Source organism: Triturus cristatus, chromosome 4_1 (assembly GCF_964204655.1).
Source record: "Triturus cristatus chromosome 4_1, aTriCri1.1, whole genome shotgun sequence".
NCBI lineage: Eukaryota > Metazoa > Chordata > Amphibia > Caudata > Salamandridae > Triturus > Triturus cristatus.
Window position 1 is genome coordinate 1,057,693,363 of NC_140585.1, and position 72,089 is coordinate 1,057,765,451.

Sequence of the window (72,089 nt, forward strand, 5' to 3'; positions counted from 1 at the left end):
TGGGGGGAACACATGCAAGGGTGGCAGGGTGTCACATTGACACCCTGTTGCACCCCTGATTCGGCCATGTGTGCACATGTGGCACACATACATGCCCTAAGGGCATGTATGTCTGCCACATTGCACACTTCTAAGCGCTTAAAAATGCTTTTCAACATCCATTCTACATTTACCACCAACTATTAGTTGGTGGTAAATACCGACTCCAGAAAACACCCACACACTCCCCCTACATCTCATTTTTGTATTCGGAATTTACCGAATCGGTAAAATTACCGATTCGGTAATTTTACCGATTCGGTAAATTACCGAATACAAAAATGATCCCCCTACATACCAAAAGCCTAAATACCGGTCGGTAACGGTATAATTACCGAAAATCGGCCGTTACCGACCGGTATTTGGCTACCTACATGAGGCCCTAAATCTTTTGTTGATACTATTGTTAATAAAGAAAACCATAAACTTTCCTTCTTAGTATTTTTCCCATTTCTAAAAAAAAAAACCAAAAATATTGCACAAATGTGTCCTGGATACATTTAGTGGAAAGAAAGTTATTAAGGAAAAAAACGCAAAGTTCTCCATACTTAACAAAAAAAGGCTTAGCGCTGGGGTGGGAAGCACCTCAGCAGCTAACGGTTAAACTCATGTCATGGTAGAAACATCAGAGCTCCTTTGCAAAGTGAATGGGCATACTTCTGAAGTACTCACTTTCTTCACAGTTGATGTGAATGAAAAGAAAAACAATATTGAGTCAGTCAAATTTGAGCATGATTGAGAATACATGATTGGCAAACAAATGCAACTTTTGTGTCTGCAACAAGCTGATTAGAACAACCAGATGAAAATTGTAATGAAGAAATGAGGAGAACCTGTTCAGCACAGTGCCTGAGAGGCCCATCTTGTCTTCTATAAGGTTTATAAGGGTAGCATGATTGATGGCCTGCCTTCCCTTTATTTCTGTAGACAGACTAGAGCCAAACCCAGGGAAAGGGAGGAACTGCCCAGGACCAGTTTTAGGGTTTGACAAAGGGGTGCCCCCACCCACAGGCAGGCACTGGAATTAAAAGTGGCACCTAAACCACTCCAGGACCTGTGAAGGTTCAGAAGGACTGACCTGCTGTCTGAACGAGGAATACTGGGCCCAGGTGTCTTTAACCCAGATCTAAGGTTCAATTGGCTGATGATATGTTTGAGCTACAGGGACACAACAAGCTTCCAAAAACCTTTCCAGCTGACCAGATCCAACTGGACGTGATTTCGACCTCTCTGCTGGCCTCTGTGGGAGTGAGTCCTGACTCACAAGTGTCGTCTTCAAGGCCCCGGAACCTTGGCTGGTGTCAGAGAGCACTTTTCCTGACTTCACCGGACTATACGGCGAGTGAAGCTGAGCTGCTCCAATCAGCAACAGAGCTGTGGATAAATTGGTTTGGGATTTTTCTTCTGTTTTGACTAAACATTTGTTTGAGTCCTCTATAAATGCTTTACAAATTGACTCTAAGTTATGGCTGACTGCTTTTGTGCCAAGCTACCAGAGAGTTACGCATAGATTTATTTAGTGACTTTTGTTTTTCACCCTGGCAATGATAGTGATTATAACTTGAAGTTGGTTCTCACCCCTTCAATAACTAAACCAATTTCTTACAATGAGTTTATAACGCTAGTGGTCGTGGGGCTGGCAGTGATGCTTTTCATATGGAAAACACATTGATTCCTCAAGTCTCTGGACCCTTTATATATGTTTAGGAAATCTGTGAGACAGTGACCCAGTTCACAAAGGTATGTTTGAATGTTTAGATCTGCTCATGTATAGATCCACTTCTATACTTAGCTATACATCTCTTTTTCCTATTTACCATTTCTGAGTGGAGGTTTAGATCTAGACATAGATTTGAGAGCCTCTATAAAATTCCAATGACCGACCTTACAACTGTAAAGTTGCTTTCAGTAACTTTCTGGCTGCTCATGGAGATCTCCTCCACTAAGGCGGTGATCTCTGTATGGTGAAATACAGAGAAAATTATTCATATGCTTTATCTTTTAAATTTAAATAAATATAAAAAAGATGATTAAATACATTTTTTAAATGCAAAACATGTAAATACTAAAACCATTGTTTTTCATTCTATTTAAAAGTAATTACATGAATTAATTGTTTCAAATATTGTATAATTCATATCACTTTAAGATAAAAAACTTCCACCCTCACAAATTTTAAAAATTGTAACTAATTTCTATAAAACCTAATTGTAAGTTGTTTTAAAATATGTTTTTAATTTAATCATGTTTAAATGTAAGTTAATTATTTAAGTACAATTAATTCAAATGTAAGTGTTTTAGTCAATGTTATTAAATATAAAAAATAAGTTATAATTTATTACACTAAGGGCCTGATTCTGATGCGGTTAGCAAAGCATTCCCACCTAGGTCCTGATTCTGATGCAGTTAGGAAGGCCTCCTAACGGCATTTGCTTCTTCCAAATCGGATCAGGAACGTGTCTTCCTGACCAAGGGCCCAATTACGATGCGGTTAGGAACATATGCTCCCATTGAAGTCAATGGGAGTCCAACCAAATCGTATCTGGAAGCATCCGGAGCAGTAGCGGTCCGAGGAGGGAGTTCGGTGGGGCAGTGAGGAGGGGCAGGGTGGAGAAATGTAAACACCGGAATATGGATGAATGGAGGTAAGTACACATTGAAATAAATTAAACGAATTTCGTTGCGAGCGCTGCATCGCATTTTGCGATGCAGCACGCGCAAAGGAATTCGTTTTATTTATTTAAATGTGTACTAACCTCTGTTCATCCATAGTCCAGTGTTTACATTTCTCCACCCTGCCCCTCCCCTGCCCCGCCTCACTGCCCCACCGAACTCCCTCCATGGACCGCTACTGATTCGGATGCATCATACTCTGTTGGTCGGACTCTCCCGATCCGAGTGGGTTGAAAACCATTTCCAAACCGATTCGGCCATGAAGCTTTCCAACCCGCATCAGAATCAGGCCCTAAATGCATTTTTCATACAAAAATATTTAAAATATATATGATATCAGATGGAACTTAATTTCACACATTTAGGCCCCCATTAGCATGGCGGGTGGACTTCAATTCGCCTGCCACCCTAGTGATGCTGGGACCGGCCGCCAGTGGTGCGGCGGTCCCGTACAGCCAAGGTCGCATCCCACGTATTCAACATTGTGGCGGGAAGTGCTGTAAGCAGCACCCGTCACAATGTTGAAAATGCATGTTGTGCATTGCGATGCACAACCTGACAGGCACCGCGCGGTGCCTGCCACCTTGTGAATGCCAATGTAGAGGGGTACTATGGGTACCCCCAAGTGCAGCCCTCCACCCCCCACCCCCTCGGTGGCCCACAACGGGCCTCCAAAGGAAACTCTGCATGACTTTATATTGCGGAGGCTCTGCCATGGAAAGGCATTCCACCGCACACACCATATTATGGGCCTTTTCCGCCTGGCAGGCAATCGTGACAATTGCCTACTGGCAGAAAAGTGACTGACGGTCTTTCCGTCCGCCGTGGTACCCATCGCCATGCTAATATGGCAGGAGGTAATTGGCCATCCGGTGGGGTGTTTTGGCGATCCGCCCGCCATGCTAATAGGCCCCTTAATATTATTTTCTATGCGGTCAGTGTTAAAACCTACTTCCATTGGTTCCTCGGAAATGTGTTATAGTTCCCAGAGCAGGCCCTGGATAGTGCTTATTCCAAGGCTGGGTTAGATCACATTTAAACCTGTACTTTCACCATTAGAGCTGCTGTACAATTCGAAGTGTATTTGAGAATTGGAAATGACTTAGGGCCTGATTATGAGTTTGGCGGTCTGACTTCCAATGTTCACAGCTGCGGTCTTTAAAAGGCCGCAACACAGGCGTATTACAAGCTGACTTTGGGACCAGCAGTGTGCCGGTGGCATGCTTCGGCTCACTAAGTGAGCCTAAAGACAATGCCGTCGCAGTGCAGCAGCTTCACTGTTGTGCGCGTACTGTTGCCATGCACCATGTCGTGCATGGCACACAGTGCTCACACGACAGTGCATACATTGGGGGGCACAACATGTGCCTCCAATTACACTTTCCAATGTGCTACAATGCTCGGGGCCTTGTTTGAGGCCCCCTCCTTGCCTTTCAGCCAGCCTTTTCATCCCTGCCATGAAAAGGCTGTCTGAAAGGCAACTTGTAATATATAAGGTGGTTGCTGCGGTGTTGTATCGGACTGGTTGCAGTCCGATCGCCGTACTCGGAATACAGAGGTTGGACCACCACTGTGGGCAGAGCGGTCCCATGTCCGCCAAACTCACAATCAGGCCCTTACTTTTATATAGGTGTGTGTTATTGTCCCTCACTATACCCTTACTTAAATTTCCAGTAACCCCACCCATATTATAGTAATTATTCCCAATTTGTATGCCACTCACAATCGTCCCTATCATAGTTAATAATAGTAGCTTTACAGTTGTAAAGCCAGTGGAAAGAATGTCCACCTCCTTTTTAAGGGGGTGGAGATATTTAAGTCTACATCTAGGTGTAAATCTCCACATGAAAATAGTGTAGAGCAAAGAAGTAGAGCTCTACTCCTGTGTGTAGGATAAAATCTACACATGAGTAAATCTACACATGCAAACCTACTTTTGTGAATCGACCTCATAGAGATCTTTTCTTAGTGAAGACATGTATTTAAAGAATATGAGCCTGATTCATGATGAAAAGTTTGAAAAATACAGGTGGAGTTGTACAACTCTGCATGAACCTACTTTTACAGTTTTTTCAAATCACAAAATAGGTGTAATAGCACTCCTGGAAAGCTGTGCCAGGTGCAGGATTATATATATAATATTTTGATATACTTACCTTTGGTTGTCAATATTCTATTCCATCATACATTTGGCTCAATATTTTGGTAATTTACACACAAAGTATATAAACTTGACACTTTTGTAGATTACATTTTCGACACAATAGCCTGGTGCCATGATATTGTTGTTCTCTGTATACTGTCATACAAACCTGATGACAATTGAAACTTTTGCAGCACTAGATTCTGGGTGTGCTGTTGAAAAAAACAATCAGCAACCCTTGGGATTCACATCCTTTTCCCTTTCACTATTGTTAGCGACAAATACAGACAGGTTGCTACATATCTTGTAGTCCCTGAATGGAAAGGGAGGAGAGAAGATGATTTGGGGCTGTGATTGAGAGAATGTTGGATAGGGTCTCTGAATGATGTGGGGACATTAATGCTGTGACAGGTGGCCTTATAGTGAGCAATGCAGGATAACAGGAGAGACAGAGAGACTTCTCGATATGGCCCAAAAAGAAAATTGTAATAGTAGATTCCATGAATGTTCTTTATGTTTGAGTATAAAATAGACATTGATAGAAATGCACAGTAAGTGGCAGGGATCATCAGGGTTGCATTTACACTAGTTATATAGAGTAGTACAGTGAGAAGACGGGTTGTAATGCTAGCCATACCAACTGCCAATAGTTAGACTACTTGCATGCATTCCTCCCATCACCATTGGTGTGTTTGCCTAAAAAGATTGAAAGTCAGACTTTTAGTCCTACATAAACCTAATAGAAACTAAATAAAAACTTTTCAACATAAAGAACAAAGATGTCATGATAACCACCTGAAGATGGTGAAGTGAATAATCTTGTGCCCCGCGTATAGGGAGGAGCGATTAAAATGGATCAGGCCTCTTTGTATATCTTTGGGGTTTAGAGTTATTGGGAAACAGTGATGATTTGTAAACACAGACCCCAATTCTGTGGTGGTATTCGTTGTCACAATTTTTTCCTCCAGACAGCTTGGTTTAAAAGATTAAAACAACTCAAGCATTGATTAGGAAACTGCACCCTTTGCTCCTTTATGTGAGCATTAATTTTGCACTGGTTACTTTTCTGATTGGTTAATGTTTATCAAGTTGCTAACTTGCTTTTAACCTCGAGGAGCTACTCTTATTAAAAATTGTTTTTTTTGCAAGTTTATCTTTTTATAATTACAATGTTTTATTATGCTTTGTTATTTATTGTACGTTGTCGATTAATTTAATAATTCGATCTGCCAAATAGGAAAATAATAATATTGCTCGCATCTTGCAAAAATTTATTTTAAATCTAGAGCTAGATATTTTTATTTGTTACTCCCTAAGAATGGAATTAAATTATTATTCTTTGATTCAGTTACGGGCACTTCAAAAGGAACTGCATTTTTAACAGTATCAACAATGCACCTTGACAGCAGAGGCGCACTAAAGAACTGTGATCAAAAACACTTGCAGCAACCAAAGAGAAATGCGCACGTGCATTCATGTTGACGTTTCCATGGAAACCACTTGCATCAGTATGACATCAGGCCCAGACAGCAACCCCATCGGCATTAAGCTGAACCCGTTGAGTATTTTCTGAAATTAATAATATTGATTCAAAAGGGAAATCTGTGAGTAATTTCTTCTCTGCAGGGGTGGCCCTTGCTCTGCAGAGGTCTACATTGCTTCCTGGTGGAGGCACCAATTACCATTTCGAAAAGGTACTTGATTGTAGGAGCTTTCAATTATCATGAACTTAAAGGCAAGGTCAGTGTAAGTGCCAGTACAATTCCTGGCTGGGCTGCATTGATAATAATTTTCTTTGACATAGATAACTGAGAGAATCATTTTTAAAGTATTCCAGGACCAGCATGTTGTTTCATATCCCTTCTTCGATATAAAACATAGAAGCAGTTTCAGAAATGTTTTCGGGCACAAGTGATGTGAGCTACCTAAAAATGAAAAAAGTGTAGGATTCTCATCTCGGCAACATTAACCAGGACTATGCTACGAATTTCCAATGCAAGTTTAATTATTCCCCCACTATTCAATGAGCATATTTCACGTAGGATTCATGTAAAATTGAATGATAATCTTGTCATTTGTACTATTCTTTAGAAAGTATATCACTGTAGGTTTCCTCCTGTATTCGATTCAATGGTTATTTTATGTGATTCAATGTTTGTCCCTGTTCTTTAGTTTTCTTGCAGGCTGTAGTTCATTTGGGTTTAGACAACACTATATTTAGTTCCCTTTGTCTTCTCTATTGATGTGGGGAAAAATAAGGATGCCTATATGTGGACATATTCTTCTTTAATACGTTTGTCTCGAGATCAAAGCGTGATGAGAACTGGATTGGCTCGGGAGGCGGTTGGAGGTACAGCTTTGGGGAAGCGTTCATGTTACAGGAAATCCTGATTATTGACAAATAAACCTGGAAAGTTGCGCGTAACCAGCGTGTGATATGACGTATCCATTTTCCATCACAGTTTTCACGAGTCTAATGTTTGTGTGGATGCAAATCAGTTATACTATTTCATATTTTGAGTCAGTGTTCTCTCTACAGTTGCAAAACCTTGCACATTTTTAGCTATACAATTTGCTTTCTTGCAGGTTTGAAGTAGAAAAATGCTAGGCAAATGGGTGTCTTCGCAAAGTCTCATGCACAACCCTGTGAAGCTCTGATGTTACTTCATTTGTCGGTTTCTTTATCTACTAAGTACCAGTTATCACTTTCTTCCCTGCAAACATCCACCGTTCATTTCTCCTTCACTCTCAGGCATGTGGTCCCAGGTATGTGGTTTCTCATTGTCTCTCTGATTAAGGATATTCATATATTTACCCCAGCTCCCAATTGGACAGAACCCAATACAGAATGAGATGTGGGCTGTCATTAAAACTAACTTAACAATGCCATTAACGGTAACTCTGTGACTCCAACCTGACCCTTCACACTACAGCATCAACTGCTCGTGGGGACCATTAACTGCTCGTGGGGACCACCACCGCGAAGTTCTGGCCTGACTGATTGTGACAACAACAGGATCTTTGTGCTCCAGCAACGATTATCCTTGACACCAGGCCTACTCTTCACGCTACATTAATGACCATCCTGTTGCAGGGATTCTGCTTATGCACAGAACTATGCACAGGAAACCAGGACCTCAGTGAATTGTGGTGTACCAACAACGCACCTTAGAACCCAGAACCCCTTATCCGACCAGCATCAGTGTCCCATTCGTTATCCGAGTTTTATCTCGGCGGTCCCAATGTATAGACAACCCAGAACAAGCGACTTAGGGTATTCTCAGGTATGGTGGGAATCAGAAATACCTATTCGTAATTATTCTCATATCTGTCCACAACAGAATAAACAGAGACACGGTTAGGTTTAAAGAGTTTATTTTATAAACCTCGTGTCCTAAGATGCAGTACTTTGGCTAACATAAGCAGACAAATGATTAAGATCAAAACCATCAGCATAGTTACAATACCATAGAAAATGAAAGGAGTAATCATACTAAAATGACAGTGGATATCAGCCACCTTCCATTCGCTAATAAACTAATATTCTTATTATTAGACTAATAAAAGGTCTCTAGGCTTGAATGGGGAACCCCATACCGTAAAGATCAGCTCAGTGAGATCACATCACAGGATCAGCTAGACTCTGCTCCTGGGAAAGCTCTTCTTCCGAATGTAATGAAAAACATGCAACACTGCAATATTAAAAGCACCCGACTTTCAGGTATTTGCAGCTGCGTGCGTGTTATGGCTAAATAGTGGGCCGATCAACCTGAACCCAACAACATGCATCGTCTAGCGACCCAGACTGTTTCTTTACACGATTCTTCAGACCAAGGTCGCTGCTTACTGTTTGGGATGTGAGCAACAGACAGTTCTCATGTGAAGCAAAGTCGAGTAAGCATTTCTCAATTAATAACATGTAACTACAGTGTCGTGTACAAAAGCAGCAAAAGCGGCAAGATGGCTTTCTAACGTCTAACGCGGTTGTGCTAACTTAGCATTGTACGTATATAGATAACAATCTTCACTACAATCCATGCCGCTTCCAAGTTCCTTGTGGCCACCTCCACCGCAAATGGGGACTCTTTGCGCTGGACTGAGTAGGTAACTTTTCAGCAAGACTAACCTGATTGCCCGTATCTGGCCCGTGCTCCACCACGCTCGGTCAGAACTTGGAAGCTTCTGCGAGTGGCACTTTGAGCTTTTAGATGTTATTTCAGTTATATCTTTAAAACTGTGTACCTCTGGTTCTACTGATTGGATATTTGTCATTTTGATCTTGATTTATTTACTACATTTCGATCTATTCTTCTAAATTGGTGTGGGTTTTTGAGTTGCTTTTTCACTTTATCACTTTTTTGAAGTGCAGCATAAATACTTTTCACAGTGCCTTTAAGTTAAGCCTGACTGCTCTGTGCCAAGCAACCAGAAGATTGAGCACAGGTTTATTTGGGGTTTGCTTGTGTCTTATCATGACAGGGATTCTGGTTGCTGCTTGAGTAGAGTTTCACCCTCCCAACTAGTAACCTAATTTCTCACAGCATGACATTAGTCTGAGGATCAGTACTCAGGCACTACTAACACGCTATTGGTTGATGCTGATTGACAGGATAATGGTTAGTCTTATTGAAAGAAGAAACTGGACTAATCATTTGAACCTTAAACAGAACTATTGTGTTTCATATTAAGTGCATTTAACCTTTACCAATAAGCTCAAGCTAAGCCAACCTTCTGAACACTGGGTTAATAAAGAGCTAATTCCTGATTGTGACAATATTATCCTTAAATTCTTGTAATAGAAGCCCTTGTGTTTAATGGTGTGTGAATATAACAGCCATCTTAGATCAGAGAATTAAAAATAAGGTCAATAGTAAAGCAACAGAATAGAGCAAACAAAAACAAAAGAATTGTTTTTGAAATACCATTACAAAAACGTGTTTAATAGTAGGAAGACAAATACTTTTTGGGAATTTATAAGTTTTTAAATATTTTCTGTAAACTCTCACTCTACTCAGACTATGAGTAGTAGTACCTATAAAAAGGGCAAACTCCACACTGGCCTCCACATTTGAAACTAGGAATTGTCCCTGGGCATCCCATTTCTACTCCATGTCTTAAACAGACCAGTCATTTCCCCGCATGCCACAATCTCCAAAGTCGGAACGTTCCTTCACAATCAGCACCTCTCCTTCCGATAATCAGCTGGACGGAGTGGGACTGTAGAGTGACTGGAAGCACACATTGATGTATGTATCAAACAGCAGAGGCTGCTGAGTTTGGGAAGAAAAGATGGTGCTGTTTAAGGAAATGTGATGATTGTTTCCTGCTGAAAAGTGCAGACCCCTGAAGCATAGAAAAGGATCTAGGAACTGGAAGGAAATGCAGGAGTGATATGAGGCAGGTGATGTGCTGAACTAACAGGTATCCTCTGCGGATTGCTAAGTGCTGCTTCTTGCCAGGCGCCTATACCTTCCTGGCTTTGTGCTCATTGTGATAAGAAAGAGAGTGCAGATTACATTATGCAAGGTTGAGTGCCCTCTATACCATAGTGCAGTAAACGACCCAGGTGTCATCAGCAGACTAAGGTTGTAGTGCTTTCTGATGTGTAATGGAGGCAGCCTGTTGTACACACAAGTCAAAGGGTGATTTTCCAGCTCTGAGTGATGTGCAAAGGACTGTGTACGTACAGTGTAGTCCATTCATCCAGCTCTGACCCATTTGCTGAGAAGATAGGCTGTACGGCTATGCCTCAAGGGATGTTGTGATGTCTTACAAGCAATTGACCCAGCTCAGTAGTTTGCGTAGCCAAGGTGTGCTGCAGCTAAGCCCCAGTACAGTTTAGTAACCTCGCCAGGCAATTCTCTGGCTTTGTACACTGGTCATGCTCAAATAATCTGAAGATCAGTTTCCTGATTCTGCCACAGTAACAGTTGGAGCTAGCCAGCACTGTATTCTCTTTATTCTCTGTGTCAGGGGCCCCAAGACGATAAAGCCCTACCCCAGATCTAACTTGTGTGGGGGTCCTACTTAGCACAGCCATGTCCAAGATGCAGTCCTAATGAAGTGGAGGGAGTCCCTCCTGCCTGCAGAGCTATGTCCCTTCTCTGTACTGTTGTGTGAGTTGTAGAGAATGTAAGCATCATCATTGTGACCTTCATATCTGTATGACTAGAACTACATTGATTTGAACACTACTACAAATGCCCATCTGGCCTGTTTCTCTTTAGTGCTACCTTCTTTCTTTTTTGTAAGTGTTGTGAAGTTGACTTTCAAGGTTAATGCTGTATAAATTCAAATGACAGAAACGTGGGGGGCATAGCATCAATTAGCCTTTAGCCGAGAAGATGTTTAGAGTGCGTCCGCTGTGGTGGTAGAAGCGAACTGTTAAGCAAACTGGCATAACACAAACCTAGTTTTATAAGAAATACCACTAAAACATCACATAAACAATCAGGCATTACAAAACTAAAAACATTGAACAGCAACGGTTTTCAGCCAGTATTTCCGTTTTATAGTATTAATTACCTCGAAGTAAAATCCATGGTACCTCTGACTTCCTGAGCAATCATTTTGAGGTTACTCCTACCTAAAGTTATGGATGTTATAATAAGTAGTTTTTTTTGTCTTGATCGCATGCTGAAAGATTGTTTCTGTTTTATGGGAAAGGATATAGGGCTTTAATATTTCATGACAAATATAGATCTGGTCAATAGATTACAACACATTGCACGGAAGGGTTCTTAACTAGCTTGAATACTTACTATTTCAAGTTTCAGTAGTTGGATTAATGTTTTTGTTTGATGTTTGCAGGGTAGCTGGAGAATAGTGGAAGCTAGGAGTTAAAAATAACCTAGATGGGCGGCGTGTCTTCGACGCTGAATCAAGATGGCGTCTTTCCCGTGAGCTCCGTCTCGGGTGCAGAGCCTCTTTCATTTTCGTAGCCTTCCTCATGCCGTTTCTCCAAATACGAGTGTGGAGTACAACGAATGAATAGCGACGGTAAGCACTACTGCCTTTTCCACACCATGAGGGTGCATTTTGAGACCCATTTGCCGCGGCTGTGATTTCTCCTCCTAAATGCGAGCGGCCACCATTTTAAACCGCGATGCTCGCATTACTGTTTTTTGGACATTTTTCATTGCTCCTTATATATTATGGCTCCTTATTCCATCTGAGACTTCTTCATGCCTGCAAGTTTCGGACTTGGTTGCTGCAATTGGTGAATTTTATTCCTACTGGTCCACTATTAGTCTGCTGTCCCTGGTGAAGGCATATCCCTTTTAATATGATATTTCAATGACCTTTTATTTCTTCTAACCTGGCTTTGCCTTTTTCACATCAATATTGTGGACTATTACAACAGCGTCTCTAAAGTTCTGTGAAAACAGGTTTTTGCGACCTCTTTTTCACCTCACTGGAACAGTTTTATTTTTTTTCCTATCTTTACTAAAACGCTTTTTTCACTGTAAAGATGGCCAGTGACTTGCATGTATCAGCCAAGCCATCTTCTTTGGGCACCAAACCTAAAAGAGCGAAGAATGACCCCTCCATCTCCAATTTTATCATCACACAATCCTGTGTTGGATTCTATCTTAGATGAAGTCTGTGGTTTGTGACCTTTCATGGTTACCACCAACGCAAAATTGCAACAAATTGAGGATGGCTGGATAGTTATGCAATTCAGATCTGAATCTTTATCCTTGATCTGTCCTTCCTCTCTTAATTTCATACTTCCTTTTCCTCACCCCTCCTTCCCTTCTATTTTACTTTTCACTTCCTGGTCTCCTCCTATTACTATTTTTGCCTATGTATGAGTGTTTTTCTGTCCTTGACTCTCTTTCTACTACAACTATCTCTTTCTTCTATTATTCTATTATTTGATGATCGATAAATTGTGTCCTTGTCTTTTTTATTGGCGTTGCAGCTTGTTGTTCCAGTTTTCGTATGTCTCCCCTCACCCCACAACATGTTTATTGTTATCTCGTGTAATGTGTGTGGTCTAGGTCATCCCGTCAGGCGTCAAAAGGTATTATCTCATTTATCCAAACTTATCACACATGTTGCCTTTCTACAGGAAACTCAATGTAATTATGTGAAATCACTTAAGCTTAAACGTCAATGGGTTACTCAGGTTATTTTTTCTCCTGCTGTGATCGTGTTGGTGGTGTTGCTATTCTATTCCACAAGTCATTGAATGTGCACATTTTATCAACTGCATGTGGTTCGAATGGGCGATGGGTTTTGTTTGATGCCATCATATATCAAAAGCAAGTCACTTTGTTCAATATTTATGGCCCTGTTAAATCTGATCCTGAATTTTGGCATAGCATTAAACTGAAATTATCTTCCATCCCTAATCCTAATATAATTGTTGGCAGTGATTTTAATGATTCGTTAGAACCTTCTTCTGATATAAAATCGAAGTGCAAATTTAAGCCTGATTAAGCTCACAAAGCCTTCCAGTCCACCACCTCCTGAACATGTAATCCGGATGTATATGAAGTCACTTTTTTTTTGTAATGTTCATCATACTATATTCTGCTTTCTAAATCATTGCTCCCCTCCATCCAATCCTCTGAAATTGGTTCTATTTTCATTTCCGACCATGCTCCTGTGCTATCTTCCTTTGATATGTCTCTCCATAATTGCAACCAAGGCTGTAGGCGTTTTAATAATTCCATACTTTCAGACGAAACCTTCATTTCAGAAGCGACCTCCTTTATTAATGAATTTTTTTCAATCCATAGATACCTTTGTTCATAACAATTGGGATGCCTTTTACGCCTCCTTTAGAGCCTTTACTATTGCATATTCTGCTAGGAAAAAAGGCACTAAACACTGAATATTACACAGCCCTTCAAAAGAAAATGATTTTAGTACATAATTATTCCTCTTCGAAATCCTCCTCAAGTTTACAAGAACTGATTAAAGCCAAGTCTACCTTGAATAAGATTGCTACAGTCGATGCTTGCAATATCCTTTTTAAAATTAAATCCAAATATCATGGAGGCCAAAATAAGGCGGGTAAAATGTTAGTCAATTATTTAAAAATCAAATCAGAATGAAAAACTATTGGCCCTATTCGCTTTGAACAGAATAACAAAATCTTCTACTCCGACTCTGAAATTGTAAATACCTTCCAGTCTTATGATGAACTATTATATACAGAAGATACATCTCCTTCTGAAAATGATTTTGAAACTTTTTTGGGGGGAATACCCAAACCTCTTTCCCTACCTGACACTTTCTTATCCCTTGAGAAAGATGTTTCTCTCCAGGAGTTTACGGATGCTCTTAAATCTTTAAAAGGCTTAAGCTCCTAAACCAGATGATTTCTACGTTGAACTCCTCTCATCATTCTCCTCCATTTTTGCCTCTAAATTACTAGAGATTTTTTTTTTTGTCTAACTCTAAAGCAAGTGTTTCCTTTTTGGAAGCCCTCATTGTCATTATTCCCAAACCAGACAAAGACTCTAGCCTGTGTAAAAAGAATTCGGCCCATCTCACTAATCAACTATGACTGTAAAGTGATTGCGAAAATCCTAGCATCTCGTCTGGAGAATTTCATCCCACTCCTTATTAACCCTGACCAGGCTGGCTTAACTAAGGGTAGACTTGTATTTGACAACGCCAGAATGTTTTCCAACATCCTTGCCCTTGGAAAGAAGTACCCCTCTCCTCTAGCTGCCCTCTCACTTGATGATGAAAAAGCTTTTGATCGTATAAATTGGCAATTTATGTTTTCTTCTCTGCGACGGTTTGGTTTTGGTCATAAGTTTATTTCTTATATCAAATTGTTACATATTGAACCACATGCTTGTGTGTTTGTTAATGGTCATTTCTCTCTCTATTTTAAACTGCACAGGGGCACTAGACAGGGTTGTCCTCTCTCTCCATTACTTTTTCTCCTTTGTTTAGAATACTTTCTTGAACGTATTAGACATAATTCTGATATAACTGGTTTTAAACTAACTCTCATGTAATTAAGCTCTCTGTATAGACAGACAATATCCTAATTTATATGTCCAATCCTTCTACCTCCCTAGATCCTTTTATACAAGAGATTGCTTTATATTCTAATGTTTCTGGGTACAAGTTAATTTTCTCTAAAACTGAGATTTTACCACTAAATTCCTCTTGTTATCATTACATGTTTGATACAACTAATTTTACTTGGTGTTCCCAAAAGATTAAATACCTAGGAGTATGGTTCTCCTCCAACATACCTGATACATTAGTTCATAATTTCACTGCCTTAAAACTTAAACTTCAGAAGTTGCTATCTTCCTGGTCTCCATTATTTTTATCTTGGTGGGGTAGGTTAGACACCATTAAAATAAATGATGATTGTTCCTCATGTTCTTTTAAGGCTCTCAATGTTACCTTTTATAATCCCCAATTACTATTTTTCCCAGATTATTTCTATTTGTACTAAATTCCTTTGGAAAAATAAGCGTGTTCGTATTGTTTTATCTAAATTAATTCGCCCAAAAACGGAGGGTGGTGTGCTTTTCCCTGATTTTAAATTATATCATACTGCCTTTTTATTTAAACAATTTTATGGTATGTCTAAGGAATATCATGACTCTCTTATACCAACATGGGTTGTTTTTGAACATTCACTGTTGCATGATTTTTCCTTTCAGGATGTTGTTTTTATGACTAATTGCACTTTCATTTCCAAATACCAAATTTTAAAGTATTCCCATCATTTAATAATACTCTTTTTACCCATGGATTTGACTTTTTTCAATCTTTATTGGCCTCTTCTCTCTGGTATAACAAATTTATAAAATTTCGCCATAAATCCTTTTATTTTAAACACTGGAAAGAAAAGGGTATTTTTTATGTGCATCATTAAATAGCTAATACCTCCATCACATCATTCCCTCAATTACAAGAACAATGTGGTCTCCCTGACTCTTGCATTCAACAATATAACATATTATTTAGTGTACTTTTAACCTTTCTGCTAAACAACAATTTAAAATCTGATTTGACTGCAGTTACCCCTATAACACCCTTATTTAACCCCTTCAGTGCCACGCCCTTTCCCCGCCCTGTGCCGGGCGTTACATTAGCGGGAGGGGTTCATGACGAGATAGTCTCGTCATGGGCACAGCGCAACCGTGCTCCATGACGAGACTATCTCGTCATGGGCACTGAAGAGGTTAATATGAATCCCATTCTAAGAGCTTCCTTTATATACAAAATGATGTCTTCCCCCATTACTACAAGGAATAAATCCTCCACTGAAGAGTTGTGGGAAAATGATTTATCTCAATCATCTATTCATCAAAGGGGAGCGAATGTGGCAAAAGATTTTTAAGACCTCTAAAGCTGCCAATATTACACAATCCTTATATTTTATATATAATAGAGTGGTTGTTTCTCCCCAATTTCTTCATAAAGTTGACCCTTCTATTCCTCCCTTATGTTGGTCATGCCTCTCCTCTGATGGTACTTTGACGCACCTACTTTATTATTGTCCTAAAGTACATTAATTTTGGATAGCTATATGGTCTAAATGTTTATTGATTTTCTCATGTAATATTCCATTCTCTATTCATAATATTTTTATATCTACTGATTTTGATAATCTTGATTCAAAAACTATTTAATTCAACCTTTTTATTACTCTTGCTTTTAAAGTTATATTAACTTGTTGGAAAGATAATTCCAAACTATCCTTTTTGGTTTGGTGGAACTTAATTTGTGATGAACATAGAATAGCTTCTGTTTCTTCTTCCTCAATATTTCAAAAGATTAAATCCGATTTATTATGGTTACCTTTTGCCACTTTTCTATCCTCACACTCATCCTTCTCCTAATACTTATGATTATATCCATGTGTTACTGCTTCTCTCTTTATTTCCTCTCTCATTCTTCCCCTCCCTCCTCTTTCTACTTTTTTTGATATAAAATAACAACAAACAAAACAGAAACAATACTTATGTAGTGAATACATTTCCTATTTTGATGTATTTTTTTTATTATTTCTCTCCTCAATTTTTTTGTTTAAATGAATTTGTTAACTTTGTATTTTTGTCTATTTCCTATATTTATTTTAACCAGTGTACTGTTTATCACTGTGTCTGCAATCTCAAAAAATATTTTTTTTTAAATAACCTGGATGTGACGTCATACCAGTCAGTGAGTATTATAATGGTTCAAAGCTTGCCATGGGTCTCTACAAGAAATATTGCCATGCCCAATCAGATGCAATCACTATTGAAAACATTCTGTCAGTTCGGTCTGTGATGATAGAAAACCATGTCTTTCAGGAAACCTTAGACAGAAGATTTTTGTCTGTACTAGGGTTGGGTCACACTGCCCTCATGCGAAGAACTGCAGTTCTTTGTCACTTTTTATTAGTGATTTACACAACATCACTGGTTCCCACATTGATCTGCACTGTGACGCTACAAGTAATTGGAAGTTAACACGAACAACTTTAATTAAAAAAAAGATAAGTAAACACACAGTGGTACAAGAAGGCATGCATATACTTAACTTTAAATATTTGCCATGGGTAATAGGTCAGATTAGACCACGTCAACAGTAACAATTGCCCTTGCATGCTTTTCCTTAATAAACACATTGTTGGGTTACTAGGTCATGGCTTTATCGTTAAGTTGATGCAAAATTCGAGCTTTAAACCTCTGTCATTATTGATACTGCTGTCTGAACTATGCATAAGGCAATCGAAAGACCCAAAAAATACACAGCCCACTTCACACAAGTACTATTTTATGTCAGGGCCTTTTTCTTCTTTGATGCTAACACCTTGTCACAAACTCAACAAAATCCTTTTGATATGAATTTCTCCGTTTTGTCTAAGCTACCAGTCCTGTTTGCTAAGCTTCTGTTCTAAGCACATGTTGCATAAATGGCCCTTAGTTTCTTTTTTATTACACTTTCAGTCAACCTACCAGTTGGTACCATACTTTCATCTACAAAATTAATCATTCACAAATCACAGATGTGTTTCAATTTCCCCATGTGACTGAAAAGTAATAAGAATATTTTGTCCTGTTAGGCATTCTTTCTTTACAAACTGTTTTAACTGTATTAGCACAGAATACTCATTTGTTTTGTCTCTCCAATGCTTGCAGCCTATCACACCACTGTTGTGAACAGTCAGTTGCTGTACACATGCAACTGAAACATCCTGCTGATCTTTGCACATGTTTGTCTTCAGCTATAGGCCGCTGTTAAAAAATACACAACATAATTGCTCCCTTATCTTTTGGCCGTAGTTCTTGATGGCATATTCTGATCTGCCCTTAGATCGAATTTTCTACTATAGGCTTGTGTCCTATATTAATTGTTTGCCTAAGCTGCCCCAGTCACTGACAGTCTAGTTGTGTTTATTATGGCACTATCACCTTTACCTTAACACTGAGATAAATTGGCCACTACAGCTAACACACTGGCATCAAAAGGTCAAAATGTCTCTCATGCCCAACTGTCTGAATCCATAAATGCTGCATCTGTTTACATGAGAGTATTTGTTTAACAAACTTCAAATATTATTCACAGATTTCTAACAATTACTAAAGTTACTCCTTAGTTTATGATGTGAATGCATCTTTATCCACTCATACCAATTTTGTTTTAGGTTGAGTTCCATTTTTGCTGATTATGTGACCAAGTATTGAATTTCATCAGCAAAAAATACACACTTCACATTTCTGTTACCCATATTTTTTTAATAATCTGCTTGATGGATCAGTGCAAAACTTTTCAGGAAGGAGCCGAGGTGGATTTACTTTTTTTGGGAACACTTTGTGAAGATTCGTTAAAAATGATGCCAAATTATTAGAAACAAATAAAACAATCTTTCTATGAAAATGCTGATCTAACTATAACTATATCATGGTTTGCATCCGAGCGCCTCCAGATTCCCTCTCATCCCTGTAAACATCAGGACTCCAATCTGTCTCCGGCACTGTCACCCTCTATTTGGATCTCCTTGAAGTTTTACTTTCCAACATTATAATGCACCAGCTTCTTACAAGGCCAAGCATTAAAAGAAAGTCATATTGGTCACTGCCAATAGCCAGCTGATAGACTGATTTGGCACATTACACATCAGGATGTCTTAGAAATTAATGTAGCTAAAAAAACAGAACATCTGCATTGATTTTCTTTTCTGTAATAACTAAATGCAGGTCACATGTGACTGGCTCTCATTGATGAACAGTGATGACTCACCACACTACTTTGTAGTGAGGTCAAATCAGTAGTATTCCACAATGACATCACTCTAGGCTTTTGGATATTTCAAAATAGACAAAAGCTACCTGGCACCAACTCTTTATGCCCTGCAAATTAAAAGGTATACTTACGGAAGGAGATTTCACAAATGTATCCCCATCAGAAAATGCCCTCAACACCAACATTCCAAAATCACATCTTATTGCTGTCCTCAATTTGGCATCATAACACCCATAGCAGTACCTCTTCAGGATCGAGACAAGGGGATGCAGGATAAAGAATGCAGGATGCTGGGAATACTGCATACATCAAGGACCTAGAATTCCCTCTTCTTGCAGATTTAGCAAACTCTCCCCTTCTACGCTTCAGAGAGAGACTATGTTACTCCTCAAGTAACATTACATAGATATGCAACAGCAACACTATGGATGATAGACCCCAGCTGGTAACCCCACCTTCTTCTGACTCTCTCCCTGCATCAATCCATCTGCACCTCACTCAGTCGTCATCCATTACACCTATCTCTTGCATGGTGCAGAGTGTTCTGTTGCTAGGATAGTGTTGTATGAATTCTGACTTATGTCTACAAACATCCATAAACAGACAAACAGATAACAAACCATTGTGGGACTTCCAAGTCCCCATTTAAAACAAATATATCATTTTCCTTTGAGTGTGATGAGAGAAGACAATTGCAAGAAATGCATGTGAGGGTGCCAGCATACTACAGCTACTGTGGCTCCACGAGAATTCAGAGGCCTTACATAATAGAAAGTCTCACCACCATCCCCATCAACCCATGGTGGTCAAAGTCATTCCCCGTTGCCCTTGATAAGTCTGACTATAAACTACACCCATTTTAGCGACCAAACTTCTGTTACATATTTTTTCTTTTGGAAGTTTTCATATCAAACTGTGTTTCCTGCAGCCATTGTCAAATCCTGTAACATTACTCCAGTTCACAAACACTTGGGTTAACAACTGCTGATTTATCACATATCCTTAAGTTGCTGTTCAATTACTTTTCTGGGTCTTCACTAACTTGGGAGAAGCAGGTGAAGGCTGCTGCCAGCACCTTCTCTATCTGGTGTGCTCTCGAAAAACCTGATTTAGAGGAATAAAAGCATGTTTTGTAGTGCTGTCTGCTCCTATGCCAAATTCCCCACAGGTCTTTGGAAATACAATTTTTGCGCCATTGTTTTCTGATGCCCTTTTCTTCCTTCTAGAGTTTGAAATCACCTGAATGGTGATTCAGCTGCATAACCTCAAACTGGATTTCGCTGGTAAACCCTTGTGATCAGAGGAATTCATAGGAAATGTGCCCACTCTTGAAGTATGCATATCATCTTTGCAGAAATGCTGAGTGCAGAAGTTTCTACTGTTATCTTCCAAAGAGCAAGAGGTACCAGTCGTATGTAAGAAAGTGGGGGGTAAAAAATAGAGGGCTTCATTATGATGGCCGTCAGACGAACATCTGACAGCCATCACAGCAGGATTGAGAACGCCTGACAAGTAGTCGGCAGTCCCATCCGCCATATTATGATACAACTGCCGTAACATGCCTTTTTCTGTTGTGGCTTGTGCTGTGGCCTGGAAAAGGGTTTCAGAACAAGCCCCAGTAGAAAAATAGATGTTTTTAAACATCCATGCACCATGTGCCAGGCACCCTCGTGGTGCTGGGACCGGCCACCCTGGCGGTCGCATTCCGCATTTCTAACATTACGGCGGGTGCTGCTAGAAGCAGCACCAGCCGCAATGGTGAAATGGGATGTTGTGCATTGCCATGCACAACGTGGCAGGCACTGCGCGGTGCCTGCCACATTGTGCATAGCAATGTAGGTGGCAATTGCAGTCCCCCACCCCCGGGGGCCCGCAACGGGTCCCCAAAGTGAATTCCCGCAATCCTGATGCCACCATGGAAAGGCCTTGATTCCCACCAATCCTAATATGGATGGCGCTACCTGCTATGCACCGCCACCATATTGAGGCCCAATTCCGCCTGGCTGGCAATCGGAACGATTGGCGACCGGCGGAAAAGCGGCGGACGCACTTTGCGTCTGCCGCGATACCCCCGCCATGATAATAATATGGCGGGGGGTAAATCAGGTTGGGATGGCAGATGGATCGCCACTGCCGGGCCAGTGGTGGCGATCTGCCTGCCATCCTAATGACCCCCAAAGTAGACAATAAAATTGAATGTAAAGAGCTCGATAATGACTTTGGCAGTGTGGTGCTTGGTCCGCCCTGTCAGTGTCACCACATCGCCAAAGCTGAGGTCAGACCATCCGCCAGATTAGGAGTTTCCAAAGAGAAACTGAAGAAAATCTAGTGCAACATAAATCAACAGCACATATGTAAATGTAAAATGTAAAACTTTTTAAAGCATTTTTAGCAAATATTAATTTTAAAATGATGTTACTTTTAGTTAGTAAGAAGAAAGAGCCACATATATCATATCACAGAAAAGCAATCAACTGTGTTGACACATGGGATACACATACAGCCAGGAAAGCACAAGCAAAAAAACATGAATTGGAAATGTACTAAATATTATGCAAAAGTTTTATATGGAAGTGCTACAATCAAAACAATATTGAGTTAGCATCAGAGAACACAAACATCCCCAAAATATAACAGAGATAGTAGGTAAACAAGTACTGCAAGATTTAAAAGAGACAAGCACTAGTTCCTAGGAGCCCACTAATGAAATTTTAAAAGACACACTACCTAAAGTACCTGAACACATTACAGGTCAGCTACCAGCAATTCCTACTTTAGAACAACTCATTTCATCTATAAAAAGCCACAAGTCAAGCCCATGCTGCCCCTAGACAATGCCATGGGCATTATTACGATACCGGTCAGACTCTTTTTCAACTGGCACCGTAGTGGAAGTGGGACTGCCTGACAAGGAGTCGGCAGTCCCACTGCCCTTATTGCAATTTGACACACCTTCGCAGCAGTCGCAAAGTTTATATTTCCCATTGCTGCTTGTGCTGCAGCAAAAGCCACAATAGAAAATTTACATTTTAAAAACATCCCTGCACTGTGTGGTAGGCACCATGCTTCAAGGGGGGGTGACTAAGAATTTGGGGAGCATACTCACCCCTTTTTGCTCTATCAGGCAGAGTCCAACATGGATCCCTTTCTTCAGGTCCCCTTTTCACAGCAGGATCGCTACCCTGATATCTATGACCCCTTTTGCGATGATCTACAGGTGAGTCGTTTTTGTCCCATATGCCCATTGCAAGGACTACCCACATACATGCCAAACCCAAGCAATGAATAGGTTGCATTTTTCCACATGCATCATACATATGTGTGCATTTGACCAAAATGCACACACAGGCATTAATATTTTTGAAAAAGTACTCACCACTGCCACAGGATCCCCAACTCCACACTGCCGGCACTGTGGTCAACTTGTGGGCTACTTGCAGGGGGGGATGTAGTTCTACAGACTTCAGCCCATCAAACTCATAATAAGGACCCAAAACCATACCCACATGCAGCCATACAAGGCTGCTATTAGAACTTCAACCAAAGCATTTTGAAACATCTGCAAAAATCTGCATGTTTGGTGCAGCAGGAGTGGGCAGTACACCACCAGCACACTCCCACTGCACAAAAGCCATGGTTGGGCCAACCACCAGATAAGGAGGTTCTGCCTGTATGGTGGGCTGGTTTTTGGTGTTCCCACGCCAGTGTCTCTAAAAATAGTCACCGCAATGGGAACGCCAAAAACAATTCCTGCACGCCATGGACTTTAAAGTCCATGCTGTGCATGAACTGATGTGCATGCACACAGGAGGGAACATGTCGTGCCCCCCTCTGTGCATCCATATAGAGTGAGGCACCTAGGGGCACTATAGGGCCCCCTTTGTTTCTTCTCTGCCACGGTTTTCATGGAGGTGGAACCCCCATGAAAACCATAGCAGAGAGGAAACTCGTAATATGCTTGGTAGAACCGTGACGGTCCCGCCAAGCATATTGCAGCCTGAGGAACGCAGCGCCATCGCCAGGGAACAGCGGTTCACTGGCGGTGGCAGCGGTCCCATGGCAGTCCGACCACCTAAGTCTTACTAAGGCAGTCGGACTGCTGGTGCGGTGGTGGTGAGACCACCAACGCCACGCCACCACAAGAACCGCCAGACTCGTAATCTGACCCTAAGTGTAGATTGAAAAAAACGATATACATTTTTATAAATATTTAAAATTATACATGTATGAAAACTGTGTTCGAAAATACAGTGCATGTGGTACTATACACAAAACGTACCACTGAACCATATGAAAAAAAATATTTTTGTCTTTCCAAAAAAGTGAGCTATCAAAATTAAAAATATACATTAAATAAAATAAAATACATAACATTAAAAATGTATATGAAACATTGACAAATACTACACACCATTTTGCCAAAATAGTATAAATGATTTTTAAATAATTTAAAATAAATCTTAACTATATATTACCATTATTCAGTAATATAATTTAAAATGTTTACATTGTTCATCCTGAACACACAATATACATAAAACAATATAATACATATAAAATTAAATATATAATATCTACATTTGAAAAACTTTGAAAAATAAGAACACATATAACACATATAACTCAAGTACCTTCTAAATATTACAACATTTTTAAAAAACTGTTTGTACCTTTACCTATAGATATTTACAATGTAAGATTTAAAAACCGTATCATTATTTAATTAAAAAATGTAACATTAAAGAAAAAACAATTATTTACACTATCATATATTTTTAAATCCCGACACCCTACTCCCTATAAATCCAACATCCCACTACTAAAAACAATATTATACATACATTTTAATTAAAATGTTTACAATAAATACATTTTAAATTAAATACAATAAATAATATAAAACCTTTTCAAAATATCCATAACAAAAAATAATTTTAAAGTTAAATATATAAAATAAATTTCAAAACTAACATGATTCTACAAAATTATCATATAAAAACAACATAATATTTAATGATATTTAGTAAATGATACATTTTGCAACAATATTAAAAACAAGACAAAAAAAAAACTTTGATATTTATGCCCACAATCTTTTTGAAATTACAATATTTCTGCAACGATATTGTTGTATCTCATTTTATTTCAATATTCTGCCCAAACACTTGTTGCAAATTATGTTGTTCCACTCCTCCGCCAAAAAACATAACTTATATTAAATCATATACAAATGTGTTTGGCTTTTTGTGTGGTTTCAAGAGTAGTCAAAATGATTCAGATACTCTTCTTTACTGATTTAATCTCTTAGTGTGGCTTCAGCTTTATCTTTGTACAATGACACAAAAATGGCATTATGAAATTGTAGGGGCAGCGAGCAAAGCTAGATGTAAGTAGTGATTGCCATTTGTCTTTAAGAAATTTGTGTGAATCACAGCAAACTGCTTTTTAACAAAACATAACAATTGCACTTGCTAGAAGTTCTGACTTTTTAGTGGTATAACCAGACCCCCATATATAAATCTGGAATAACAAAAGTACATTTTACTTCTAGCTGCATATTTGTTTTCAGTTTGTTCGCTGATAAACTTTTCCTACAGACATCAATTAGAGAGAGCTTTGTGCATCTAGCAGCTGCAAAACCTGGCACTACCATTATTTCTTTTCATTTTTTACAAAGTTCTGAAAGCATTTCAACAGGAACTTTTGCAACTTGCAACAGGATGACAATTAAATAGGTCAGTATCGGTTTTGATGAGCTGATAGCTACCTGGGATTTAGATGAAAAGTAAAAATGCTTCTCTGTGAGAAAGTGTATCCTTCTGTATAATAATAGTGAGCTGCATGATCCAGTTCTGAGTTCTACATTATCCTCTGCTCCAAGAGACTGGTTCAGCAGGCAGTACTTCCCTCTGCAAAACACCATTATCAATTCCTGTTTTAGGCCATTATTACGAATTTTAACGGTCCTGGAGTGGGCGTCATGCCACCACTCCACTCCAGGAGCATTGAAACTCACCGCCACCCACCAGATTACAAGTAATTTTGTGGTGCCACAGCAGTGCTGTTTAATGGCTCATTGTGAGCCTTAAACCGCAGTGCGATGGGGCCGCCATTGTGCGTTCCTGCACTGGAGGGAATTCACTATGTTGTGCAATCCTTTCTGTGCAGGAACTGGGGATGCAGAACTACAGGGTGGCACAACATGTGCCCCTCTGCAGGCACCTCCATACACAGGGGCAAAAGGAGGAACTGTGGTGCCCCGTTTTTTGCCTCACCGCCACCCTTTTGATGACGGTGCGACCGCCATGAAAAGGTTTTTGGAGAGGCAACTCAAAATATATTTGCGTTTCTGCTGTGGCCCTGCCAGCATATTTTGGCCTTGAACCGCTGCCAAACTGCCACAGGATCCTTGATCTACGGTGGTAGCAGAAGTTAAGTGGTGATCCAACCACCATACTTATAATACTGTAGGGGGTCCCTCAGAGTGGCGATGGTCAGACCGCCACCACAACTATGTCGGTCCCATGGACTGGCATAGTTGTAATAAGGCCCTAGCCTGAAAAGTAAGATTCTGGTAGATATGATGCATGGCATGTGATAACAGTCACAAGGCAGTACATACATTTACCATTAATGCATATTTAAAAATGCAAAGAAATATCAAAAAGGAAAGTAACAGTCTGGAGGGGGGCATATAATGAGAAAGACGATACGACTGTGGTTGAAATGTTTGAAGACAGTGGTATTCTTGAGAGCAGATTAAAATATGTGAAGTAAAGTAATTGAAGGAAGATTAGAAAGTAGAGAATTCTAAAAGGGAGGTCCTGGAAGAGAGATGGTCAGGAATTTCACTGCTGCTCATGAAGGTTTGAGTGTGCCAATGAGACTGTGATGGATTAGTGCAGGCTTCAAATACTGGCACACTGACTTATGTTCTGATTACGAGTTTCGTGGTGCAGCATCGGGAAGGCCCCTCCACAGCCAAACCCATGGTCTGGCCGCCCACCAGATTATGAGTATTTCTCTTGTCTGGTGGACTTTTTTTTACGTTCCCATGGCGGTGCCCTGAAAATAGGCACTGCAAAGGGAACACTTAAAACAGTTCCTACAGAGCATGAACTGTAAATTCCATGCCGTGCAGGAGCTGTGGTGCATGCCTAGGGCACAGAGCCATGGTTTCCATGGAGAAGGAACTACCATGAAAGCCATGGCAGAGGGAACTCATAATAGGCTTGGTCGGACTGCGGCAGTCCCGCTAAGCATATTGAGGCCTCCTGACCACTGCAACACCACCAGGAAATGGCAATTTCCTAATTGTAATAGGGCGGTCGGAGGTTTGAACTAGAATGGAATGGGGGGGGGGGAACAATGGATTTTGGCCCAGATCTCTGTACTGGGGTGAATGTTTGACATTGTCCAACATTCTGTCCACCAGTTGTTCTTTTTGCATCTGTTGAAAGACCACCACCGCTGCTCCCCCATGAATCTGGCAGTTTGTGGTTCCTGAGACTCGTAATAGAGCCCTTAGGTTTTTGCTCACTTCCTCTTAGGGAAATGGAGCAAGTGACAGGAACAGAGAAGTAAACAAGGCTCCAGGAATCTTCCTTACTTTCTACAGTGTTCATTATGTGTGGATCTCCTCGCTTCACAGCGACTGCTGCGGTGCTATGGGTAGGAGAAGGGGTCAACCCTATGTCAACATTTGTCACATTTGCAATCTTTTCCTGGTGCTAATTATCTAAAATAACCTTTCCAGCTTTACCCTTCCCGCTGTTTTAGACTATGCTCCCAGCAACTATTTACCTACCAATTAACAAATGTGGTATGCAAGGTTATATGATTTTGTGTTTATTTGCAGAGCAATTCACTCACCCAGGAGGGTATCCTGTCACTGAAAGTAGGAGCTGCAAAGCCAAGATTGGGCCATGACTATGTAAGCAGACATATCTTCAATTTATTGCAAAATTAAAAAACTGAGAAGGCTGCTTTTATGTGCAGAGCCAGGTAATTCCATTCTTTGGAGCAAGGTAGGAGAGTGCATGCCTGTCAGAGCTCGCTCTGCATATTTGAGGGATGTGTGCAAGTAAGAGTCTGACAGACCAGTGGAGTCTGCAAGATTTGTGAAGATTATAGGATTATGAGGTCTGGAGGACGAATATTGAGCAAGGCTTTATATAGTTGTGTGAAGAGTCTAAATAGTGCTCATGTCTGGACTGGGAGCCAGTGGAGGCATTTGAGATGCAGGGTAATGTGGGAGCAGTGTAAGTAGTTTGAGTGCGAGTCTGGCCACTGAGTTTTGTATTGTCTGGAGTCTTCTAATCACTTGTGCATTGATTCTAAAGTTGAGTGTGTTGCTGTAGTCTAGTTTCCCAGTAATGAGCGTCTGGGTGATGGTTGTGCAGGTGTTTGTGAGAAGTCATTTGAAAAGGCTTTTTGAGCATCTAGAGTGTGTGGTAGCAGGAGGCAGGGATTGGGTTTCCATGGCTGGTTACAGTGAGCTGGTTGTCAACTGCTATTACGCGTTTCTATGCCTGGGTTGCTGGGTGCAGCATAGATAGATTCGAACTCTGGGCCTCATTACGATGACATGTGGAAACTTTCTGCCCGACTCCTTGTCGGATTCAGTTCTGACTGACTCGCGATCGGCGGTTCTGCATTTCCAATTACGATGCTTCCGAACACCGTTAGGACGGACTCCCATTGACTTCAACCAACCAACAACACAGGCTCCAATCGGAAAAAGGGGTGTCTGTGGAAGACATTGCATCCTTTGGTGTGCACCCCATGGTGCCTGCTACACAGTGTATGGTTTTACAGGGTACCCCCTCCACCCCAAACCAGAGGACTCAGGATGAAAGAGGGCCTTCTAGGGCCCCCCAAAGTCAGTTTCTAATAGCCTTTTTGTGTCGGACAGACTAAGTTGGAATGGCTGTCAGAATCCGACATCGTAATCAGTCAGTCGGAAACGCGGTCCGTAGAGCTATACAAATTGGCTCAGACTGACTTTGCTTCTCCGATTGCTGGTCGGAACCAATTCGGAATGACCAAACGGTTCCGCTTCCAATCGCGAGCATCGTAATCGGTTGGTCGGAATTGTTTCCAACCGAGTCTAGGTCAAGTCAAGTAGTTTATTTGCATAGTTAGTTAAAACCTTTTCAATACAAAAAATATAGTCAATTAAAAACTATCACATACATATATAAAACTCTTGTATCTAAAAACCATGCTAAAAAAGGCTTACTAATTTTGAGCAGGAGTAGTAGCATAAGTAATTTGTCCATTTTATCAGATTGAATTATATGTTCAAAGTGTCCTCAATCCCTTTGCACGTTTACATATATTTTTCCTGGCATTTTGCTACCGCGCAGTCTCAGATACTTTACTGCAGTTCAATTGTGGATCACTAGGTGCAAAACATGCCAGCAGAGCTTGCCTCCTGGTGCGAATCCCTCGTTGATTGAAAAGTTGTTTCAGAAATTTCTTTCGTGCTTTTATGAGTTCTGTGCAGGAGCATAGTAGATGCAGCATGTCTTCCCGAGCCGATCCACATAAGAGGCACACGGAGCCTGCTTTGTTGCAAAGCCAGGGAGGGAGATGCGGACGCAGGGGTGCAGTCCAAATCTATATTTCATAAAGGCAATTTTTAGTTTTTTGTCATATCCCAGGTTGAAATAAGCTTGGGCGCTCGGCTTCGTGTATGTGTTCAGGGCCATCGATCAGTGGGCGCTCTTTGAGAGTGTGTTCTTGTCCTCCAGCCATGAGAGGAGTTTCACTGTCTTCCACACTAATTTTTTTAAAGTTAGGGTAATTGTCGGTTACCCAAATTTGGTTTAACCCCAATTTGTGTAAACTGCTATGAAGATATTCCGCAGCTGGTAAAGTAGGGTGCGATAGTAACTCCTTCCACAGCTGTTCATTTAGCGTACCCCGTTCGGCTTTTCGCACTTTGTCCCATGCAATGATAAAGGCCCCTTGTCTAGTGAATGATTGTTTCAAAACGCCAAATTCACGTCTAATTTGCGCAGGTGAAGTGTATTTCGGCAGCCCAAAAATAACCCTATATACCGAGTCTAGGAGAATCCGACTGTCAGTTGGAGGTTTTCCACTCGACATCATAATGAGGCCCATGTCTTTGCCAAAGATTATATACCATATGTAGGAAACACTTTTGCGATCGCAAACACTGCAAATCGCAAGAATCTTGGTGTTTGCGATCGCAAAACTGACTTCACCTATGGAGGAGAGGTGTCCGCAGCAAAAAGTAGTGAATCGCTAATTTAGCGATTAGCAATTTAGCGTAAAGCTGATTTTGCGAATAATTTAGCGTAATCGCAGTCTGCATCGCAGTTTTTGCGGAAATCGCAATTACCGACATCGCAAATTGCGAAATCGCTAAATCAGATTTTCAAAAAATTCGCAAATAGCGATTCCTCATTATTCGCAGTTTAGCACTTCTCAATTACCACCAACTCTGAGCAGGTGGTAACCAAGTGCAACCTATTTAAACAGGCCCACAATGCCACAGGGACTTCCCACCATGGCTGGGCTGTACGTGATAGCCAGGAGGCTGCGAATCAGGGATGCCATGCAGAGAAGGAGACGCCAGGAAAAGATCTACAGAGCACGCATCACCCTCTTCCAACTGACCGATGAGGAGATCCATGTGAACTACAGGCTGCACCCACACAGCATCCTGGATTTAATAGAGGAGCTTACACCCATACTTCAACACCCCACACGCAGGGCACACTCCATTCCCACCCATGTGTAGGTGCTGTGCTCACTGCACCTCCTGGCATCAGGGAGTTTTCAGGGGGTCATTGCCACAGCAGGAGGTGTCTTGCAAAGTGCACTCTCGCGCTTCCTCTACGCTTTCTTGGATGCAATGGTACAGAGGCTGTATCACCACATACAATTTTCAAGCACACCACAGGCACTAGATCAGACCAAGCAGGATTTCTACCAAATTGCCCAATACCCCCATGTCATTGGCTGCGTAGATGGGACCCATGTCGCTATCTCTCCCCCATCACATAATGAGTATGTATTTCGCAACAGAAAGTCATATCATTCCCTGAACGTTCAGGTAGTGTGCAATGCCCAACATATAATCACTGATATTGTGGCAAAATACCCTGGAAGCACACACGACTCATTTATGTTTCGCCACTGTGCATTACATCGAAGACTCACAAATGGTGATTTTGGAGAAGGCTACCTGCTAGGTAAATGCATGCCGAACACACACAGAGGCAGTAGAGTGATGCAGTGGCAGGACACTATTGACCCTGAATCTGCTTATGCCCCACAGGTGACAGTGCGTATGCTGTACGAGACTACATCCTCACACCGTACCTGAATCCAGTCACTGCAGGTGAGAGGAGGTACAACAGCGCACACAGAGCCACACGCTGTGCAATTGAGAGGACCTTTGGAATCCTAAAGAGCCATTTCCGATGCCTCCATAAGAGTGGAGGAGCGCTACAGTACAGCCCTGAGACATGTTGCAAAATTGTGGTTGCCTGTGCAATGCTACACAACATCGCTACCAAAAAAGGAACCCCAGTGGACCTGACAGACTCTGAATCATCAGATGAGGATGGACCAGCACCACATCGCGGTCCGGCAGGTGCTGATGGTGCTGCTGCCGGACGCATGAGACGAGATGAGATCACACAAAACTACTTCTAAGTGAGTAATGAGGACACAATGCGACTGATTGGTTTCTTACAGGGATTTTTATTTCCTTATCTTCAGGAATGAAGGTATCTTACATTGTGACTTAATAGTCCCTGCATGCACATGTTTGTGTCACAGTGCACCAACTGCCATCAGCCACTGAGTCATCATGGACTGTGTTGCGTCACACATGGCCATTAGTCCCTTGTGTCCCTTCACCTCCTCCGTGCACGGCCTGTTGAGCCTCGCTGTGCCTGCGCAGTGACCTCCCTTGAGTCATCATCCACTCTGCCCTGGCGTGCACTCCGGCGTCTGTCCTGTGGAATTGGGGGAGTGATGCTGCTCCTGCTTGATTGTTCATCAGAGTCCAAGGCACCAAGTGTGCCTATGCCACCTGTGGCAGTTGCGTGCATCTGGTCCACCGCATGTGTAACTTGCACCAGGACACTGCCAACGTCCTGGCAGCAGTGGGCCATCTCGTGCTGCATGCTGACACATCTTCTGGCCAGCAGGGATGTGGCGGTTGACTGGCGGTTCACTGCCCTGGTGTATAGGTTCAGCCGTGTGTGTAGGCGATGTCTCTCCCGGCGCCGGGCTGCCCTGTCCCTCGCAATCTCCCTGCACAGGCCCTCCAATGCACCAGTCATGGCCATTACACCTGCGCGCAACTCGGTCATGTTGTGGTTATGTGCAGCCAGTTGCCGTTGGATTGACCGTATCCCCTTTACTTGCAGGCGCTGTTGCTTGAGCATGCTGCCCTCGAGGCCCGAGAACACCGTGTCCTCTTCACCAGGAGCAGTGCTGGTGGACGGGCGTGCCCTGCGTGTCATCCCTCTCCCTACTCTGGAGTGTTCAGGGGACTGTGGTTGGTGGTGTTCTGCACGCTGCCTGTGCACTGGCTGTTGCTCCTCTGCTGTGTCTGGTGCCTGTGCCTCCAACAGTGGTAGTGGTGGTACAATATTGCGGCGCCTGCATGGTGCTGTGCCTGCAGTTCGGGCTTCGCCCTGCTCCTCCTGGCCTGCCTCGTCCTCCATCTCAGCTGTTGCCTCGCATTCAGCCTCACTATCCTGTGTTGGTGGTGGTGCTGTGGATTGAATGGCACACATTAGTTCTGTGTCCTGTGTGGCATTTGTAATGCATTAGTTTTACACAATAAACTCACATGGGTACTATCTGTCTTTGTCACTATCTGCATGATGGAGTCCTCCCTATTCCACCTGGCTGTGTCTCACTGGCACAGTTATCAGTGCATGTGACTACGTCTCCCATAATGCATTTCTGGGTGTGCTGTGTGACATGTACTGGAGTTGCAGTCAGGTTGCCTTTTGGGGGTTGGGGGTGGGTTGGGGATGTATCAGGGTGTTTTGGCATGCATCTTACCTTGTCTGGTGTCTGTGTGTTCTGAGCTGTCCAGGTCAGCCACTCCACTCACACTCTCAGGCTGCAGTGTGCCCTCCACCAGCTCCTCCAGGGGCGTTGGTTCTGTTGCAGTGGAAGGCCCCCCACCGTTTTTTTTGGCCTCTGCAAGTCTTGTGGCCACCCTCTCCTTTGACCTCTGCCGCATGTCATACCACCTTTTTCGTAGGTCCTCGACACTGCGGTGTGTGACACCAATGGCATTGACTTTCTCTTGGATGTCACTCCATATCTTGCGCTTTCTGGCCTCTGGAACTCGAAGGGAAATTTTCCCAAAAAGGAGATCATGGCTGGTGACAACCTCCTGTGTGAGGACCTCCAGCTCCCTGTCACTGAATTTATGTTTCCCCTTCCTTGCTGGTTCATCATGATGCTTCTCAGGCCCCTGGGACTCCATTTGGCTTGTTTCCAGAAGCTGAACAAAACTGTTCTCCTCTCCACACAGGCTCTCACACAGCTACTGGCTCAATCACAGCTGCAGGCAATCAGGTGTAGCATGGGCAGTCACACTTCCTGGGTGTGATGTCATCATTCTGCACCTGAATGTCAGATTCCCGTTTTTGCGATTCCTTATTTGCGATTTCGCAATTAAGGAATCGCTATTTGGGTAATCGCAATGATATTCTGTGATTTTTTGGGAATTGCTAAATAATAGCGAAATTATACCTACATCGGAATTTGCGATTCCGAAATTGCGATTCGCTAAAAAACGCAATTTGAGAATCGCAAATTCGGTTCTACCTACATATGGCCCTATGACTTTTGTCTTGTCAGTGTTGAGCTTAAAGCAGTTGATTTAATTCCATCTGGTGACTTCAGAGATGCAAATGGAGAAGTTAGTCAGGGTATTCGGCGTTTGGTCATAGAGTGTCAGGTCCCTAGAGGAAAAGAGCACAACAATGTGTGCTGTGGTTCAAGAATCACTCCAATCACTCATCCCAGAAGAACAGTACCTGGAGCGAGGCATGGCGAATTAGGAATTCCAAGATGGCCGACGTCCAGTTGGCATTCTAGTCTTTTCACCTTTGCCCCAAGATTCGACTTCGAGCGCTCAATTTAGAATGCCTATGCACTTCACTTGAGTTTTTGCCATGAGGAGTATCTAGAGGCTTCCTCTCCATCGCGTTTTTGTAGGTTAGGCTTCCGTCTAGTGTAGCGTCTTCTTCAGAATCTGGTATCTTGACCTTCGTCTGCCTTCTTGAACCTGCACACTACTTGTCAAATGATATCTCACTCAGAAGAGTAGTGTTCGTCGGAGTGCATGCGCAGAGTGAATAATCGAAGTTGACAGCTGGCAGTGTTCAATACTACGAGACTTCTAATCGAGAGTACATTGTTCCAGTCAGAGAAAGGAGTTTTCTATGTTACAGGGCTAAGTACTTTGGAAGTTCTACAAACTATTGTATTTTAATATGAGTCACAACTATTGTTCATGTTTTCTGAGATAAGAGTAATTATTTTTTCACTTCTGCTTGAACAAGACAAATAGATCTACGGCTCACATCTAACTACCTGGCATTCCGAAAAAAATTAAAAATCCATCTGGTCCCCAAAAACTAATATCCACCTCCCCCCCCCCCCCCCCCCCCCCCACCACTAGCAGCCAAGCCTCTTTTTCGCTTCTAGCGCCTTGATATCCCCTGGGATGAATGCTGCGCTCTATAAATAAATACATCTGAAGATGTAATAAGATATGACAAATCTTACCTGGTGTGAGAGAATATCCCTTTGTTTATTTCCCTGTGAAGATAATACCAAAAGGTTAAGAAATATTAACCCTTGAGGATATAAACTTAAATTCAGAAGAGGAGCAACCTGAGGTTTATTAAGTACATTTTAAGTTAAATAAATACAGTTTAAAGAAGTGAAGTATATTAGAGTGCACAGTGTACTTAGAAAATATTAATATGTTCTTAGTTTTATAGAACCCATAATCCCAAACTGAACGGACGCTGAGGAGAAGAAACAGTGGGCGTAGAAAACTGACGACCACAGGCAGTCTCTTTTTGTGTTTGTTATTTTATCCAATTCCCCTTCCCCTTTTTGGAGACACCTCTAAACGCCTTAATACTAGAGCGTGGGAGTTGTTTCGCTGAAGGGGCATCGGTAAAAGTTCATCTCTGTTCCTGCGCAAGTAAAAAGGTACCACAGCTCTGATATAGAGGGAGAAGATGAGCTGTGTGTCATTTACGTAGGCACGTGGGCCATGTAGGAATTAAACAAGGTGGGGCTAAGCCATGATCTTTTTGAAACTCCACAGATGAGGTTGGTGGCAGCTGAGGGCAAAGGTGTCAGGCTAATAAACTTGATGAGTTTGTAAGAAAGGAGAAGATCAAGTGGAGCGTGGGTACTTGAAGCCCAGTTTCATGCAGGTGTTGAATGAGAATGGAGTGGGAGACAATGTCGAAAGTGGCGGAAAGATTCAGTAGGGTAAGGACATTGGTGTCTTCTCTGTCCATGATCAGTCAAATGTTGTCCGTGGCTTTATGTGTGGGGTCTCAGTGCTGTGGTTGTCTCTGTATCTAGATTGAGGGGAGTCAAAGAGTTGGTTATCATTGAGGTGGGTGGGTGGGTAGCATTTGTTTATCTTCTTTTCTGTGAATTTCTCAGGCTAGGGTAGCAGAGAGATGGGTTAGCAGTTGGCTATCGTCAATGGGTCTGCTTAGAGTTTCTTTAGGAGGGGGAGTACTGTTCTGTGTTACAGGCAAACAGGAAGATGTCTGTGTTGTTTGAGTCATCCAGGATTGATGTGATGGTTGTACTAATTGAGTCCTTTCTTTTTGTGAAGACTCGGTGATGGCAGGAGTCCGAGGGGGCTCAGAAGTGTATGGATTGCATGGTTGCTGCAGTTTCTTAAGTGGTGATGGTGCGCCAAGTGCTCGAGGTGTCTCTCTGGATGTTGCTTGTGATGGGCAGGAGTGTTGAGAGGATAGATTGATCTAAATTTGGCTTGAAATTGTCATAGATGCATGTGATCTTGTTGCTGCATAAGAGAGACAACTAGGTTTTGCAGGTCCTGGAACGGGTTAACGCTGGTGGAGCTTGTTTCTGAAGAGGTGAAGTCTTTCATGAGGGTAAAGATTTTAGTGCTGCTTTTGATGTGGTCAGCGAAAGCAGAACGGTTGGTAGCTCTCATTGATGCTGATAGTATCTAAGGTCTAATCTGTAAGTGCTCTTAACTTTGCCTGAGTTTGCCTCTATCTGCATTCTGGTTACTTTCATATGCCAGCCATCTTGTGATCTGGTTCTTCTGGTGGTCATGTGTAAACTCAGGAAGCATGCATAAGGAGTGATCCAGCAACTGAAGCTTGAGATGGATGTTGGGCGATCATTATGGTGTTATGGTGGTCAAGTAGAAACTCAGAGTGCCAGGATTCTTCACAGATTTTGTTCCAGTCCACTCTTGAAGATTGGGCATTGGTATTTCTGCTGTGGTGTTGCGTGTGTATGTGGAAGTGGAATAGGCATGGTCAGACCAGGAGATTGTTTGGGCTTGTTAGCAATGGGGTTTCTGGTTGGCTTCACTCTAGTAAGGGCAAGTATGTAATTAAAGATAACCTGTGCTCACTCTTTGGTAACTTGGCACAGAGCAGGTAGGCTTATCATTAGGGGCAATGTGTAAAGCGTTTGCACAAAACACTCACACAGAAACACAATGAACACACCACAAAAGATACTCCACACAGTGTTATATAAACATATATAGTATATTATACAAAAAAACAAGGCCAAACCGACAAAAATCATAAGCACTGTGTGTTCGAAATGGGGTTTCTGGGTGGCTAGGGTATGCACCTCAGCCAGGCAGAACCCACCACTCTAGTCAGGGTAAGCGGGATACACACCTAAGATAACCCCTGCTCATCCCCTTGGTAGCTGGCAGAGCAGTCAGACTTATCCCAGAGGCAATGTGTAAAGCATTTGCTCGACACACACACAACAGTGACACACTAGGCACACCACAAAAAGAGACTCCACACAAGGTTATATGAAAGTAATATAAAAATATCCTTTGTATTAAACATAAAACGCAATAGACCACAACCGCATAAATCACTTTGCCAACCAGGCAATGGACATAACTTCACACAGATCATAAATCACTTTCCCACTAGACAGTTGTCTTTCTGGAGAACCTATCCAACATCAGACTCAAGCAGCTAGTTAAAGCACCGACCCACCCAGTCGGACACATGCTCAACCCCGTCTTCTCCACCAGCGGGAACATCAGCTACAGCCACATCACCCAACTCTCCTGGACCGACCACCAGTACGTACATCTCACCTATGCCACACCCACCGTACACCACTGCCCTAACCAGCCCCCGTCACAGCTGGATCAAGGCCACCCCAGAACTTCTCATTGACTCCCTCAGCACAACCATTCCACTAACACCAACGGATGCTAACACTGCAGCACGCAACCTCCAACGGTGGATCTCCAATGCATCAACACCGTGGAACCTCTCAAGAAATGACCAGTAAGCAACACTCCAAGAAAGCCAGCTGGTTCACTCCTGCCCTATATGAATTTAGAAACACCTGCAGATGGCTTGAGAAGAGATGGAGAAATAACAAAACCCCAGAAACTCACACCACCTTCAAATCTGCTATCAACACACACCATCTCCTCCTCAAAACCACAACACTCATCAATCCACACCGTCCAACGCGCAATCTTCGTTCAGCTCTTCTCAACTTGCTTGCTGTCCCCAAAACCAAACCCCACAAATTCGGTGGCCGTCGGTTTGCTTACCTTGCCCCCAAATTTTGTTTGGAGTCCTCTTCCCCTGACCATCAAATCCAGTAGCTCCCTCCTTCATTTTAGAAAACTGCTCAAAACCTTCCTTTTTCGTCCACTCGGCTAATTCCGTCTCCTCTGACCCTAGAGTCTCCTCTGTCTTACAGCGCCAGGAAACCCACGGTGTCAGTGCGCTTTATAAATTCCACTTAACATAACATAACATAACAAAGAAAACGGCCCTCCAAGACAGAATCATCACCAACGCACACAACAGCAAATAACTTTTTGCCATAGTCATGGAGTTTGCCAGGCCCAACAGTGAGACCACAGAAGCCCCCCTCTCCCAAGACCTCTGCAACAAACACAGCACCTTCTTCCACCACATGATCTGGCAGATTGACAACAGCTTTGATACCCCAGACACTGCCACTTCACCCGCCACCACTGTACGCAACCACACCACACCCCAATAGACAGTGCTCTGCTGGACCCTGCTCACAACAAAGAACACGCTCAAGACCATGAAGAGAATCCACTCAGGAGCGTCGTTAACTCCTTGCCTGCACTACATGTTCCACAGAGCAGCCTCCGCCATCGCCCCCTAGCTTCGCTGCACCGTCAATTGCTCCATCAAAACCACCACCTTCCCCGATGACTGAAAACACACTGAGATCAACCCCCTGCTGAAGAAGCCACCACGACTGACCTCAAGAACGTCAAACCCATCGCAGCTCGCCCCTTCCAAGCCAAACTCATCAAGAAGGCCATCATTGCCAAACTCTCTGCATTCCTAGAAGTAAACCATGTCGTGGACACCTCCCAATCCGGCATCCAAAGCAATCACAGCACAGAGACAGCAGTACTCACTGCCATCAATGACATCCGCTCCATTTTCGACCGGGGAGGGACCGCAGCCCTCATCTTCCTGGACCTCTCGTCCGCCTTCAACACTGTCTCCCACTGCACCCTAATCACGTGAAACCGCGACGCCTGCATCCATGACAAGGCACAGAACTGCATCTACTCCTTCCTCACCGGCCGATCTCTGTGTGTCAGACTACCCCCGTTCCTCTCAGAACCTACAGAGATCAGCTGCAAAGTACCTCAGTGTTCCTCTCTGAACCTCACCCTCTTCAACATGTACATGGCCCCCCTCGCAGCTATCATCAGAAGCCACAGACTAAACATCGTCGCCTACACCAACGAAACCCAGATGATCCTCTCCTTCACCAATGAACCCAAAACCACCAGATTTCATGATACCCTCATTACCAAATGACAAACTAGAACTCTCCTGTTCCTGTAACTTTTTTCCATGACAAGGGTATAGTGTTTGGGGACTCCCATAATCCCTTGTGTTGGGTCTCGGCACACTTCTTCACCACTCGTGGTAATAGGTTCACTGTGCATCCACTTGTTATATTTCTTTTATAAACGTTCTGCTGCACATTCTCAGCACTGTATTCTGTAGTGGGGGAGTTTGGAGTGCTGCCCCCTCGGTATGCCACGAGCTGAGTGCTCGATTGATGAGGAGGGGGGCAGACATCTTGACTGACTTTGCCTGACCCGCCCACTTCCGATTCCGGGAGGAGGGGCCAGGTCTTGCTCTTCGGGCTGGGGCTCTCATCACGAGCACTATATAATCATATGGAGAAGCGGGCGTGCAGCGGACGCGGGCAGTGGTCGCACCGCTGGCGCACCAAAGGCAAGCCTGTCTGCGCCCACCTGCGGCCGACTGGGGCCAGGAGCCTGGCATCATGCCCAATTGATCAGATACTCTTCGGGGGTGTTACGTGCGCTGGCATCTAAGGCTAACCTGAGAGTTGAGTGTGATGTCTTGCACAAGTTAGAACACTATGGACTTTTGAATATTGACCGCATTGTTCAGCAGTCCATTCCAGCATTGGAAACACTCCCCCCAACCAGAATGAACATATCACTACCAGAGCAAAGATCCCTGACTTGAATGAGCTAAACATAATTTACCTTAATACTCGCTCCCTGGTCAAGCATCAGTTGCGAATCTTTAGTCTCTTAGGGGCATATGTATCAACATCACCATTTGCGATTCTCAAATAGCGATTTTTAAAGAATCGCTATTTGAGAATTGCAAAACGGGATGTATTTAGAAAATCGCAAACTTTTTGCGATTTCTTAAAATTCCTTAATTGCGATTAGCAAATTGCAAAATCGCAATTAAGGAATACCTGGCCATTCATTTCTATGGGCCAGGAGACCCATAGGAATGAATGGGAAGTAATTCTCAAATAGCGAATTCGCAATTTGCTAATCGCTATTTGAGAATAATTTCAAAGGTGCAAGGGTGTCATGATGACACCCTGATGCACCCCTGAAATGAGCATGTGTGTGCATATGGCGCACATACATGCCCTAAGGGCATGTATGAGCGTCACGTGGCACTTTGCAAAATTAAAAATAGTGCATTTTGAAAGGAAATCGCAAATTACCACCAACTGGAAGTTGGTGGTAATTTGCGATTTCTTAAGGATAATTCGCACAACTTGGGTGCTTTTTACATATCATTTAAGAAATCGCAATTTGCGATTTCTTAAATGCTTACGCAAAATTAAGAAATCGCTAAATTAGCAATTCCTTAATTTTGCGATGGGATTTTGCCTAATACATCCCGTTTTGCGAATTTTTAATCGCAAACGCTGTATTTTGCGATTCGCAGCGTTTGCGAGTAAAAATTAGCTTGATACATATGCCCCTTAGAAACTGAAGCACCAGATCTGTTACTAGATTCTGAAACTTGGTTGACTCTGGAATCTATGCCTGACATTCTTGTGGCCCTTCCTAGCAATTATTACTTAATGCAGGCCAATAGACCCCCTGGGAAAAGAGGAGGAGGAGAAGCAGCAATCAATAAAAAAGAATTCTCGGCCACCGCCATCGCCCCATTTGAATTCACCTCTGTGGACAGCCTCACACTCAAACTTATATTCCATAAATCAACATTAGTGTGCACATTGATCTATACACCCCCTACTGCAATAGGAGATTTGTCACTGAATTAGAAAATTATCTGACCCCACTTACTATAGATTATGCAAATACTGTTGTAATTGGAGGCATGAACTGTTGGGTCAAAAGAAGAAGGGGGGAGCCGGGGCTCCAAGGAGCTCACAGATTTAGTAAACAATTTGAATTTTGAAGGAAATATAACGGTACCCACCCACATTAAAGGGCACTCTTTAGATCATTTATGGACCACTAACCTTTTGGTACGTAACTTAATGGTCAATCCGTGTATGTGGTCAGATCACCACCTGATACGCTTTGCTATAAATGGCCTACCTCTACCACAAACATTGTGCAACACGACTAGGAATTGGAATCATGTTCACCTACCAGAGTTCTTCAACTCCTTGCATTCTACAATCCCTCCAATAATGGACATTGTTAATGATTTGGAAAGAGCTATCTCCAACTGGCAACTACGTGCATGCGAGTTGCATGCCCCACTACGATGGAAAGAGAGGGGTTCCAGGGGGCATGAAACGTCTTATTGGTTCACCGCAGAGTTAAAACTAGTAAAACTTAAAACCCGCCAGGTGGAAAGAAAATGGAGGAAAAGTTACTCCCCAACGGAAAGGATAAGTCATGATAAAGCACTCAATAAGTACAAAGCAGCCATTGGGGAGGCGAAAAAGGTCTTTTACACTAACAGGGTACTTAGCTCTGAAAGCAAATCTAATGACATTTTTAAAATAGTCAGAGAACTCTCTAGTGCAGACTGTGTCATCCCGACCATCACTCCCTCACAGGTCCTGTGTGACAACTTGAGCACTTACTTTGTCGATAAAATCAAGAACATCCAAAAATGTATCTCCTCCAACTCTCATGATTGGAAATCACATGAGCTATTCACAAACCCTCTAACCTTGTCTCATTTCCAAAATATCACCCTGGATTGGTTGCTAGAGCTGAGAAACAAGATATAATCTGGTTCCCATATGACCCTTGCCCAGTCAGGATACAAAAAGACCTTCTCACACACTCAATTCCCGGATACCTATCTTACTCTTCTCAACACCTCCCTAGAGCAAGGGGTGGTCCCTCGTGCCTTCAAAGAGGCAGTACTCGTCCCTCTGCACAAGAAAGCAGGAGTAGATCCCAGTGTAGTGAGTAATTACAGACCAATATCGCTCCTTCCTTATCCGGCAAAGATACTGGGGGCACGTGTTGCTAAACTCCTCTTTGCCTTCATTGAAGGCACTAATTTCCTGGACCCCCATCAGGCAGGCTTCAGACCATCACACTCCACCAAAGCAGTCATTGTGAGCATAGTGGATGATCTGAAAGAGGGTGCAGATAGGGGGTGCACACAAGCTCTGGTCTTATTAGACCTATCCGCTGCATTCAATACCGTGGATCACACCATATTAGCGGATAGAATGGAAGCGGCAGGCTTCAGGGATAAGGCACCGGAATGGATGCTCTCATTTTTAGGGAATCGTACCCAATCTGTTAGGCTGGCTCCTTTTGCCTCGGCTTGGGTCAATCCCACATGTGGTGTCCCACAAGGCTCCTCTCTTGCCCCACACATGTTTAACATCTATATCAGCCCCCTGATTCATGCTCTGCAATCCAGGGGAGTGAAGGTTTACAATTACGCTGACGACATGCAGCTGATCTTCCCAATTGACAAGACGGAGGAATTCTTCCAATGTACTATGCTCTTCATTAAAGACTGGATGAGTCAGAACTATCTCAAATTAAACTCAGATAAAACTGAGATAGTTATTTCTAATAATAGACTCGAACAGTGGACGCCAGCACACTGGCTATCTGCATTGGGCTCTCCACCTACCCCAAAAAATTTGGTTAGAAGTTTAGGGATAAAAATCGATGCCAAGCTATCCATGCATGAACAGATCAACTTGGTCACCTCCTCTTGCGTGTACTATTTGAGGACTTTTAGGAAAATTAGGAAATTCTTTACCAGGGAAGCAAGCACGGCGGTCATGCTAGCCTTGATCATGTCTAGGCTAGATTACGCCAAACGCCATCTACTTAGGGCTCCCTGCAAATCAGACCCATAGGCTGCAGCTAATACAAAATCAAGTGGCCAAGCTGGTCCTTCATCAACCAAGACACTATCACATCAAACCACTTCTGAAGCAATTACATTGGCTTCCGGTGACTCAGCCGTCCAAGTTTAAAACAGGTTGTATGGTCTTTAATGCCCTTTGTGCAAAGAATGTACCAAAACGGAATCTCAGATCGGCCGCGATGTTTATGCTGATGATTCCAAGATTCTGTAACAGATATAAATAAAGCAGGTGCCAGAGTTGAAGGTCAAAGTCAGTATAAGTGCTTCCTGTTGAGGTTTAATTTTTGTGACAGGAGCATCGTGCCAGAATTAATCCTGCCCTGCATTATCCAAGAAGATGCCACCGTTTTGTGCAATACCTCTACTCAACTGGAGTACTTTCTACTGGCTAATCAGTAAGTGCTACCTTGTTGGATAAATGTATAGTGCTTTTCCAACACTACAGCTGCGTAAAGGGCCAGAAGAGTTATCGACAGAGACCATGTGTGTCTGTAACGTTGACACCGCTCACATGCCTCTTGTTTATAAAGGGCCAGAGAGCAGAGACCGATCAGAGCAGCAGATGAGGAGAAAGAACCTCCTGGTACCAGGAACTACACGGGGATTGCGCTCGAGAAACTCATGGCTGCACATAGCTCCATCAAGGACTACAGCAAATTGTTGACGATAGATATGGGGAGACAGCACACCTGCCTAGCCTCGACCGTGCTCACCAATGTTTTTGTGCTGATTAATGCGTTACTGAATTTGAGCTTCAAGTTCAACTCGGGCACCTGCTTTATTTATATCTGTAAGTGCTTCCTGTTGAGGACGGTTTAATTTTTGTGACAGGAGCATCGTGCCAGAATGAATCCTGCCCTACATATTTACCCAAGAAGATGCCACAGTTTTGTGCAATACCTCTACTCAACTGGAGTACTTTCTACTGGCTAATCAGTAAGTGCTACCTCATTGGGTAAATGTATAGTGCTTTTCCTTCACTACAGCTGCGTAAAGGGCCAGAAGAGTTGTCTCCAGCGACCATGTGTGTCTGTAACTTTGCCACCACGCCGATGGGCGCCCGGGTCCCTCGAGTGAGCTGTCCATCATAGTGGGGAAAGGGCGGGAAGACGTTGCACACTGCCAGTGTGTGGGGCGGGACTTCTATGCAGTTCACATGCCTCTTGTTTATAAAGGGTCAGAGACCGACCAGAGCAGCAGATGAGGAGACAGAACCTCAGGAACTACACGGGGATTGCACTCGAGAAACCCATGGATGCACAGACCTCCTTACAGCAAATTGCTGACGGTAGATATGGGGAGAAAGCACACCTGCCTAGCCAAGGGTGGGCGACAATTTCCGTTCCCTCACGGATCACGGAAGTTTTGACATTTTCGCGTTCCGCGCGGAATGCGAAAGTGTCGAAATTTCGGAATTTCCGCGTGTGGAACGGAAATTGTCGCCCACCCTTACTCTGGAATTCCCTGCCAATAGACATTAGACTGACACCTGAGTACACCAATTTCGGAAAAAAACTGAAAACTTGGTTGTTCGCTCTGGCCTATTGCTAGCAGCCCTCAGGAAGTTTCTCCCTCCCCCTCAGCGCCAAGAGACCGTTGGGTATACGTGCGCTTAACAAGTTCCCAAACATAAACATCCACTGTCCGTCATGACAGCAGTATCTTACATATTAGTAGATTACATGCTTCAATCACCATACCAGTTATCTTGTTTACTACAGCAGTGGTTAGCTCACATGGTTTTATTTACAACTATTGAGTGATTATACATGCATTTCATTCTATTGTTTATGTTCATGTACTTGCATTTAATGCATCTCATGGTCTCTTATATTGTTCCATCCCAATGTATGATAATATAGCACATCTTTATTACATCTTTGTATTTGTATTGCATGTCACTGGTCTCAAATGTTGTTGAGCACCACCACATCATGCACCTGTATAGGCATGCATTTGAGTTATAGATATTGTTTTTATTACTAATCATGTAGCATTGTTTGTACTTCTGAGATCTTGCTTTGACTTAATTCAGTGCATATTGTCTTTATATCGCATTAGGTTACATTGTACTATTCCACATGTGTTTTAGTTAGTTTACAACTGTGACATAGATACCATTGTTCATTGATGTTTGCAATTTGTTTTTCGATAGGAATCCGCAGCATTTGCGGTTTTGGTTTACCATTTTTACCATTTTCACAGTTTTTTTCCTTGCTTCGCTTTATTAGGTTAGCGGGGATTCACTTTGCTGTTTGAGAGTTTCTTTTCATTGTTCTACATCAACTTTATTGTTCACCACTTCCGTGACAGAAACGTCCTATTTCTATGTCGCTGAAAGTGACAGCCAATATCCCTTGTCAGTGTCGACACTCGCGGTAACAGTACCGGTCCATCATCCGGACTACAGTGAGTCCGGATGAGGGACCGGTACTGTTACCGCGAGTGTCGACACTGACTTGTGAGTCCGGATGAGGGACCGGTACTGTTACCGTGAGTGTCGACACTGACAAGGGATATTGGCTGTCACTTTGGCTTCTGGAGACTTTTTTATATTTTGAAGTGAAAAGTGAAGGTTAATACGAAGAACCCAGGCTCTTAATGAATGTATTGCAATTTTGGAACCATTTGATTGTCGGACACTGATTGAGTGGATCAAGAAAAAGAAACTCTTGCCCTGACGAAGTTCCTTATGGAACGAAACACGTTTGCTGATGTTCAAATTTTGAAATGAAAATTTGAATAAAGAATATATTTTGGAATATACTCGGAATCTTCTGACTTCCTCCTGGTGCTCCGTCCTTCTTCCTTTGAATCTATCTATCTGGTTTCCAGTGGAGTAAAAGTGCGGCGTCCTCCAGATGTGTTTGCACAGACATTTTATTAATTTGTTTATTTAGAAACTGAGGTGCTGTGCCTTGGTCAGCCGCATTTTGTCTTTTCAAATTGACCATTGGAATATATGACTGGAAATGTTTGCAACTTGGCATGCATATAGAAACCACGTTTATTTTCACTGACACTCGGACGCTTCATGCATGTGTGACCTCTGCACTACGGTTTGGGTTTTTGGATCTATTTTTTAGTTGCACCTGGTTTCCCTTCTCTTTAGTAGGTATGGTTGTCTTCCATTTTGCAGGCAGTTGACTTTGAGTCACCAGTGTAGATAAACCTTTATGTTTGGGAATCTTACATTTAGCATGTACAATTACTATTCTGCATGCACACAGCCTCTTGAATGTCTAGCTCATGTAGAGACCACTTTTGAATTCTTTGTTATGCATCAATGTCAACTTTCTCATTACAGTTTTATTGCTTGTCTGCGCAGCGAGATGGCTGCTTTCTAAGTGAGCTTTGTGCTGCAGCCCGGGAAAAATCCTACAATTATCCTATATCTCAAACCTAAATTGTGCAGAGAAGAGGTGTCTGGGGATCGTGAGCTGGCCGGTGCCCTCCAGGATCAGAATGCGGATGTTTTTTGAGCATTTACGACCCAAGAAAGTGACGTTCATCACTGGGGCCTTCTGAGGTGAAACCGAAACTGCGGCAGTGCTCTAGAGTAACGTGAGGAGCGGAGACGTAAGGCACGCACTGCGGCCTCGTCTACTGTTCGGGACCGGTGGCGCAGCGGACACCCCCGGAGGGCAGAAGCAGCGAGGTGGCGGTAAATCGGGATGCGGGGAGCGACTAAACAAACTGCCCGCTCCTCCTATGGCGCACTCTGAGGACTGCCTGACCAACGCGGCCGCCGGCAACTGCGGTCTTGAAGGAGATGGGCCGGCGGGAGCGGTGCGCATCATACGGCACTGGCGGGGAGGCCGACGGCGAGAGGCGCTAACACGCGGTGATTTTCAGAGCGGTGCCAGGAGGTGAGTGCAGCATGGACCTTTAAGCAGCCCCAAATGTCTCAAACTCACAAGTTGGTGTGCAGATGGGGGCTGAGAGTAGGAGTGCCATCTGCTGGAACTGTGTTAAGGTCTTTAGCCTCGCCTAACAAACAAGTTGTCCAGGAGTTCCATTGGGAACATTGGAGGTCAGCATTGCCATACAGCAACACAACTGTGGGAATTTTTATTTTAACGGCTACATCTCACAGTGGGACGGGGGGCCGTACCCCCATGCAGTATATAACACTGTGTGCACCAGGAGGCGTAGACAACATTTCTTTGATTTGACATCAGGCTGCCCGTGAGTGGGAGCTGGGCATATCGGGGTGCAGGTGTGGCATTGCTTGGCGTGGACTTAATTTTGATTACCTGAACATTGATTGGTCTGGCAACGGGAGGAAAGCGGTGACAGTGAAGATTTGTGGGGACGCCGTGTTTGGAACGACCTACCTGCTGATTGCTTGTGTGCACACCTGCCCCATAAGACTGCTATTATTTCTGCCTGGGTTTTGATGTGACCTGCGCTGCTACCCCTGCGCCACGCAATACTAGTGACACTCACTAAAAAAACATTGCAGCGACTGCATATCTGTGCCTGTGGTGGTCACCCCCCCTGACACCTTCAATTTGCGAGACCAAGGACATAGGGCCAAGCAAGAAGCTGCGAGGATGGGCAAGACGGACAGGACCCAGCCGAGGCTCACATTCGAGCACTCCAAAAAACAAATGGATCGGGGGATGGAAGAACCAGCGCAGCAACAAGAAGAAGCGGGAGCTGCCAGCGGAGTATCAAATGTCGAAGTTCAGGACATGTTCACCACCATTCAGGCTGCTCTCACCAATATAGATGGGAAAATTGATGCTCTCACATATCGCGTCAACAGGATGTCCGAGCACCTGGACAAGCATACGGAGCGGCTAGTCACGGCTAGTCACGGCCGAGCGACGGATCTCGGAGGCCGAAGATGCTCAGGTGTAGATGGACACGAAGCAGACGAGGATGGACAGCTCAGCGAAGGCAGAAGATTTGGAAGCGAGGTCCCGCAGAAATAACATCCGATTGACGGGCATAGCAGAAACAACAAACACAGGCCCAATGGTGAGATATATGGAGCAGTTGCTAATCGTAATGCTGGGCCGGGACACATTCTCCGAAATATTCATTGTGGAGCGCCCACACAGATCCCTGGCGCCAAGACTGCCGATCGGCTCCTCGCCAAGACCGATTATAGTGCGCATTCTGAACTATGGAGATCGAGACGCAGCGCTCCGGAAGGCTAGAGAATTGGGGAAGCTGACGCATGAGGACATGGATATCTCCATCTCCATCGACTTCACGATCTCAGTGCAGGAGGCCAGAAAGAAATTCACCCAGGTGAAACAGAAACTGAGGGAACTGAATATTCCATACGCAAGTGAAAATCTATAATGAACCAAAAGAAGTGCTCAACTTCATACAACAGAGAGAACATCCAAAACCAAGACGTAGATCCCCGCGGGAAGACCAAGAAGACCAACATACTATGTCGAATGACGAGGCATGGTGGGGGGAAAGAGAAAAAAAAAAGGGGGAGACCACCACTGCACGCATGATAGATCCGACATGGCCTAGTAGAACACGGCATAGCCGCATCATGAATACAGTCTTGGGAAACAGTTTTATTGCTTATAGATCCCCTGACGAAGGGCAAATGTGAATGCCTGAAATGCATTGGGTTTGGCCACAGTACCAGAAGTTTATTGGTTGATTTTGGATTTACTTTCATTTATGGACATTGCTTCTAAAGACTCACTTTGCATGATTAAATCGATTTGAGCAACACACTTTGTACCAGTGTTTTTTCACCGATGGATGCTTTGTATAAACTTTATTTACTGTACTAGTTTGATTTGTTGTTCACATTGTTAAAATGCTTTCACACTGTGTTGTCTAAATATATTCCACTGTTATAGTGGTCTGCAGTAGTGCACCTCGTGTCTAATGACGTGAGTCTTAGTTATCTCTTTTACTTTGAATTGGGTTGCTGAGCAGAGCAATTTGTTTCTCATTGTATCATATGCTGCTAACTTTGAGTGCAACACAGCTGTTTTTCTCATTTCTCCACTTTCTAAAAGTGGCATTTCTAAAACAGTAATGTAAAATTCAACTACACCAGTAAGCAGAAGTCATCACTACTATTCTAAACATACCAACCAAGGCAACGCTACTCCTTTCAGATTAGGAATTACCACTTAAGTACATATAAGAGGTTTCCTAATGCTAGCTTATGAGAGGAGTAGGCCTAACAACAGTGAGAAGCAAAATAGGCTGTTTGACACTACCAGGATGCGCCACACATAAAAGCTCATGTCTTACCTTGTATTTACACAGCACTCTGCCCATAGGTTACCTAGGGCCTAACGTAAGGGTGACCTATGTGTAATAAAAGGGGATTTTAAGGCTTGGCAAGTAGATTTATATGCCAAATCAAAGTGGTAGTAAACAGCACACACAGGCACTGCAGTGGCAGACTTGAGACAGGTTTGAAAGGCTACGCCTGTGGGTGGCACAAGCAGTGCTGCAGGCCCAGTAGTGGCATTTAATTTACATGCCCTGGGTATATGGGATACCCCTTTACAAGGGACTTACATGTAAATCAAATATGCCAAACAGGTGTATACCAGTCATACCATGTTTAGAGGAGGCAGTAGATGCGCTTTAGCACTGATTAGCAGGGGTAAAGTGCCCAGAGTCCTAAAGTAAACAAAAAGAAGGTCTGAAACATAGGCAGAGGAAGGCAAACAGTTTGGGAATAACCCTACACAAAGGGCCAGGTCCAACAGGGCCTGCCATTGAAGTCACTCATGTTGAAGTTGGGGGAAATGGGGTCCAGTGGATGTCTGGTGATTTGGGTGCAGCCTTCCATTCACTGTGTGAGTCTGAGGCTTGTCAGGGCCTCCAGGAGTTGGTCATGTTTGGGTCTGAGATGTCTTCCAGGTAGTAGTTGAGGATGCCGAGGAAAATGAAGGTGCTGGAGTTGAGCATTCGGGGTGCGACAAAATCTGCAATGGCATTGCCAAAGTTCACAGTTCGGGTGGTCAGTAGACAAGGTAGCAGCTCGGGTGTAGTTGGCAGCGATGTGGAGTTTGAAAGTGAAGTTTTCCATGTTGTTGTTGATGCTTTCTGAGATGGTGGAGCATTGGATAGGCTCTTTGAAGATGATGTCTAATCATCCTCGGGGTTGGTTCGTCCTATCCTGTCTAAAGAACTTGTATACGGGAGGGATTGTTGTTGTGATGTTGGGGGCCAATGGGGTAATCAATTACATTTTGGTCAGGAAGAATAGGTCTGGTGAGTGGTTGTGCAGCAGATCCCAGATTTTCATGGTGTGTTTGGTGATGAAGCAGGTGTTGAATTGTAGGCAGGACAAAGAGGGTTGGATGTGAGGTAAATGGCAAATGGGATCGAGTGTGCTTGGACGTGTGTGTGGTGTATCTCGGTGGGATGGGCGGGCACCATGAGGCAGGTGTGAAAGCGTGCAGGTTGTAGGAAGGTGGAATCTGACTACATGGTTGCCCCCACTTTTTCCTGGTGTGTTGCTGGTTTTTTACTTAGTTAGGCTGAGATCCTGCTATTCTGGACCCCAGCCTATCTGCTTTCTCCCTTAAATTGATTCCAAGTACTTTAGGTACACTCCAGATTGGATTCTGGGGTACCCTTATAAGTGCCTAGTATATGGTATACTATGCACCCAGGCCATAGGTACCCCAGAGGCCTACCAGGGGCTGCAGCATGTATTATGCCACCCCTGGGAAGCTGTCCAAAATGACACCACAGGACTGCTACTGCAGCCTGGGTAAGGTGATGCATGAACCGCTTACTGACACATAGGTTCACTATATCTCTCCATATCACTGCACATATAAACCTATCAGTCACCCCTATGGTAGGGCTTACTAATCCTGAAGGCAGGGTGCTGGGTTTTATGTGAGAGGGTGCCCATGCATGAGCAGAGCCCCTCTGCAGCCTTCAGAACCTTTATTCCGGGGTTGTTTGTGATGCAGCCAAACCATATACTCTTAAGTGCATTATAATCAAACAGTAAATGCTAGCTTTGGGATGGCTGCACGGAAACATGTTGTGTTTGGTGTCAAACACCTTGGAATCAGTAACCGGTGTGGGAGTATGATCTCACCCTTGTAGAGGGAGAGACATGACAGCACAGGTATACCTGGTACCAGCTAACAGAGCCCTGGCATCACAAAATGGATGCTGCCAGCCACAGACACAAGTCTGCCCTCCTGCTGCTGGATGAAACACCGGCAGGGGAGGCATGTACCATAGGTTTCCTGTCACAGGGAGGTGTCACCACCTTCCAGACAGTCTTTAGTGTATTGGGGCTGAGTGGGTGAACTTCAAGAGTGATTTGAAGTCAGCACTGGGGGCACATTTGGTGTCCCTGTGCATAGTCCAGCTCAAACAGATTGCAGGGGCCACCAGCCCCTGCTCTGGCACGAAACTGGACAAAGGAAATGGGTTGAGCCACCCCTCTTTCCTGTCCCTCCCATAGGTGGGTCCCCAGAGTATGTCCAACCCCTTCCTTGGGTATAAGAAAGGAACTCATGGCTACAGGACTTTAGATTACACCTGAACGAAACTCTGACTCTGAATCCTGGAACTTCAACGATCTACACTGAACTAGATGACTGAAGAATCTCCCTTGGAGTAAAGGAGTTACTCCCCTGCTTGGCAGGCACCAAAGACGCATCTGTCCGGTTTGCATCTCCGAAGCTCCCGCTGGACTCCGAAGAATTTTGTAAGACAGGAGGTGGTTTTCCATGGTCTCAGAGATTGATCTATGCCTTCAGCAATTCTGAGGCCTGTATCCCTCGTGGAAGACCGTGCAACCCGAACCCCTGGACACTGCGACCATTTGCAGAAGCATCAGCTTTCCAACAACTCCTGCAGCTAAGCTTTGGGATACTTGTACCCCTGACCCCGAGCAGCATTTACACCGATGATTGCCCGCCTACACTCCACAAGTGTTCCCTGAGCTGGCTCTTTGTGTTTTCTCTTGAGGTCCCTTCGCGATCCCTGGTCCGTCGACTGGTGGGTCCCTGTGAAGGTAACTTTAACTTTAATTGGGCTTACCTGGTTGCTCCAGACGTGCCCTGACTCTCCATCACTTGGGGAGTCCCCAGAACCTTCCTGGTCCGCACCGAAGCATCTTTTCTCTTCCTGCATGGGTTGCTGTTGCCAAGGCTTGTTCGGTCCAATCCGGGCACCGACACCGCAGCACTCGACATCCTTTGTCGGGCTTCTTAAATCCAGCTCCTGGTTGTCATCGACACCTCCTGGTCCTCGTAGCTGCAGAGTCAAGCTTCACCTCTTTGCACCTGAAACACCCTACATCGGTGGGCATTTGTCTATCGTGCCCCTGGTCACTGGCAAGTGACCCAGACTCTGTCCCCTCTGCTTTCAGGTTCTTCTGATCTTCTATCCAGGCTTGGATCACACCGGACACTTCTCTCCTTCCCGGCAGCAGCACTTTGCAGCAGATTGCCATTGAAATTAACGACAATTTTGACACCATTTGACACATATGCACCGGCTTCCCTGGGTGAGGTAACTCGAGTACTCCGGTGCTCCCGTGGGTGCTGGCCCTAGAACCCCCTAAGCCAAAGGGAGTTGCTCAAAGTCCTCTTCTAAGTGTCCTCAACTTCTAAAATTCCAACCGCGTCTTTCCCATAGAATAGTATTGGGCACGCGGCTGTGTTCTCACTCTGCATACGTCCCCCGTGGGTCTCCTGGGTCACTACCTTGGGTGGTTCCTTGGGGTCCCAGCGATTCTGCGTGCTCTAGGCACTGTGTCTAGTCAAGTTAAGTCGTGGTTCTTATACCACTTTCTTAATATATGGTTTGGTCCGCCCCTAGGGCCTATTGTATACTGTCTATTTACTGTCGCCTTGCTCTCTAATCTCATAAAGGGATTAGTAGAGAGTGTTTAAAAATAAATACATATATTTAATATATATACCTTGTGTCGTTCTCCTTTCATTTAGTTATTCAAGAAGTTATAATCTGGTAAACCAAGCTGCTTTACACTCCTTCAAGACTTAGCCTGAAGGCTGCTCTCCATAGCTACCACTAGGATAGCTTTCAATAAAGGTTGTCTTTAAATCTATCATCAATAAGGGTTGTTTGGACTGGTGCAAGGTGCCCACTAAGCCTAGTGGACAGCATATGCCAAGCCAACTTCTCACACAGGTGAGGTAAGAGAATGCACCTTCGGGTGTTGTGTCTGCGGTTCAGAGAGCCGAGTGCAGTGGCGGAGCAGTATCAGGGGCCTTTGGAGAGGATGAAGACAATGGATTTTGGGGCAGAGTGCAGGCAGTAATCAGGCAAGAATGGATAGGCTTGCCTTTGGTATGCATTTGTCCACAGTGAGGTCACCATTAGGTGGAAGATGAAGAGCTTAAGGGTGATTGGCAGGTCTAAGCATGCAGTGGGAGACCGGAACTGAGCATGGTGCAGGAGTGGAGATGAGAAAGGGAGCCACAAGGGAGAAGGGGGTGAAGCAGAGCAAAGAGTGGGAAGGGAAGATAAAGAGAGGAAAAGAAAAGCACTTGAGAGAGCGAAGATTGAAAAAAGAGGGAAGGCAGAGACTGTGTGCTGGCAAAAGATGCCGCAAAGGCAAAAATTGAGTGGGTAAGTTAATAGAAAGTGGGAAGAAAATCCACAAATAGCAGCAGAGAATGCATGAGAAAAGCACAAAAAGTGGCAAAGAATGGATGAGAAAGCCCCAGAAAAACATCAAAGAATAAATAAGGAAGGCACAGAAAAGAGGCTAACCATGAGTGAGAAAGAAAGAAATGGGCGAAGCAGGCACAGTGAGCAAGGGCAAAGTGGAAAAAGTCCTCGAGTAAAGAATGAAGGGGCATATTATCAAGCCAGGCGATAAAATTATCGCCGTTTTGGCGGCACAAAACTGCCGCTAAAGCGGCGATAATGGGCTTGATAATATGCTCTATGGAATTCCAATTGAAGCCCATGTTAGATGTGAAGGAGTCTAACATGAGCTTCAATTGGAATTCCATAGAGCATATTATCAAGCAGTTTTCTGCCGCTAAAGCGGCGATAATTTTAACGCCGTTTGTTGATAATATGCCCCAAGGAGTCTGTAGAAGGTGAAAGGGCAAAGAGTCAGAGAAAGTGGTGAGACGAGGGAGAACGCAGGAGAGCAAGAGAGAGAATGGAAAGGTCGAGGAAGGGAGAGGAGGTCGTGGCAGGAAGGGCACAGGCACAAGACAGGGGGCGGGTGAAGCCTGCTTAAAGATAACATGCCACTGTTCTCTATAATGACAACACTTATTCAATGCTGATAAATATCAAGATACCTACTCCCACTAAATAGTTCTGCTTTTCAAATAGTCAAAAAAACTCCCTATTTGTATTGTCTGTGGATGTTCCAGAACAGCAAAGTCCCTGGGCTAAAAATATTCTGCATTCATTTTCCATGACATTTAGAAATCTGTGCTTAGCGAGAAGAATAGGCTGTCCTCAGAAGTCTGTTTGGAAGGTTTTCTTGTTTTTCAGTGTGGATTTGCATCAACAATGTTGTATCCTTTGAATTAAATAACATGAATGCTCAAAGGCGTACAGAAAGCGTCAACAAGAGCAGAAAGGGAAAGAAATGGGAATTGTGATGCTAGGGCACGCTTGAAAGGTACAATCGAGCTACGCTGAACGAAAGAAATGTATTCCTCACACTTCAGGTAGATGAAATGTCACGACTGCGGTTGCGTGTTCGATGCTCATAGTCATACCCCGTATTCGAACACTCACCTCTTACTCATCCTTGACGTACACAGACGTCATTGGCTTTCAATTCTGCCAAATGAATTGTCTTCCTTGCACCAAAGATCCCGAAGAAAGCGTTTTTGCTCTTGCGGCAAATTAATAGCTCCAGGCTATTCTGAAAAAAAGCTGCCACCCCCTCATCTGATAACCTACACACGTCGCGCAAACTGCAAAGAGAATAACACAAGCTCTGCGGCAGGAGATCCCTTCTGACGTAGGCTGCTGTGTGGGCAGCTCGCGGCGCGGAATACCTTGCACCGCAGCTCCCGCGCGCGTGAGTCATTCCGCCCACAGGCCGGGTCTTCTGCAAAATTCTCGGAAGCTGACACCTGAATGCTAAGCAGACGGAAAATCTCCCCGGAGAACCTGCCTTCGTGAATCCGGTTTACTCGGAATAGGAGAGAATGAACAGTGCCTTGAATTGTAATGTAGAACGCTCTTCCAGATTCAAAACGGGGCTGTATAATAAATTTATTTCAATTTAATAATGTCCCGCACTCCATCACTGTTGTTTCTTTAAATGCATGTAGAATGAGGTTCTCACTGTAGGATGGCAGTACGTTTTTGGAACAACAGAAAAAGAGCAAACTAAGGGGCATATCAACAACAACCGGCGATAATCATTGCTAAGCGCACTTAGCGCTAGGATAATTATCGCCGGCTAGCGTGGATTTTTATCGCTGAGATAGCGTGCTATTAGCAACGCTTATCTCAAAAGCAATAAAAATCCTCACGCTAACTGCCTAACGTGAGATTATCGCTGGAAACCCAGCGATAATCTCACGTTAGCTAGTTGATAGGGACTCACAAACTTAGCCATGATATCCACCTTCCATAGGATATCATGGCTAAGTCAGTCCTGAAGCAGGCGTAAGGAAAGTAGTGATAACAGGGGTTATCGCTACTTTTCCTGCCGCTATGCTTCATAGCGTGGGGCTTGATGATAGGAGAAATGTCGCTTAGCGACATTTCTCCTATCATGTCAGATCAGGAACGCCCACTTTGCATCTCATTAGAGCTGCAAAGCTGGGCGTTAGGAATCCCCACGCTAAAGCAAGGTTTCACGGGTTAGCATGACCTTGCTAATTAGGCGATAAAATTATCGCCGCTTTTCGGCCGAAAACGGCCGCTAAAGCGGCGATAATTTATTATCGCCTCCTTGTAAATATGCCCCATAATTGCTTCCTTACTCAAGCACGCAACATTGTGAAAAGGGGGAGGCAATGCACTCGCTGCTCCTCCCTCCGACCCGTTGGCTAATACCACCTGCAAACATATGCGCACAATGAACCTGGATGCACTAAATACTCTAGAGGCAGCAGACACTGCAATAACAGTGCAACTTAGCTCCAATGAAAAATGGAACCAACTCAAGAGACTGACAATGACCTGCTAATGGGAGATACAAATTAGCAGAGCAAAGGTGCTATCCGTGATTTCACCTGTTTTAAACTTCCAGAAAAAGTGGCAGAGACCTCATGGTAAAGGCAACCGTTTTGGTTCTCCCTGATTTCCCGCCTTACAACACCTTGGTACATCCATCTACAGATGGACGTTGAGTCACTAAAATGCCACAGTTTGATCATAAAAGCCAAAATCATGTTGACCCATTGCCCTATCTTTAGCCGATCAATCTATTTAAAAAGGACTAGGAAAGGGAAGTGCTTTCATCCGCTGTGAGTCCATTGGTAGCAATGGTTCTGCCAGAAATATCAAAGTTTAAGCCAGGGGCAGCAGCTGCTACCCTGGCAGCCCCTCACAGACATCAATGATTCTATCTCACCATTCTCTGCGATGACCCATTAGTGTTGAATTGCATGTAACTGTCAGTATGCCTTCTTCACCGGGCTTCAATGTGCCACCCTAGGATGTCTCCCTCTGGGATATACAGCTCAATGTCACAAGGTTACCCCTACAGCCCAACCTGAAAATGTCTGAGACCTAATAAGGCACTTCCATGGCTCATTCTGCATAGAAGGATCAACCTGCATTAACCAGATGGTCTTTATCACAGTCCATGCAGGCTACTGTACTGACCTTGCCAAGAAGACAGGAACTGTATTCTTCATGCAGTGCCTTATGTTTTTTTATCGCGGTCCATGCAGATTTCAGAAGGTACATAGGGTCAACTCACCCTTAACATGCCACTCGGCCAACTATCAGATTCAAGGTTGACCGCCCAAGCTTAACGGCTTGGGCGGTCGACCTCGAATCTGGGGAACTGGGTTCGAGTCTCGGCAATGACACTGAACATTCTGTGATTCTGAGCAAATCACTTAATGTTTCTGTGACGAACAAAAAATGAATGTATCCTCATGTAATGCAACTGGTGCTATGTAAAGGGCTCTGATACCCGATTCGGGTCAAGTTCGCGCTGTATAAAACTCTGTATGTATGTGTGTATTACACTTTCCAAAGGAAAGACTGATGAGAGAAACTCAAGGGACATGTAGGAAGAGAGAAAAAGTCTCTGAAAAGGAATGAGTGGAATTCAGTATGGCAGTTATGTTTATGATGCTGGATCCACACATGCCCATTTTGTGTTCTCTGTTGCGCATTGGTGCCACGGATGCTGAAGAGGTTTCTCAGCCTTTCAAGAATCGAGAGATGAGAGGATGAGAGAAAGAATAATAGGCCAAGTGAGTTTAACAAAGAGCAATTTTTTGTTTTCAGTTTTATATGGAGCGAATTCAACCCATAATGTGTCGGAGCACTTTAAATGAGCTCCAGTTACATTACACAAGGGGACATTTGTTTTTTGTAGGCATGGGGAGATTTAGGTGCTGATTACAAGTTTGGGGTCCATCAGACTGTCAATCCCATGGTGACAGTGTGGTGGCAGTTAGAGACCGCTGCACCAGCAGTCTGACTGCCGTATTACAACTACGGCGGTAGGACCGCCATAGGACAACCTTAACCACTAGGGATTTGTGATCCCCCGGAGGTGGAGTGACAGTCTGGGGCAGCAATATGCTGGCAGTACTGCTGCAGCACCGCAAAGCATAATACGACTTTCCGACCTCCACACTTTTCATGGTGTTGATCCCGCCATGAAAAGTGTGGCAGTCAGGAAAGTAAGGCAGGCCCTACAGGCCTCCCTGGTGCCCCTATGCATAGGGCTTGATGCAGGGGGGCACATGGTGGGACCCATGTTCATGCAGCCCAGTTCCTGCACAGCATGAATTGAACAGTCCATGCCGTGCAGGACCTTGCTTTGGCGCTTCATCGGCGGTTCACTTCAAAGGCTCACTTATGAGCCTTAGAACTGCACCACCCCAGGGCGGCTAAAGCAACACCCACCAGACCACGATGAAACTCATAATCTGGCAGGCGGGTGATGGTCTAATTTAGTAGTGTGGGAGCAGGTGGCTGGCGTGGCGGCCCACACCGCTAAAGTCAAAATCAAGCCCTAAGAGATTTGCCCAGAACAACAGGATGTTCAGCTAATTCCAAGATGCTAACCAGGGTCAGCAGCTCCAAAATCAGCAATTCTGGGTTTTACACCGCATCCTCTACCACAATTACTGTGGAGTATGCCATAGAGGGAGGGTCTCATCATGGAGTGAGGAACATATGTCCCAATGGCCTTCCTGTCTCTTCAACAGAATGATCACTGAAGATTTAATACTGGGTTTATTGAAGTAAATTTGGCATTCACATCAGGGGACCAATTCAGGTTAGGGGGGGCTACCAACTTCACTTTGGATATAACAAAATAAATGAGAAGTCTTCTATCAACAAAGGAACTTCTTATGGGTGAAGAGCTGCATCCAGAATCTGACATTTATGCATGTAATAGACCCTCGGGTGAGTAGCGCGCTTTATAAACCACTGATTGATTGATTGATTGATAATATCACCGGAAATGCAGCATTTCTCGACTTGCTTGCCACGGTACATTGTCATTGAAATGTATCCCGACTACCAGTTCCAGCATGGATTGTGAGACATGACAATCGGCAATCAGGTACGACATTTCTATAGCCATTTTGGGGCCATTTTAAAATGTAGACCACATGTTATGCCATGACATGCGTGCCTCATGCATCACTTTGGGAGAGGCTTATACTACACACCGATGGCGGGCTGGTGCTTCTTCCCAGTAGATGTGGCTGGTGCAGGATGCTCAGCTGAGCTGTCTACCTGTGGTGGTCATTGACTGGCTCAAGTACTTTGGTCTTCTCCACAATTTATTGCATTGATGTTTGAGGGGCGCCAGTGCAAACACTTTTACATGTCTCCTAGTTTCTGCCCTGCACCCTGACAGTCGTGCCTTATCAATGCCTAAACATCACTCCAACCCTTTCTCAGCACTTCCACAACACAGTGCTCAGTCACATGGCTTTGGACCTTCTGCAGTATTTACCACTACATCTCTGTTGGAAAGTGAATTGACGTATGCCTGCCCAAATAATGTATCTGTTCATTCACACATCCCTCAACTACGCTCTCACGCTCCTCATCGGAGAATGCCCTCCTCTTTCTAGCACTCTCCACCGTCAGCATTATTCTGCCTGACAGTTCTTGCTTTTGGCTTTCTAGAATGTTTAGAATACTACTGCTGGACTACAATACAGAAAACAGGGTATAGGAGTGATGTCACAAGCAATTGCCTATACAACGATTCACTATTTATAACTCGCTGCAAGCTGCTGTATTTTACAAAAGGAAAGACTTTTAATTGGCATATAACCAGAGACTGACATTACATTTCATGTTTTGTTGCAAATCCGTTTCTGCCCAAAACTCTTTACAACGTATATACATGCCCACACTTACAGTGAAAATGTGTCCAGAAAATTTTTGATGGAACCTTTTGAAGGCATCCTAAATTACAGCAAGTTTCCTTTTTCTTTCATTTGCACGTGCAGTTCACGTCTGACTGATTCGTGCACGCACATAGCAGAGGCATGTTTACAGACAACATGCGCGGATGCTGCGGTGCGGCCATGGTAAAGGCCTGGTCTGGATTGTAATCACAGACGGTAAGGCAAAAGGTAGCAAACAGCCACTCTGCCCCCTTTTCCGAACTCTTGCAACATTACATTGTACACTATGTTGTACTGAAGGGCTGATATTCTTAGCCTAATGTTTAGCCCAAGTTCCATGTAGGGGAATTACCCACAAACACCTGCTTCATAGGCAACACCTCCACGTGTCTACATAATAAACCAACACTAGCAAAATGAATGAATCATATTCACAATTATATTAACAGCCTCATCGGAATATAACACGAGTCGTTTTTTCCATACATGGAGCACCATTTGTCAAAGTCAATGCTAAGCTGTCTGGAACAGATTAGTGTCAGAGCTAATGAAAAATAAGAAACTTATCTTTGTAGCAACAAGCCCCAGACCCAAACATTCTTAGAAGCATTGTTATGCTAATAGTTATGCAAAGGGCAACGGACTACACTGGTGCCAATCAATATATATTGCAATAAGAATGCTTGGTAAGTAAGGTCATTATGCTGGCGAATTGTTGAACTTGTATTTAGCACCATTCAAAGTAGGGGGGGGGGGTGATTTTATCATATTGTGTATTGTACTTTTATGATTTTAATTAATCGAATAAAGTGGTTTGACTGACTGACACTGGTGGGGGTGTGATCTGATAGCACCCCTGCACTTGAAAAAACAGCTCTGATGAGATGTCAGGAGGCAGCAGTGTTATAGAAAGTAGAACTTCAAAAAATCAGAAATCTATGTACTGGCTTCACAGATTTGCATCTCAGTAAAGGCACATTCAAAGTCTGACATAATCAGTTTCAGTGCAGTGATTCCCACATTCTTTTATCAGTCTCTATAAGAGAAGCAACAGTTTTTTGAGATTATTTTTAAAGCAACATTGCAAATAGGCGTAATTCACAAGAGCCTGTTCTACAGGAGAACTCCCAAAACACATGTGCTGCTTTTAATTGCAGACGTCTGGGTGTGCGCCATTTTGCTGCCAGACAACCCTAGAATATGGAAGCTGTGTAGAGTTTGCACTAGTATAGGAAAACCCTTTCAGACAGCTCATCTGTCCGGGTGCTGCCAAGTACAAATGCGTCAGAAGCCCAGTCGTAGTTGGGCCATGCCCTCAGATGTATATTTCTCCTTCCCAGGACCAGTATGAGAAGCATAGAGGTATCGGACATCAAAATACATTAATGGCCCCAGAGAGCACGGGAAAAACTCCCTGCACACGAGGGCTATTGAATATGTATTTGATTTCGGAAACAAAACAGTTTATTTCTCTGAAATACAAAAACATGCCAACAGCTCTATATAATAAGGCAGCTGGCTAGCAGTACGTGTTTAATAAAAGTGCTCCTGTTGTTTTAGTCCAAGCACGTTTGCCAGAATGATCAGTGCCAAGCTGACTCAATTCCTAAATTTGGCCAGTGACTGCATGGACCTCTGCCACGCTAGAGGACAGGCTGTCATGTACCAAACACCGAGTGACACCATCAGGATAGAACTGTCATCGATACTGTTTAAAAGCAGACCCCAAATTTAGCTAAGTTGTGGAACCCAGGAAGGTTTTGTAGGCAGGTGCTGGCTTCACCTAAGAAAAAATTAAAAAATAGGACCAAACACTACATGACTAAAAGCCGACTTTTTTTCAGTCAGTTCTGAAGAGAAATGTGGTATTTCCATGTGGAATCTTCTGAACAAAGGCTATAGAATGTTGGGAACCAGGATGACAGTTGGAACTGGGCGGTTGAGATAGCGCTTGGAAATGAGCTGGCACTAGAGTGTCATGAATAAAGCTTGAAGATTTCTATCACTTCAGTTTTCTGTAGTGATTTACCAGATCCCACAGTGCCGACTTGGATGGGATGCGAAGTTTGACATCATGAAAACGCAACACAATCTGAAGTGGCCTCATTAGTGTCATCATTTATGGACTTGGGGTATTGTGCTGATCTCTTCTCAGCTACACTTTTATACACTGAGTGGTCTTTCCGGCTGAACAATTGAAGCATACAAAAGTGTAATCTCAGCATCAATAGGGAAAAACTGCTTTTTAGGTGAAGAACGCCCATCAGCGCTTCTCTTCAGCATGCAATAGTCAGAGAGCAAGCTGCATATCTCCTTCAGAAGTGCATGGATGTACAATGAAGTGCGACATCTCTAGAGTAAGCTCCGATGCTCTCTCCTACAGCTTCCCCCAGATGTGCATGTCTGTATACAAACGCTGAGAGGACAGCTTATAATAAATGAATTTGGGAGATTTCACAACACAATATACGTATTGCATTCTTCCTTCTTCAGTTCATCCCACAACAGCCTCCACCTATTCAGGAGTCACATGACTTTATAAAACTCTATGGCCACAGACATTTCTCCTGTAATACCCAAGTGCAAGCCATCTACTAGAAGATTGGAGCTGAACAACTTCTTTGCTAAATTCGCTAATCCACAATTTACAGTGAATTATCTACAGAATGACTCTTTGGTTGAATCCATGCATCAGTACATCAGTAAATACGAGTTCAAGGAAGCATATTGACATTCAGGAAATCCAGTGATCCATATTTTCATTGTGGATTACTCTAATATTAATTTTACGTTTTATCCACACAATTGTTTATTTTCTTACTCTCTTCATAAACTTTTCTATACAAAACACAATGCAAAATATTACCTCTCCACCATTCTGTATGGTAATCCAAGTGACCCGCCAACAGTATGGATTAAATGGAAAAACATTTTCAACAAGTATGTAGCTGTGTGTAGTCCAAATTTAGGTATATATCGGAAAGTAACACTTTTGCTTACTGTTTGGGACGGAAGGGCAAGACATTTTGGAACACTTACCTAAGTTAAGTGGGAATAATTCAAGAGTGTTAAATACATTTGAAATCTCTATAAAGAAATTAGACCTTAATTTTCTACCACGTATAAGCACACTATTACAGAGATAACATTTTGGTAGGAGTATGCAAAGTAAGGTGAGACAGTGGAAGAATTTGTCTCAGCACTAATGAAACTAGCTGCCAGATGTGTAAATTTGGGGTGGCTACTGATGAACTCACGGGGAACAACCTTTACAACGCAACTTTTACAACGCACTACACTTACAACGCATTTTTTACAACGCACAATCCATTACAACGCATGACATTACAACGCATGACACTACAACGCATTTTTAAAAACTACCTTTACAACGCATTCCATTACAACGTATACTACCATTACAACGCATAATATTACAACGCATAATATTACACTACACTATCCAACACTTACCCTACTGTTGCACCCCCTGGAGTTAGAATAGTAATTTTTACCCCTATACTATCCAACACTTTCCCTACTGTTGCACCCCCTGGAGTTAGAATAGTAATTTTTACCCCTATACTATCCAACACTTTCCCTACTGTTGCACCCCCTGGAGTTAGAATAGTAATTTTTACCCCTATACTATCCAACACTTTCCCTACTGTTGCACCCCCTGGAGTTAGAATAGTAATTTTTACCCCTATACTATCCAACACTTTCCCTACTGTTGCACCCCCTGGAGTTAGAATAGTAATTTTTACCCCTATACTATCCAACACTTACCCTACTGTTGCACCCCCTGGAGTTAGAATAGTAATTTTTACCCCTATACTATCCAACACTTTCCCTACTGTTGCACCCCCTGGAGTTAGAATAGTAATTTTTACCCCTATACTATCCAACACTTACCCTACTGTTGCACCCCCTGGAGTTAGAATAGTAATTTTTACCCCTATACCCCTATACTATCTAATACTTACCTTAAATGCAATTTAATATTATGAGTTGTAATGGTATGCGTTGTAATGGTAGTATGCGTTGTAATGGAATGCGTTGTAAAGGTAGTTTTTAAAAATGCGTTGTAGTGTCATGCGTTGTAATGTCATGCGTTGTAATGGATTGTGCGTTGTAAAAAATGCGTTGTAAGTGCATGCGTTGTAAAAGTGTGCGTTGTAACGACATACATCCGAACTCACGTGTGACCAATTCTTACTAACATGCAATATAGTCGGAATTAAAGAACAACTGTGACTAAAAGACACATTCCCCTTTGTATCAAATCCTTATAGCAGCAAAACAGGTGTAACATATGCTGATGTACGTGAAAGAGATAAAAAAATAAGCTGTGCATAAAGCTAGTGATGAACAGGGAGAGGTGAATTTGGTCAGAGAAAGGAAAAAGAACACTCTAAAACAAGAGAGTATATCTTTAAGGGGTTGTGCTATAGTTGTGATATGACAGGGAACATGGCCAACTTGAACGAGTGTCATGCATGGAAAGCTACATGCAATACGTTTGGGAAGAAGGTACATTATATGATATGTTGTAAAAGTAAAAAAACATTGAAGAAAAAAGCAGTCAAAAGGAAACAGAGGTTTGTAATGAAGTTGTGTTACAGATGAGCAACTTATGCAGGTCAGCCTAAGGATTTGATAAAAATAGACGATGTGGAAGTAGAAGGCTCATGCTCAAGGTTGACTATAATATCAGAAAGAGTTTACAGTAAAGTAATCAAAGGCAACATGGTTAGCATGATATAGATATACAGCTGGGAGATTATGATGGGGTATATCCAAGGTAAAATTGAGTACAGCGATACAGAGCACACTCAAGCGTATATGTGTCAATTTAATAAAGAGGACAATATACTAGTCTGGACTGTTCAAAAGGATTTAGGTGTAAATTTGGATCCCAATGTGTGTTCCCAGGTTCATGTATAGGCTGTATGAAATTACAAACATTTTGTGAATGAGGTCCCAGGCGTTTTCTGCAAGAAACCTGGGTGCCTTAAAACATGTACACACCAAGGAAGGAGCAGTACCAGTAGCTTCAAGAGTCAGAAGATTACCTATAAACACATGGAATTCAGTAACAGATGAATTAGAATATTTGTGTAGTCAAGACATCATAGAACCAGTTGAAGTCACTGAATGGCTTTTTTGTGGCACACAAAGGGGATAACAAAGTAAGTCTGTGTGTTGACCTGATGGCTTTAAATGGATAAGCTATTGTGGATAGTTTTTCCTTGACCACCATTTCTGAGAAGTTCACAGCAATTGCTGGTGTTAAATATTTCTCAACCCTTGACTTAGCATACACATGTTATACAATACAACTTCACCCGGACTCCCAAGATCTAAGCTGCTTCATCTCACACATGGGAGCATGCAGGTTCAAGTGTATGTTGTTCTGTTTGGTGTCCACGGCATCAGTATGTCAAAGAGCCATGACCTCTATGTTGGCATCCACATCTGGTATTTTCTATTATCAGGATGATGTTTTAGTGAGTGGTAATACAAGATTACAAAATGATGAAAAAATCTAATCTGTTCAGAGAGTATGGTCTGACTGCAAAAATGTATAAATTTAAAATTGGTTGTGAAGAGATCAAATATTTAGGCCATAAATTTAACATAGATGAAATTAAACCAAAGAGGATCTTGTAAATTCCACTGTGAAGATGGCAGCACCCAAAAACAAAAAAGAATTAACATAATTTCATCAAGGATTTAGCAAGTAGAACCTTAAAGTTGTGATCACGTAAGAAAAGCAAAGTGACCTTTACATGGGATATCGTTACAACAAACAATGGGTATTCCCAGACGTGGGACCCGTGCTCACTACGCCACTGGAGTCAAGCTATCCTGGCTGATGACGGCTGATAGCCAGAAACCGGTCCTAGGATGCTTGATTCCGGTCCAGGGAAGACATGGCTTGGCAGTTCGGGCTGGACTGTTCCCATGAGGCACAGGGTCAAGACTGATTTGCATATGGCCATGTCTAAACTGGGGTGGCGTAGTGGGCAAAAGAACGATGGATTTTACCCAGATCTCTTGACTGGGGGAGAATGTCTGCATTGTCAGCATTCCGTTCATCATTTGTTTGTTGTAACGCTTTACATGGGATATGGCACGTGAAGAAGAGTTTCAGAATATAAAAAATAATTTAAATGATGCTCCTGAATTAGGAAACAAAATTGTGATCACCACAGATGTCAGGTCTAAAGGGTTGAGTTCTGTGCTATCTCAAGAGATGTCTATTGGAGAAAGTACTATTTCCTTTGCCTCCAGATCATTATGTAATGCAGAATTTCATTATTGAGAAAGAGGTCTTAGCTGCATTCTGGGCTATGAAGAAGTTTCCAAATTTAATTTTGGCCAGCACATTTAAAATAGGAACTGACCAAAAGCCTGCCTAGGAAATTTTACAAGAATTCACATTTCAAGTAGATTATTTGCCGGGATTTAAGAACTGGTCTGCAGATTGTCTTTCTTGGTTGATAGATGAAGCATCTCTTAAAGGAAGTGGAATGGAGGTAATAGATGAGAAGAACTCACTCACAGAAAGTGTATGTGAGGTAACAGATGGTGTGGTTAAAGACAATGATTGGACAGAGGAATTGGAGAATGATGATTTCCTAGCTGAATTGAGATTCATGACAGTGAATGGGTGGACACATCGGAATAAGGATTGGGATAAGATTAGATCATATAGGATGAAAAGGGATGAACTAGTAGATGTGGAGGGTTATTTATTTTATCGGACATAGTTAATTCCTCCAGAGAAAATACAGGAAAACCTTATTGACAAAGCATATGAGTGCCACTTTGATATTTGCAAAACGAAGGAAAGACTAAGACATGATTTCTGATGGACGGGCATGGATATCCAAATTGGGAGAATAATCAGAGACTGTTTATTATGCAACAATAGCGATACAATTCTGTGCACTAGGAAACCTCAAATGCATTCCCACAAGCTCCCAGATGAGGGCTGTCATGATCTAGCTATAGGCATTATAGTCCCATTGACAGAGTAAGCTAACACACTGTATATAGTGGTCTGATGGATTTATATTCTAGGTGGCCAAAAGTGAAAGTAGTCTCTGACATTACCTCACAGAGAAAAATTCAATTTCTGGAAGAGATATTTGCAAGGAAAGGGTTAACATCTCAGATAATGGGGTAAAGGAGTAGTTAAAGAGAACTAGTATCAAACATCGCCTGTGCGTGCTTTACCACCCCAAAAACAATGTTGTGGTGGAAAGATTTACTAAAATTATAAAAGATGGGATTCAACTTGCGAAAGCAAAAAATATAAGTTGGAAGGACAAAATATTTACAAGGGTGATGGATTTCCATATTACACCACACCAAACATCAACAAAAAAACCTTTTGAACTACTAAGGAATATTCTAAATTAGTTCCAGCCTGGATGAAGTGGCAGAAAGGCTGGATAAATGTTAAAACTAGACAATTCTAGCGACAGGGAGAATTAAGGCTTCAAAGAATAAGGAAGAAGAAATATGATGTGGATCATCACGCAAAACTGACAAATTTGAGGGTAGGGGATTGGGTAAAAGTGAAGTGCTCTGTTGGGAATAACCAATGGTCAAACTTCTCCAAGCTCATGAGAGTACTCAAATTGTTTCCAAATGCCGTGAAACCTACAGATGCAAGGATGTGGAATTTGTGGAGAGTAGTTACGTTTAATTACCCTAGTGCCTTTACTAGCATGGCAGAGTCAACAAAAAACAAATTCAGAAATAGCAACTCTCAGAATGCATGTGACAGAAAAAGGGTGGATGAGAGTACAGATGGAAATGTATTATGAGATTGACTGTGCAGAATGAGTCTTCGACCAACTCAACCTCCTAGACATTTTAAGGACCATGGGCCAGATATACACAATTTAGGGATTGTGTTTTCCAAATTGCGATTCTTACCAAATCACAATCAGGAAATCGCACTTCGTAATGTAAGAAAACATACCACTATAAAATAGCTATTCCTAGTGGGTTGCAAATGGTCCTACCTCATGAATATTAATGTAAAAAGTTGCAATATGTGACCCATTAGGAATCACAGCCATCACAGGGATGGTGGCTTGCTGGGGTCAGCAGACCACAATATCTGTGATTGCTTTTTAATGAAACAATCTTTATATTTTAAATACAGTCCATTTTCCTTAAAGGAAACTGGAAGAGTATAAAAAAAGGAAATTACAAAAATGTGTTTAATTTTTTAAGAGCAGGCAGTATTTTTCTAACATTCTCAAAGAGGAAGGGGTCCCAAGGGAATGCCTTCCCATTTGCAAATGGGTTACCACCACTTTTAAACTGGTGGTAAAGTATTACTGTTTTGAGACCAGAATTCGGATACAAAACAGTAATACATAACATAACGATTCGGGATTTGAAATGGATGTCCCAAACATGCCTCTTTAAAATTGCGATTTTGTAACAGGTTACCGAATAGCATTTTGCCTTTTGTACATTTGAAAAATCATTTTTGTGGTTCCAAATGGCATACATCTGTGAATCAGAGCATTTGCGACCACAATAATGCTTTGTACATCTGGCCCTATGTTACTTAGAGTAACAGTTAAAGATTTTGTATGCAATCTCTGAGTTCTTCATTTGGATGTTTAATATGTTGCACTATTTAGCATTTTTACAAATCTTTAATGTTATGATTCATACATCACCTTTTTTGAAATGTATTATTATGTAGTTCTATTTTTCTTGTGTTTAAATTCTCCTTCTTATGTTACTAAACTTTTTCTGGTTATTGTCAAGTTTATTTTTGCAAAATATATGAAAGGAAATGTGTGGCATCTCCCCTTGTCTCCTCCTCATGACGTGGAATCTTCTGAACACTGGTTACAGAATGTTGGGAATTAGGATAACAGTTGCAACTGGCTATTGTGGATAACACTTTTTAGTGAGCTGTGGCTGGGGGATTATGAATAAAGCCTGAAGATTTTCATTGCTTCAGTTTCCTGTAGTGATTTACCAGATCCCACAAGAATATAATTCGGTGTATATGTCACGCCGGGTGTAGTGTCCTGGAGTAATAATTCTGTGCAGCAGCAAATGATGCGTGTGACTATAAGAGATGTGTGTGTTGATGCCGCAGGCCTGATTTTGGGGATAAATGAGCTAAGGGTCCCACATCCTAACTAGCCTTGGACGCATCAGTTCATTTTCATTCCTACAGGGATTTCCTTTCTTTCACCAAGGGCCATTGCAGCCTTCCAATAGGGCCTAACCTACGTGCAAGTTATGGTCTTTCAACATAAACCCGACACAAAGAAACACCCTTTCGTCTAAGAATGGTGTGCCCACTCCTAAACAGCGAGTTCAGACTAGCTGTTTTTAAAAAGAGAGAGAGAGAGAATCAAGAAGGGTGATGCCACATCACTTAAATACTTCACTAAATCTTGTCTCGAAATGTAACACAAACATTATGTATCACAAAGCTGTGCCCTTAACACTCTATAATAAATACCAAAGAAACCAACACATACCTCTCCAGCTGTGTTATGTCCAAACTCTTAACAATTTAGGGGGCTAGGTAAAAATAATATTGAAATGCTGATCCAATTTACGACACAAGTTTTTCATTAACAGACAAAAATCGTACTGGTATAGTGGGTGGGTGAGATATGAGCTTTAATGCGGCTGCAGAAAATATAGTGTACAGTTGAAAAACATTTATTATAAATTAAAATGATGCCACTGCACAGAAGTTAAGAAACTTTGTATTTTGTCAGGATAGTGTCAATTACGCAGCTATTTTTTCCAATAAAAACGAGTACTGCCTCTAAAATTTAGTTTTTGAAGACATTTCTACCTGCAAAACCTTATTTTGTGGCCGTTTTTCTCACAAAACCTGTTTAGATTTCACAATCTCTTTGTGAAATTGAATGACTTTGCAGAGTTTTGAGGAAAAGAACACGTTTTACAGAGGAACACCTTGGCACCTCTCTAGTTGTAGTCACGAGAAGTGGATGCAGGTCACTTAAAACTACATTATTTGGACAGAGAGGCGCATTTTCAGTAGATAGTGAAACTTGGCAAACCACTGGAGCCATGCACAATCCATCACTACTTCTGCCACACATACGGAAGTTCTTTATTTAAATCATATTGATCTGACTAACTTGAAAGCATGTATGCAGTGGTACAGACAAATCCTTGGATAGTTCTGAAGGGAAGGCCCCCTAAAAGATGTTTTTCCTTAGTGAGCTGTGAACACTGGTATCCTGAGAATAACATTGATAATACACATATGTACATAGATCCAGATAAGCCTGACATATTTTCCTGACATTGAGTCCTTTTGAGATTAATTGTACTTAAATCAATATTATGTTGATATCCTACAAATTTGATGTGAGTAGCACCCTCCTTGACACGCCTCGTGTAGGGATGATGGCCTTGCAAGCTGAATGTGAAAGAGTACAGTTAGGGGTTATTTACGAGGAGTTTGTGCCACCAATGCATCATAATTTTTGATGCGTTGGTGGCACAATCACTGCTCCATATTTACAAGGTGACGTAAGTTTAAGGATGTGTCACTTTTTCGACTTGTGTGCCAAAAGGAACCTGCGTTGGCATTGCCTGCGTGACATAAGTATTAATATATTTAAGATAGGGATTCCGTCATAATTTCCAGGGTAAAATTGATGCATGGATATTTATGACATTTTTGAAAAGTTAAGAAGTGGATATAGAAGTGGTCCAGCGGTATGGTAAAGTCAAAATTCCTGTGCCTGTGAAACCCATGCAGAGGAAATGACTATTGATTTTGATATATAAAGAGAAGCCCAACAGGACAGTTTTGAAACCAGAACTACACCATGGAGGTAGTTATTTTGCAGCTGCGAGTCACATAGAGATGACCACCATCATCCCCCCCACACCAACTACCCCCCCCACCCACCCTCAGCACCAGGAAGGCAACCCAGGAGAAGGGATCGCACATTTTGCCAGAGGACCAACCTAAGAGGACTCAGAGAGAATGAGGTAATCACCTATAACTGGCTGAGAAGGCAGTCATTTGTAGACCTGATACACCTTATTGCCCCAAGCCTTCAGCCAACAACTGACCGGACTACCAACATCCCTCCAAAAGTGAAGCTCTACTACATATGCTGGCCTCGGGCTCCTTCCAGATCACAGCTGCCAGGGTGGACTGAATCTCCCAGTCATCTTTCTCCTTATCCCTTCCCCACGTCCTGGATTCCATAATCTGGCTGACAGCCTGCTACCTCCCCTTTCCCAACACCTAGGAACTGCAGCTGGAGACCAAACACGTCTTCTACGTCATCACTGATTCCCCACACATGCTGTGTGCCATGGACTGCACACATGTGCAACTGGTACCCCCGCAGCCACATCCCTTCTCTGCAGAAACCAGAAGAACACCCACTCCATAAATGTCCAGGCCATTGTATAACATCAGGGCCTCTTCACCAACATGCTGGCCAAGGACTCTGGCAATATGGGAATGGCCTACTTGTAGATAAGCTAGACTCAATTACCTAGCACACCCATTACCAGTGAGATATGAATAACATTATACCCTTGACTGTGTCTGTTGGTGCAGATAGGAACAGAAGTAAGAGGGGTGTGGCTCATACATGCATCATGTATCATGGTGCATGTGTCAGGCAAACCCACAGGCTACCAATGTCAAGACACACAGAACCACTATGGCTTCTGTTTAATGGTGGAAGGGTACAGATCATTGTATTGCTGGCCCAAATGTAGTGTAGCATCCATGTGTGTAAGGAAAGTATTACATTGGCGTTGTGGGGGTGTCTGAATTCCCCTTTCCTGGTTCCATGGTTCATCAGGCATGTCATGTATTCCAGCATCCACATCTATGGTTAACGATGGACATATACATGTGTCAGTGAAAGGCATGTCTCCTATGTCAACATCTACCTATGGAGGACCCAAACATGTACCACAATCGGCAAGTCCAAACATGTTGTGTGAGCACATAACATTGAGTGGTCACGAGCTACTCCAAATAGACATCATAGAAAATACCAGGATCTACATCACAGTCATGATGTAGAAGTGTACGATCTATCAGGCCATGCTCAGCATTTGCTATAACACAGAGTAATGAAAGAGAAAAGTATCAACCATCAACAAATGTATGACTAACACATTGTGAAAGCAATGGTAGAAATATGTATGACAATGTAACTAAACATAACGCACATGGCCTGTCATGTATCAGTAACAGTTTTCTAAAGTATTGACAGTTGTCATTTTGCTTCACTTTTAGCTGACCACACATATGGGATCCAGCTGTGGGTATTGACACCCCATGCACACCCCCAGACTGAGGCCGAGAAGGCCTATAACCAGGCTTCAAGCAGGATACAGAACATTGTTGAAAGAACCTGTGGATTGCTAAAGGCCAGGTTCTGCTGCCTTGAAATTTTGGGGGGTAGATTGGCCTACTCCCCCCCAATGGTCTGCAATATCACCTTCATCTGTGTAATACTGCACAACATTTGTGTATGGGATAATGTTCCCTGGAACTGTGACCTACAAGTTCTGGACCCAATGGAGGATGATGATGAAGAGGAGGAGGTAAAGACTCAATCATCCAGAATACAGCTGCAGGCAATAGCAGACACAAACATATTGTTCACATTTATTTTACATGAAACACATTTGTGAATGGACCATGAAACAACATAAATGAAAGTTTCAACATGACAATAAATGTTTGAACATACTACTTGTCTTTGTGTTTAGGTCACATTTCCAGGAAATATCTACAGCCACACAATTTGTCAACAAGCAGTAGCCCTTAGAAGTGTACAATCAGGTTAGATGCTAGGGATCAACTTCAAACTCCCTAAAACAATACATCGTGCATTGTCAACTGTTATATGTCACTTGTGCCTTGACCAATTCCATATCACTGTGTCAGTAAACAAACATGTTTCAGTAGGGAAGGTGACACTCTAGTAGGAAATTTACACTATACTATGAAAGGTGACACTATCGTATGAAAGGTGATTTTTCTGTAGGAAACGTGACTTTTTTGCCACTGAACGTCACGCATTAGCATTAAATGTGACATTGGACTAGAAAAAATAGCCCAATGGTATGAAAGGTGACACTGGTGCATGTGACTTGTTGTCATGCAACGTCATGCATGACCACCAAAAGTGACATAGGACTAGGAAAAGTGACTCAATGGCATGAAAGGTGACTTTTCTGTAGGAAACATGACTATTTGACTTGGAAAGTCATGCATGACCACTAAAACTGACATAGGACTAGGAAATTGGGTCACACTGTGTGTACTTGGCACAGTTCACTCAATTCACTTAGCTGATTGGCCATAGATTGTATCCGTTGGCATGTGTCATTTCATAACCCACACATAGATGGACTATGTGAACCATTTCATGTGTACATAACAGCATATATCAAAAACTGTTCTCATATGCACATGGGTATATGGTAATGAAGGCTGTCACTGGCCTTTCCTGTACTCACATGGCCACAACCTGAGTTATTTACCACTGTTATCTTAGGGGAAGGACATGTTTTTCT

At 42.9% G+C, this 72,089-nt stretch overlaps 1 long non-coding RNA gene across 1 annotated transcript; it reads right to left on the bottom strand.

The window, feature by feature from the left end:
- Positions 1 to 31,240: 31,240 nt before the first annotated feature.
- Positions 31,241 to 53,811, bottom strand: LOC146856048 (uncharacterized). The gene is made up of 3 exons (XR_014980897.1): positions 53,704 to 53,811; positions 33,878 to 33,910; positions 31,241 to 31,838 (listed from the first exon to the last, which is right to left on the bottom strand). It is a non-coding gene; the product is annotated as an uncharacterized LOC146856048 (long non-coding RNA).
- Positions 53,812 to 72,089: the final 18,278 nt, after the last annotated feature.